The 71,324-nt window shown below is 46.2% G+C and overlaps 2 protein-coding genes across 2 annotated transcripts in view; both read left to right on the forward strand.

The window, feature by feature from the left end:
• Positions 1-3,974: 3,974 nt before the first annotated feature.
• Positions 3,975-56,054, forward strand: LOC129827330 (cysteinyl leukotriene receptor 1-like). The gene is made up of 4 exons (XM_055888081.1): positions 3,975-4,130; positions 30,985-31,067; positions 51,492-51,677; positions 51,912-56,054. Exons 2-4 carry the CDS (start codon positions 30,987-30,989, stop codon positions 52,737-52,739), a joined length of 1,095 nt encoding a protein of 364 aa, XP_055744056.1. The 5' UTR covers positions 3,975-4,130; positions 30,985-30,986; the 3' UTR covers positions 52,740-56,054.
• Positions 56,055-59,578: 3,524 nt separating this feature from the next.
• The window catches only part of LOC129827235 (vesicle-associated membrane protein 7-like), a 17,090-nt gene continuing 5,344 nt past the window's right edge, over positions 59,579-71,324 (forward strand). The window contains exons 1-3 of the mRNA XM_055887971.1: positions 59,579-59,739; positions 59,876-59,933; positions 66,229-66,366. Coding sequence (XP_055743946.1) covers positions 59,594-59,739; positions 59,876-59,933; positions 66,229-66,366 — 342 coding nt within the window. The 5' untranslated portion in view covers positions 59,579-59,593. The remainder of the gene's footprint in view (positions 59,740-59,875; positions 59,934-66,228; positions 66,367-71,324) is intronic.

Below are 71,324 nucleotides of genomic sequence, written 5' to 3' on the forward strand. Positions count from 1 at the left end.
TGTTGTTCCAGGACCAGGCCAGAAGGTTGTGTTGTACCCGGACCAGGCCAGAAGGTTATGTTGTACCCGGACCAGGTCAGAAGGTTGTGTTGTACCAGGACCAGGCCAGAAGGTTGCGTTGTACCCGGACCAGGCCAGAAGGTTGTGTTGTACCCGGACCAGGCCAGAAGGTTGCGTTGTACCCGGACCAGGCCAGAAGGTTGTGTTGTTCCAGGACCAGGCCAGAAGGTTGTGTTGTTCCAGGACCAGGCCAGAAGGTTGCGTTGTACCCGGACCAGGCCAGAAGGTTGTGTTGTTCCAGGACCAGGCCAGAAGGTTGTGTTGTTCCAGGACCAGGCCAGAAGGTTGTGTTGTAACAGAAAAGACCACAAGGTTGTGTTGTACCCGGACCAGGCCAGAAGGTTGCGTTGTACCCGGACCAGGCCAGAAGGTTGTGTTGTTCCAGGACCATGCCAGAAGGTTGTGTTGTTCCAGGACCAGGCCAGAAGGTTGTGTTGTAACAGAAAAGACCACAAGGTTGTGTTGTACCCGGACCAGGCCAGAAGGTTGTGTTGTAACAGAACAGGCCAGAAGGTTGTGTGTTCCCAGACCAGGCCAGAAGGTTGTGTTGTTCCTGGACCAGGCCAGAAGGTTTTGTTGTACCCAGACCAGGCCAGAAGGTTGTGTTGTTCCCGGACCAGGCCAGAAGGTTATGTTGTTCCAGGACCAGGCCAGAAGGTTATGTTGTAACAGAACAGGCCAGAAGCTTGTGTTGTACCCGGACCAGGCCAGAAGGTAAGTTGGATAAATACCATCTGAGCACAACACCATGTCAACAACGTCACAGTCCTACAAAGGCAAAGTGCATGAGCTGCAAATCAAATCAAATCAAATTGTATTTGTCAAACACAACAGGTGTAGATCTTACTTTGAAATGATTAATTACAACCCCTTAACCAACAATGCAGTTCAAGAAATAGTGTTAAGAAAATATTTTTTGAAATAAGCTTTAGTAAAAAATGCACTTAATAAAAAGTAAAAACAATAAATTAAGAATAACTAGTCTCTACTGTATACACCGGGTGCAGGTTAGTCAATGTGCGGGTTACACGATAGTCGAGGTCATTTGTACATGTAGGTAAAGTGAGTAGCAGCAGTGTAAAAACAAAGGGGGATGGGGGTCAATGTAAATAGTCCGGGGGGCCATTTTAATTGTTCAGCAGTTCTTATGGCTTTGGGGTAGAAGCTGTTTGGACCTTTTGGACCTTTTTGACCTAGACTTGGAGCTCTGGTACCTCTTACCGTGTCGTAGCAGAGAGAACAGTCTATGACTTAGGTGGCTGGAGTCGTTGATCATTTTTTGGTTCTTCCCTCTGACACCGCCTGGTATAGAGATCCTGGATGGCGGTGCTCTTACTCTGCTTATTTAGAACTCAACGGACTACTGGTCAAATCTCAAACCAAGTTTATTCACCCACTGGGTCAGCTGTTACTGGCCCAACGCCCACATCAATTATATTTATACCTTCCACTGGGCGGAGTCAACTCCTTGCAAATCTAGACAGCCAATACATCTCCGTTGCTAGGCAGAAACGTAAGTGATGCGTGTGTGTGACAAAATGAGATGTGTGTGTGTGTGTTCTTTCTCCCTTCATGTGACCTGACCTGATGCTGTGATGTGTGCGATTGTCCCAGATCCCAATGGTCGGTTATCCAGCACTTCATCCGGAAACGGAGAGAACTGGTATGATGTTCTGTTCAGGGAGGAGGCAAGGGCCTGGTCAATAAACTTCCCAGGGGCACCGACCCCAGGAGATGGATGATCATGTGGTTGTCCCTCTGCTCTAGCGGCTCCCGGGTTGGGATGTAGCTGACACCATTGAAGCTGGTGCCCCTAATGACCCCAGCTTTCTCCAACGGTGTCGCTCAGCCGCTGGGAGGCGTGTGGCCCCTACCTGCATGGGTTCAGGCTCAGAAATGTCAACAAAGGATGGAGAGAGGCGAAGCAGGTTATCCAGAAAGATGGCCAACGCGATGAGAGCGTCCAATGAGAGAGTGTCGTCTCGGCATGCCAACTCCGTCTGGACCTCCTCGATCAATCCTCTTCTGAATAAGGTGCGGAGCGCCGGCTCATTCCATCCGCTGGATGTTGCCACTGTACCGAAGGCGAGGGCGAACTCCGCAGCAGTCTGGTCCTCCTACCATAGTTGGAGTAGACACTCACCCCCCTCTCTGCCACCCCTGATCGAAGACTCCTCTGAATAGAGCCATGAACCTCCCATAGGAACCCAACTCCTCCGCTCCTCTCTTCCGGACGGCTGTAGTCCACTCCAACGCCTGCCCGTTCAACAGGGGAATAACCTTGGACCTCTCGTGTTGAGGGCTCCCGTTTGATGAGAAAAATAGAGGGAGCACTGGAGGATGAAGCCACGGCATTTGGATGGAGTCCTGTCATATTAGTCTGGAAGGGACAAACAGGCATCGCTAACCTGGGCGGACTGCTGAATGGACTGGGGTGCTGGCTCACTGTGTCGACTCATGGTAGAGGATCCTCGCTCATTGAAGAAGATCTAGAAGTTGAAGAATGCGGAGGACCTCATCCATCGCCGGCCACAGTTGCGCCAGCTGGTCGTGGTGTCGACCGTCTGGGAGATGTCTCTGTTTGTCACGCCCTGATCTGTTTCATTTGTTCCTGTGATTGTCTCCACCCCCTCCAGGTGTCGCTTATTTGCCCCAGTGTATTTATCCCTGTGTTTCCTGTCTCTCTGTACCAGTGTATTTATCCCTGTGTTTCCTGTCTCTCTGTACCAGTGTATTTATCCCTGTGTTTCCTGTCTCTCTGTGCCAGTGTATTTATCCCTGTGTTTCCTGTCTCTCTGTGCCAGTGTATTTATCCCTGTGTTTCCTGTCTCTCTGTGCCAGTGTATTTATCCCTGTGTTTCCTGTCTCTCTGTACCAGTGTATTTATCCCTGTGTTTCCTGTATCTCTGTGACAGTGTATTTATCCCTGTGTTTCCTGTCTCTCTGTACCAGTGTATTTATCCCTGTGTTTCCTGTCTCTCTGTGCCAGTGTATTTATCCCTGTGTTTCCTGTCTTTCTGTGCCAGTTCGTCTTGTATGTTAGTCAAGTCAACCAGTGTGTTTTTCCCGTACTCCTTTTTGCTATTCTCTAGTCCTCCTAGTTTTGACCCCTGCCTGACTCTGGACTACTTTCCCGCCTGCCTGATCATGCTGCCTGACTCTGGACTACTTTCCCGCCTGCCTGATCATCCTGCCTGTCCTGACCTTGATTCTGCCTGCCTTTCGGTACCTTTTGGACTCTGAACTGGTTGTGACCCTTTTGCCTGTCCACGACCATTCTCTTCCCCTATTGGATGAATAAATATTGTAAGACTCCAACCATCTGCCTCCTCTGTCTGCATCTGTGTCTCGCCTTGTGTCACGATACTGTTGGCTGCTGCTTCCATTTGACTTCCTTGTATTACTACTGCTGTATCATCAAATTCATTATCTACGTGAGTCTCAGAAATGGCTAATATATGAATGTTAGCAAGTTATTGATTTTATGAACCTTATTTGTTATGCTACATATACTGATATGGACTATTTTCAGCCCTTTCCCGAGTAGCTTAACAGAGATAGACATAATACTGAAAAGAGCAAACAAAACAAGAGAAAGACATACATTCCATTATTCAGTTGGTGTGTGTGTGATGCAGGGGTTGAAGCTACGGACTCGGAGGGAGGGAGGGAGGGAGGGAGAAAAGGTATGTGTAAGAAAGGGAGAGAAAGAGGGAGAGTCAGGGAGTGAGTAAAAGAGAGAGGGGGAGAGAGTGTAAGAGAAAGAAAGAATAAGAGAGGGAGAAAGGGAAAGAGAGAGTAAGAGAGAGAGAGAGAGAATAACAGAGGGAGAAAGGGAAAGAGAGAGAATAACAGAGGGAGAAAGGGAAAGAGAGAGTAAGAGAGAGAGAGAATAACAGAGGGAGAAAGGGAAAGAGAGAGTAAGAGAGAGAAAGTGTGTGTGAGAGAGAGAGTCCAAGAGAGGAAGTGGAAGAGAGAGAGACCTAGGAGGAGTAACAGTAGTCTGAGTGTATCAGTGTGTCTACAGCAGCAGGTCCTGTCATCTATCAGGCAACAGTCTGCAGGTTACGGTAAGAAACTTTCTGTTTATATGAACAAACCTCTGGATACTGAATGGTATTGAATGAGTTACTTTATATTTACCATTGATTGAGCTGCTCATCTTTAACAGGGCTCCCTTGTGGTCTTCTGACTTCAATAGGAAACCCTTAATCCACTGTTTTATAATCCCACTGTTTAAACTGGAGCTTCTTCCTCAGCAGCAGAGTGTCTGAGCAGAGATCACATGTCTAAGGCCATAAATATGTCAACACCTAAGGTTACTGGTTCACACAGTGTTAGTAAACAAATAAGTTTGTCTTTTTTTATTTAACCTTTATTTAACTAGGCTAAGTCAGTTAAGGACAAATTCTTATTTACAATGACAGCCTACCGGGGCCTGCCTTGTTCAGGGGCAGAACAACAGATTGTTTTACCTTGTCAGCTCGGGATTCAATCCAGCAACCTTTCAGTTACTGGCACAACACTCTAGCCACCCCAGGTGTTTGGCTGGGTTGTGTGTGTGAGATTGGAAATGAAAGGTGTGTGAGTCTGACCTAGGACGGACAGACAGACAGACAGACAGACAGACAGACAGACAGACAGACAGACAGATTTAGAGACAGACAGACAGACAGACAGACAGACAGATTTAGAGACAGACAGACAGACAGACAGACAGACAGACAGACAGATTTAGAGACAGACAGACAGACAGACAGACAGACAGACAGACAGACAGACAGACAGGCAGATTTAGAGACAGACAGACAGACAGACAGACAGACAGACAGACAGATTTAGAGACAGACAGACAGACAGAAACACAGACAGACAGACAGGCAGACAGACAGACAGACAGACAGACAGACAGACAGGCAGGCAGACAGACAGACAGACAGACAGACAGACAGACAGGCAGACAGACAGACAGACAAGTTGCAGAACTGAGATGTGTTCAGATGATGATATCTGATTGGTGGTTTTACAGCAGTGAGAAGAACCCTGATGGTATCTGATTGGTGGTTTTACAGCAGTGTAGCAACGTATCATGTTAATGTCATATGTTGAATAATGTGAACATCCTTTTACTGTCTGTATATAACGCTGAACTGTTACGGAGTTTCTCTAAGCTCTCAATTCGGGGCGGCATGATGACAAAGTCTCATGACAACATTTGTTGAAATAAGCTATAGTAATGACAGAATGACAGACTTTTGATGACAAAGTCTCATGACAACATTTGTTGAAATAAGCTATAGTAATGACAGAATGACAGACTTTTGATGACAAAGTCTCATGACAACATTTGCCCACAAGGGACCGTTGCACCACCTTCACAAGGTGAGTCCAGAATGTATTTCATGATGCTGCATAAATGATGTAATATGCCAGGGAGATCTGTATACTGTAGCTAAGAAAGTAATACTAAGTGTATGTAGTGTAGTAAGCTATTAGTAGCCCGTGTGCCTCACCCTAATAATTTGGTCTATTTTCACCAACACGTTACTGCAAACACATCGTCTGTGGCCGGTGTGTGCTTGTTTGCCAACTTTTTCTGTACAGCTTTGACAGTGCTTCTGATAGTAGTGGTGGCGCCTGGCACGTGCAAATTCAGCACACACAACATTCTATAATAGAATTGTGTTATTTGACGTGTCAAATTAAACTGCGTTCAATGTGCCTCACCGTAATAATTTAGTCTACTTACCCCTCTTAATGTCGAATACTGTTCTGACTTGGTGGTGCACATGTAGCCTATAGCCTGTTTTAGAGAAATGTAATCGTTGAATATTGTAAGAGCTTTCATTTTCTGTTTAAATGCCCCCTTTATCATTGAATATTGTAAGAGCTTTCATTGTCTGTTTAAATGCCCCCTTTATTTATCCTACGGTTCTGACTTGGTGTACAGGGAGAACACTGTAAGAATGGCCCATGTTCTGAATTCTGTCGCTGTACATTTCAGAAGTGCTGAACAAATAGTTATATTGACTACGTCCATCCTAGCTCGCTCATTAAGGTCTTAATCGAAATTTCGTATTGTCTCTTATCCGCTTGTCGTAGCCTCATGCCATAGTTTGTACATCTCAATTGTCAGTAGAAACCACATTTGTTGAAGTAAGTCAGCCATCTCAGCTCTGGTTTTTTAAAAGGCAGTAAATGAGTCTGAATGAACTGTTTCACTGCCAGACAAGGCTCCTCTGATAGCCAGGTGTAGCAGTGGTAAGGTGTTGGAACTCAGCTGTTAGGACTTTATGTAGGCCCTAATATTGTCATCCCATATGGGGTCAGTCTGGGGTCAGTCTGGGGTCAGTCTGGGGTCAGTTTATCATACAATGCATCCATATAGGGTCAGTCTGGGGTCAGTCTGGGGTCAGTCTGGGGTCAGTGTAACATACAATGCATCCATATAGGGTCAGTCTGCGGTCAGTCTGGGGTCAGTGTAACATACAATGCATCCATATAGGGTCAGTCTGCGGTCAGTCTGGGGTCAGTGTAACATACAATGCATCCATATAGGGTCAGTCTGCGGTCAGTCTGGGGTCAGTGTAACATACAATGCATCCATATAGGGTCAGTCTGGGGTCAGTCTGGGGTCAGTGTAACATACAATGTATCCATATAGGGTCAGTCTGCGGTCAGTCTGGGGTCAGTGTAACATACAATGCATCCATATAGGGTCAGTCTGGGGTCAGTCTGGGGTCAGTCTGGGGTCAGTGTAACATACAATGCATCCATATAGGGTCAGTCTGGGGTCAGTCTGGGGTCAGTCTGCGGTCAGTCTGGGGTCAGTGTAACATACAATGCATCCATATAGGGTCAGTCTGGGGTCAGTCTGGGGTCAGTCTGGGGTCAGTGTAACATACAATGCATCCATATAGGGTCAGTCTGCGGTCAGTCTGGGGTCAGTCTGCGGTCAGTCTGGGGTCAGTCTGGGGTCAGTCTGGGGTCAGTCTGGGGTCAGTGTAACATACAATGCATCCATATAGGGTCAGTCTGGGGTCAGTCTGGGGTCAGTGTAACATACAATGCATCCATATGGCAGAGGGAGACACATTCATAACTAGAGTGCAGAACAACACTAAAACACTACAGGTGTTCATTTCATCTGTTTGGGGCGGCAGGTAGCCTGGTGGTTAGAGCGTTGGGCAGGTAGCCTGGTGGTTAGAGCAGGTAGCCTGGTGGTTAGAGCGTTGGGCAGGTAGCCTGGTGGTTAGAGCAGGTAGCCTGGTGGTTAGAGCGTTGGGCCAGTAACCAAAAGGTTGCTGGATCAAATACCCCGAGCTGACAAGGTAAAAATCTGTCATTCTGCCCCTGAACAAGGCAGTTAACCCACTGTTCCTAAGCCGTCATTGTAAATAAGAATTTATTCTTAACTGACTTGCCTAGTTAAATAAAAAATAAAACAATTCAAAGGACTTTATTGGCATGGTGAACGTGTTTACATTGTCAAACCAAGAGAAAGTGTCATAAACCTTAATCTTACTGCATTTGCTGTACAACGATTCTTCTATTGTGTTATTGACTGTACGTTTGTTTATTCCATGTGTAACTCTGTGTTGTTGTATGTGTCGAACTGCTTTGCTTTATCTTGGCCAGGTCGCAGTTGTAAATGAGAATTTGTTCTCAACTGACCTACCTGGTTAAATAAAGGTTTATATATATAATATATAAATACCTGGTTAAATAAAGGGTTAGGGTTATATATATAAATACCTGGTTAAATAAAGGGTTAGGGTTATATATATAAATACCTGGTTAAATAAAGGGTTAGGGTTATATATATAAATACCTGGTTAAATAAAGGGTTAGGGTTATATATATAAATACCTGGTTAAATAAAGGGTTAGGGTTATATATATATAAATACCTGGTTAAATAAAGGGTTAGGGTTATATATATAAATACCTGGTTAAATAAAGGGTTAGGGTTATATATATAAATAATAATAAAAGTGGCCCTTCACACCTATGTACGATACCATGTGACCTCACTGGACTAGAAAATCACTGCTCCCCCTTCTCTCTCTCTCTCTCTCTCTCTCTCTCTTAGCCTCTCTTATCCTGCTGGACCTCTCTCTCTCTCTCTCTCTCTTAGCCTCTCTTATCCTGCTGGACCTCTCTCTCTCTCTCTCTCTCTCTCTCTCTCTTAGCCTCTCTTATCCTGCTGGACCTCTCTCTCTCTCTCTCTCTCTCTCTCTCTCTTAGCCTCTCTTATCCTGCTGGACCTCTCTCTCTCTCTCTCTCTCTTAGCCTCTCTTATCCTGCTGGACCTCTCTCTCTCTCTCTCTCTCTTAGCCTCTCTTATCCTGCTGGACCTCTCTCTCTCTCTCTCTCTCTCTTAGCCTCTCTTATCCTGCTGGACCTCTCTCTCTCTCTCTCTTAGCCTCTCTTATCCTGCTGGACCTCTCTCTCTCTCTCTCTCTTAGCCTCTTTTATCCTGGTGGACCTCTCTCTCTCTCTCTCTTAGCCTCTCTTATCCTGCTGGACCTCTCTCTCTCTCTCTCTCTCTTAGCCTCTCTTATCCTGCTGGACCTCTCTCTCTCTCTCTCTCTCTCTCTCTCTCTTAGCCTCTCTTATCCTGCTGGACCTCTCTCTCTCTCTCTCTCTCTTAGCCTCTCTTATCCTGCTGGACCTCTCTCTCTCTCTCTCTCTCTCTCTTAGCCTCTCTTATCCTGCTGGACCTCTCTCTCTCTCTCTCTCTTAGCCTCTCTTATCCTGCTGGACCTCTCTCTCTCTCTCTCTTAGCCTCTCTTATCCTGCTGGACCTCTCTCTCTCTCTCTTGCTCTCTCTCAATTAATTTCAATTCAAGGGGCTTTATTGGTATGGGAAACATATGTTAACATTGCCAAAGCAAGTGAAATAGATAATAAACAAAAGTGAAATAAACAAGAAAAATTAACAGTAAATATTACACGCACAGAAGTTCCAAAAGAATAAAGACATTTCAAATGTCGTATTATGTCTATACACCAAATCAAATCAAATGTTATTTGTCACATACACATGGTTAGCAGATGTTAATGTAGTGTAGTGTAGCAAAATGCTTGTGCTGCTAGTTCTGACAGTGCAGTAATATCTCACAAGTAATCAAACAATTTCACAATGACTACCTTTTACACACAATGTAAGGGGATGGAATAAGAATATGTACATAAATATATAGATGAGCGATGGCCATGCGGCATAGGCAAAATGCAGTAGATGGTATAGAGTACAGTATATACATATGAGATGAGTAATGTAGGGTATGTAAACATTATTATAGTGGCATTATTTAAAGTGACTTGTGAAACATTTGTTATTAAATACATTTATTAAAGTGGCCAGTGAGTTGAGTCAGTATGTTGGCAGCAGCCACTAAATGTTAGAGGTGGCTGTTTAACAGTCTGATGGCCTTGAGATAGAAGCTGTTTTTCAGTCTCTCGGTCCCTGCTTTGATGCACCTGTACTGACCTCGCCTTCTGGATGATAGCGGGGTGAATAGGCAATGGCTTGTCCTTGATGATCTTTTTGGCCTTCCTGTGACATTGGGTGGTGTCCTGGAGGGCAGGTAGTTTTCCCCCTGTGATGCATTGTGCAGACCTGTCCAGAGAGCCTTGCGGTTGAGGGCGGTGCAGTTGCCGTACCAGGCGGTGATACAGCCCGACAGTGTCATGGATCCCTCTGGAACTTTCATTACGCACATCCGGCCCCTATTCCGAGTGATTAGTAAATGTATAAGTGTGTCCTTGGTTTACCATTGTCCTGTTGATTATTGTTACTATGTCCGTTGGTCGTGTGAGTACCTGTGCTATGTGTTTTGGCTTTCGTGCCATTGTGGATTGCGCAGATGATTACAGGTCTCGTCCCGTGTGATAATCATTGTGCGATTATGTTATTTATTCGAGGTACTCCTCGCTCTTCTGTTTGGGTCTCAACCCTGTTTTTTGAAGAGGTGTTTGTTTAGTCTTTGTCCCTGTGCCTTTACTCGGCTGTAATTTGGTCAAATAAAAACTCCTATTACGCATTCCTGCGCCTGTTTCATTTATATATATTTACTTGACAGGCAGGATGCTCTCGATTTTGCATCTGTAAACATTTGTGAGGGTTTTAGGTGACAGGCCAAATTTCTTCAGCCTCCTGAGGTTGAAGAGGCGCTGTTGCGCCTTCTTCACCACGCTGTCTGTGTGGGTGGACCCTTTCAGTTTGTCCGTGATGTGTACGCCAAGGAACTTAACTTTACACCTTCTCCACTACTGTCCCGTCGATGTGGATAGGGGGGTGCTCCCTCTGCTGTTGGGTGAGAGGTTATTTTCCTGACACCATTCTCTGAGGGCCCTCACCTCCTCCTGTCTCGTTGTTGGTAATCAAGCCTATCACTGTAGTGTCGTCTGCTAACTTGATGATTGAGTCGGAGGCGTGCATGGCCACGTAGTCATGGGTGAACAGATATTACAGGAGAGGGCTGAGAACTTACCCTTGTGGGGCCCCAGTGTTGAGGATCAGCGGGGTGGAGATGTTGTTACCTACCCTCACCACCTGGGGGGAGGCCCGTCAGGAAGTCCAGGACCCAGTTGCACAGGGCGGGGTCGAGACCCAGGGCCTCCAGCTTAGTGATGAGCTTGGAGGTTACTATGGTGTTAAATGCTGAGCTGTAGTCGATTAGCAACATTCTTACCTACAGTAGGTATTCCTCTTGGCCAGATGGGTTAGTGCAGTGTGCATTGTGATGGCGATTGCATCGTCTGTGGACCAATTGGGGCGGTAATCAAATTGGAGTGGGTCTAGGGTATCAGGTAGGGTGGAGGTGATATGATCCTTGACTATTCTCTCAAAGCACTTCATGATGACAGAAGTGAGTGCTATGGGGCGATAGTCATTTAGTTCAGTTACGTTTGCTTTCTGGGAACAGGAACAATGGTGGCCTTCTTGAAGCATGTGGGGACAGCAGACCGGGATAGGGATTGATTGAAAATGTCCGTAAACACTCCAGCCAGCTTGTCCGCGCATGCTCTGAGGACATGTTGGGTTAACATGTTTAAATGTTTTACTCACGTCGGCCATGGAGAAGGAGAGCCCACAGTCTTTGGTAGCGGGCCATGTCGGTGGCACTGTATTGTCCTCATAGCGTGCAAAGAAGTTGTTTAACGGTCATCGTTGCATGAAGAAGTGGACCAAAGCACAGCGTGGTAAGTGTTCATGATTTATTAATAGAACTGAACACTGAATAACAAAAACAACAAAGAGAACGAACGAAACCGAAACAGTTCTGTCTGGTGCAGACACAAAAAACAGAAAACAACTACCCACAAAACACAGGTGGGAAAAGGCAACCTAAGTATGGTTCTCAATCAGAGACAACGATAGACAGCTGCCTCTGATTGAGAACCACACCCGGCCAAAACACATAGAAATAGAAAACATAGAACACAAAACATAGAATGCCCACCCCAATTCACGCCCTGACCAAACCAAAATAGAGACATAAAAAGGATCTCTAAGGTCAGGGCGGGACAAGTTGTTTAATTTGTCTAGGAGCAAGAATTTGCCTGTCCGCGACAGGGCTGGTTTTCTTTTGTTAAGAAAAAGTTTTAGCTTTGCTAGTAAGATGTTAGGGGCCAAGCAGACAGGTCTGGAAGTCATATGTGTTGTAAGAGCCTTCACAAAGCCCACAAGGTACCGATGGACCTCAGACATACTCTTTACCAAGAGGTCAGGCTATTCCTCTTGGGGCAACGTTACAGGAAACCAGGGCACAAATGAAATGGGGCCGAACAATCAATTGTAGTTAACCCACCAGGAGGACCAGTGTTCTGGTCTACAGCTAACATTGTAGTTAAACCACCAGGAGGACCAGTGTTCTGGTCTACAGCTAACATTGTAGTTAACCCACCAGGAGAACCAGTGGGACTACAGCTAACATTGTAGTTAATACACCAGGAGGACCAGTGGACCTACAGCTAACATTGTAGTTAAACCACCAGGAGGACCAGTGTTCTGGACTACAGCTAACATTGTAGTTAAACCACCAGGAGGACCAGTGTTCTGGACTACAGCTAACATTGTAGTTAAACGACCAGGAGGACCAGTGTTCTGGACTACAGCTAACATTGTAGTTAAACCACCAGGAGGACCAGTGTTCTGGACTACAGCTAACATTGTAGTTAAACCACCAGGAGGACCAGTGGGACTACAGCTAACATTGTAGTTAAACCACCAGGAGGACCAGTGTTCTGGACTACAGCTAACATTGTAGTTAACCCACCAGGAGAACCAGTGGGACTACAGCTAACATTGTAGTTAATACACCAGGAGGACCAGTGGACCTACAGCTAACATTGTAGTTAAACCACCAGGAGGACCAGTGTTCTGGACTACAGCTAACATTGTAGTTAAACCACCAGGAGGACCAGTGTTCTGGACTACAGCTAACATTGTAGTTAAACCACCAGGAGGACCAGTGTTCTGGTCTACAGCTAACATTGTAGTTAAACCACCAGGAGGACCAGTGGGACTACAGCTAACATTGTAGTTAAACCACCAGGAGGACCAGTGTTCTGGACTACAGCTAACATTGTAGTTAAACCACCAGGAGGACCAGTGTTCTGGACTACAGCTAACATTGTAGTTAAACCACCAGGAGGACCAGTGTTCTGGTCTACAGCTAACATTGTAGTTAAACTACCAGGAGGACCAGTGTTCTGGACTACAGCTAACATTGTAGTTAAACCACCAGGAGGACCAGTGGGACTACAGCTAACATTGTAGTTAAACCACCAGGAGGACCAGTGGGACTACAGCTAACATTGTAGTTAAACCACCAGGAGGACCAGTGTTCTGGTCTACAGCTAACATTGTAGTTAAACCACCAGGAGGACCAGTGTTCTGGACTACAGCTAACATTGTAGTTAAACCACCAGGAGGACCAGTGTTCTGGACTACAGCTAACATTGTAGTTAAACCACCAGGAGGACCAGTGTTCTGGACTACAGCTAACATTGTAGTTAAACCACCAGGAGGACCAGTGGGACTACAGCTAACATTGTAGTTAATCCACCAGGAGGACCAGTGTTCTGTTCTACAGCTAACATTGTAGTTAAACCACCAGGAGGACCAGTGGGACTACAGCTAACATTGTAGTTAAACCACCAGGAGGACCAGTGTTCTGGACTACAGCTAACATTGTAGTTAATCCACCAGGAGGACCAGTGTTCTGGACTACAGCTAACATTGTAGTTAATACACCAGGAGGACCAGTGGACCTACAGCTAACATTGTAGTTAAACCACCAGGAGGACCAGTGTTCTGGACTACAGCTAACATTGTAGTTAAACCACCAGGAGGACCAGTGTTCTGGACTACAGCTAACATTGTAGTTAATCCACCAGGAGGACCAGTGTTCTGGACTACAGCTAACATTGTAGTTAATCCACCAGGAGGACCAGTGTTCTGGTCTACAGCTAACATTGTAGTTAAACCACCAGGAGGACCAGTGTTCTGGACTACAGCTAACATTGTAGTTAAACCACCAGGAGGACCAGTGTTCTGGACTACAGCTAACATTGTAGTTAAACCACCAGGAGGACCAGTGGGCCTACAGCTAACATTGTAGTTAAACCACCAGGAGGACCAGTGTTCTGGACTACAGCTAACATTGTAGTTAAACCACCAGGAGGACCAGTGGGACTACAGCTAACATTGTAGTTAAACCACCAGGAGGACCAGTCTGACTACAGCTAACATTGTAGTTAAACCACCAGGAGGACCAGTGTTCTGGTCTACAGCTAACATTGTAGTTAATCCACCAGGAGGACCAGTGTTCTGGACTACAGCTAACATTGTAGTTAATACACCAGGAGGACCAGTGGGACTACAGCTAACATTGTAGTTAAACCACCAGGAGGACCAGTGGGACTACAGCTAACATTGTAGTTAAACCACCAGGAGGACCAGTGTTCTGGTCTACAGCTAACATTGTAGTTAAACCACCAGGAGGACCAGTGTTCTGGACTACAGCTAACATTGTAGTTAAACGACCAGGAGGACCAGTGTTCTGGACTACAGCTAACATTGTAGTTAAACCACCAGGAGGACCAGTGTTCTGGACTACAGCTAACATTGTAGTTAAACCACCAGGAGGACCAGTGTTCTGGACTACAGCTAACATTGTAGTTAAACCACCAGGAGGACCAGTGTTCTGGACTACAGCTAACATTGTAGTTAAACCACCAGGAGGACCAGTGTTCTGTCGTATATAGTTTATATAACTTAAATGTAGTTTATATTGTTTGTATTGTTTGTGTAGTGTTTTTAGTGGACAGATGATCATAAATGATAACATCTATCTAGATTAATTGTATATGTCCTCTGCCTATTTTTTATGAAGTCGTTATCTGTTATTTTCTATCTTAATGTGTGTCTGGAACTCTATTTTATTTTATTTTTATTTTTTTTTATTTTTATTTAACCTTTATTTAACCAGGTAGGCAAATTGAGAACACGTTCTCATTTACAATTGCGACCTGGCCAAGATAAAGCAAAGCAGTTCGACACATACAACAACACAGAGTTACACATGGAGTAAAAACAAACATATAATACAGTGAAAAAGATAAAAAAAATAAGTCTATATACAATGTGAGCAAGTGAGGTGAGATAAGGGAGGTGAAGGCAAACAGATATATGTATAAATAAATAAAAATATAAAAAGGCCATGGAGGCGAAGTGAGTACAACACAGCAAGTAAAATAAAAACTAAAAAAAACACTGGAATGGTTGGTTTGCATTGGAAGAAAGTGCAAAGTAGAGACAGAAATAATGGGGTGCAAAGGAGCAAAATAAATTAATAAATAAATACAGTAGGTAAAGAGGTAGTTGTTTGGGCTAAATTGTAGATGGGTTATGTACAGGTGCAGTAATCTATGAGCTGCTCTGACAGCTGGTGCTTAAAGCTAGTGAGGGAGATAGGTGTTTCCAGTTTCAGAGATTTTTGTAGTTCGTTCCAGTCATTGGCAGCAGAGAACTGGAAGGAGAGGCGTCCAAAGGAAGAATTGGTTTTGGGGGTGACTAGAGAGATATACCTGCTGGAGCGCGTGCTACGGGTAGGTGCTGCTATGGTGACCAGCGAGCTGAGATAAGGGGGGACTTTACCTAGCAGGGTCTTGTAGATGACCTGGAACCAATGGGTTTGGCGACGAGTATGAAGCGAGGGCCAGCCAACGAGAGTGTACAGGTCGCAGTGGTGGGTAGTATATGGGGCTTTGGTGACAAAACGGATGGCACTGTGATAGACTGCATCCAATTTATTGAGTAGGGTTTTGGAGGCTATTTTGTAAATGACATCGCCGAAGTCGAGGATCGGTAGGATGGTCAGTTTTACGAGGGTATGTTTGGCAGCATGAGTAAAGGATGCTTTGTTGCGGAATAGGAAGCCAATTCTAGATTTGACTTTGGATTGGAGATGTTTGATGTGGGTCTGGAAGGAGAGTTTACAGTCTAACCAGACACCTAGGTATTTGTAGTTGTCCACATATTCTAAGTCAGAGCCGTCCAAAGTAGTGATGTTGGACAGGCGGGCAGGAGCAGGCAGCGATCGGTTGAAGAGCATGCATTTGGTTTTACTTGTATTTAAGAGCAGTTGGAGGCCACGGAAGGAGAGTTGTATGGCATTGAAGCTCGCCTGGAGGGTTGTTAACACAGTGTCAAAAGAAGGGCCAGAAGTATACAGAATAGTGTCGTCTGCGTAGAGGTGGATCAGAGAATCACCAGCAGCAAGAGCGACATCATTGATGTAAACAGAGAAGAGAGTCGGTCCAAGAATTGAACCCTGTGGCACCCCCATAGAGACTGCCAGAGGCCCGGACAACAGACCCTCCGATTTGACACACTGAACTCTATCAGAGAAGTAGTTGGTGAACCAGGCGAGGCAATCATTAGAGAAACCAAGGCTGTCGAGTCTGCCAATGAGGATGTGGTGATTGACAGAGTCAAAAGCCTTGGCCAGGTCAATGAATACGGCTGCACAGTATTGTTTCCTATCGATGGCGGTTACGATATCGTTTATGACCTTGAGCGTGGCTGAGGTGCACCCATGACCAGCTCTGAAACCAGATTGCATAGCGGAGAAGGTGTGGTGTGATTCGAAATGGTCGGTAATCTGTTTGTTGACTTGGCTTTCGAAGACCTTAGAAAGGCAGGGTAGGATAGATATAGGTCTGTAGCAGTTAGGGTCAAGGGTGTCCCCCCCTTTGAAGAGGGGGATAACCGCAGCTGCTTTCCAATCTTTGGGGATCTCAGACGACACGAAAGAGAGTTTGAAGAGGCTAGTAATAGGGGTGGCAACAATTTCAGCAGATAGTTTTAGAAAGAAAGGGTCCAGATTATCTAGCCCGGCTGATTTGTAAGGGTCCAGATTTTGCAGCTCATTAAGAACATCAGCTGACTGTATTTGGGAGAAAGAGAAATGGGGAAGGCTTGGGCGAGTAGCAGAGGGGAGGGCAGTGCTGTTGTCCCGGGTAGGGGTAGCCAGGTGGAAAGCATGGCCAGCCGTAGAAAAATGCTTATTGAAATTCTCAATTATAGTGGATTTGTCGGTGGTGACAGTGTTTCCTATCTTCAGGGCGGTTGGAAGCTGGGAGGAGGTGTTCTTATTCTCCATGGACTTTACGGTGTCCCAGAACTTTTTTGAATTTGTGTTGCAGGAAGCAAATTTCTGCTTGAAAAAGCTAGCCTTGGCTGTTCTAACTGCCTGTGTATATTGGTTTCTGGCTTCCCTGAAAAGTTGCATATCACGGGGGCTGTTCGATGCTAATGCAGAACGCCATAGGATGTTTTTCTGTTGGTTAAGGGCAGTCAGGTCAGGAGAGAACCAAGGGCTATATCTGTTCCTGGTTCTAAATTTCTTGAATGGGGCATGCTTATTCAAGATGGTGAGGAAGGCATTTTTAAAAAATGACCAGGCATCCTCTACTGACGGGATGAGATCAATATCCTTCCAGGATACCCCGGCCAGGTCAATTAGGAAGGCCTGCTCGCTGAAGTGTTTCAGGGAGCGTTTGACAGTGATGAGTGGAGGTCGTTTGACCGCTGACCCATTACGGATGCAGGCAATGAGGCAGTGATCGCTGAGATCTTGGTTAAAAACAGCAGAGGTGTATTTGGAGGGCAAGTTTGTTAGGATGATATCTATGAGGGTACCCGTGTTTACGGAATTGGGGTGGTACCTGGTAGGTTCATTAATAATTTGTGTGAGATTGAGGGCATCAAGCTTAGATTGTAGGGTGGCTGGGGTGTTGAGCATGTTCAAATTTAGGTCGCCTAGCAGCACGAGCTCTGAAGATAGATGGGGGGCAATCAGTTCACATATAGTGTCCAGAGCACAGCTGGGGGCAGAGGGTGGTCTATAGCAGGCGGCAACGGTGAGAGACTTGTTTCCCCATGGGCCCTGGAAAACACGCAATATAAAGAGAACTGTCTGGAAACACATTCACTTCTCTGTCCTGCTGATATTTGCACTTCACTTGGAAACCTTCTTGGCAGAAACTTCAGTCAAGCACACACACACACACACATATGAGTATATGCACACACACACACACGCACACACATACGCACACGCACGCAAGCACACACGCGCGCACACACACACACACACACACACACACACACACACACACACACACACACACACACACACACACACACACACACACACACACACACACACACACACACACACACACACTCCCTTGTACCTGAGCAGGATGTCTGTCTTATATCTCCCAGCTGTTTACTGAAAAACTGTCATCTCAGAGGTGAAACAAAATACTAAAATGAAAAGTGTCAGGTGTTTAACATAGTTACTAACAGGATGTAGCTACTAACAGGATGTAGCTACTAACAGGATGTAGCTACTAACAGCATGTAGCTACTAACAGGATGTAGCTACTAACAGCATGTAGCTACTAACAGGATGTAGCTACTAACAGGATGTAGCTACTAACAGGATGTAGCTACTAACCGGGTTTAGCTACTAACAGAATGTAGCTACTAACAGGATGTAGCTACTAACAGGATGTAGCTACTAGCAGCATGTAGCTACTAACAGGATGTAGCTACTAGCAGCATGTAGCTACTAACAGGATGTAGCTACTAACAGCATGTAGTTACTAACAGGATGTAGCTACTAGCAGCATGTAGCTACTAACAGGATGTAGCTACTAACAGGATGTAGCCACTAACAGGATGTAGCTACTAACAGGATGTAGCTACTAGCAGCATGTAGCTACTAACAGGATGTAGCTACTAACAGGATGTAGCTACTAACAGGATGTAGCTACTAACAGGATGTAGCTACTAACAGGATGTAACTACTAGCAGCATGTAGCTACTAGCAGCATGTAGCTACTAACAGCATGTAGCTACTAACAGGATGTAGCTACTAACAGGATGTAGCTACTAACAGGATGTAGCTACTAACAGGATGTAGCTACTAACAGGATGTAGCTACTAGCAGCATGTAGCTACTAACAGGATGTAGCTACTAACAGCATGTAGCTACTAACAGGATGTAGCTACTAACAGGATGTAGCTACTAGCAGCATGTAGCTACTAGCAGCATGTAGCTACTAACAGCATGTAGCTACTAACAGGATGTAGCTACTAACAGCATGTAGCTACTAACAGCATGTAGCTACTAACAGGATGTAGCTACTAACAGGATGTAGCTACTAACAGGATGTAGCTACTAACAGGATGTAGCTACTAACAGGATGTAGCTACTAACAGGATGTAGCTACTAACAGCATGTAGCTACTAACAGGATGTAGCTACTAACAGCATGTAGCTACTAACAGGATGTAGCTACTAACAGGATGTAGTTACTAACAGGATGTAGCTACTAACAGGATGTAGCTACTAACAGGATGTAGTTACTAACAGGATGTAGCTACTAACAGGATGTAGTTACTAACAGGATGTAGCTACTAACAGGATGTAGCTACTAACAGGATGTAGCTACTAACAGGATGTAGCTACTAACAGCATGTAGCTACTAACAGCATGTAGCTACTAACAGGATGTAGCTACTAACCGGGTTTAGCTACTAACAGGATGTAGCTACTAACAGAATGTAGCTACTAACAGGATGTAGCTACTAACAGGATGTAGCTACTAGCAGCATGTAGCTACTAAGAGGATGTAGCTACTAACAGGATGTAGCTACTAGCAGCATGTAGCTACTAGCAGCATGTAGCTACTAGCAGCATGTAGCTACTAACAGCATGTAGCTACTAACAGGGTGTAGCTACTAACAGGATGTAGCTACTAACAGGATGTCTGTCAGGTGTTTAACATAGCTACTAACAGGATGTAGCTACTAACAGGATGTAGCTACTAACTGGATGTCTGTCAGGTGTTTAACATAGCTACTAACAGGATGTAGCTACTAACAGGATGTAGCTACTAACAGGATGTCTGTCAGGTGTTTAACATAGCTACTAACAGGATGTAGCTACTAACAGGATGTAGCTACTAGCAGCATGTAGCTCCTAACAGGATGTAGCTACTAACAGGATGTAGCTACTAACAGGATGTAGCTACTAACAGGATGTCTGTCAGGTGTTTAACATAGCTACTAACAGGATGTAGCTACTAACAGGATGTAGCTACTAGCAGCATGTAGCTCCTAACAGGATGTAGCTACTAACAGGATGTAGCTACTAACAGGATGTAGCTACTACCAGGATGTAGCTACTAACAGGATGTCTGTCAGGTGTTTAACATAGCTACTAACAGGATGTAGCTACTAACAGGATGTAGCTACTAACAGGATGTAGCTACTAACAGGATGTAGCTACTAACAGGATGTAGCTACTAACAGCATGTAGCTACTAACAGAATGTAGCTACTAACAGGATGTAGCTACTAACAGGATGTAGCTACTAACAGGATGTAGATACTAACAGGATGTGGCTACTAACAGGATGTAGCTACTAACACGATGTAGCTACTATCAGGATGTAGCTACTAACAGGATGTAGCTACTAACAGGATGTAGCTACTAACAGGATGTAGCTACTAACAGGATGTAGCTACTAACAGGATGTAGCTACTAACAGCATGTAGCTACTAACAGGATGTAGCTACTAGCAGGATGTAGTTACTAACAGGATGTCCATTAGGTGTTTAACATTTCTGCATGGATTACGGGCTGAGTCGTGTGTGTCAATGAAATATAATCCTACTCAGACGCGATCTGCCTACAACAAAATCTCTTGCATAGTTCAATTTGTTTCGGTGTGTTGGATTGAAAGCGGATAATATTGCGTTGACTGGAGCAGTGAAGGGAAACGTTGATCGTGTGAACAGGGAAAACTCTAGAACAGTGGTCACCAACCTTTTATGAGATCAACATACAAGTCGAGATCTTCCGCTCAAATGTATTTTCAACCTTAAAATATGTTGTTGCCTATGCAATATTAACCATTTAAAACCAGTTCTGTAGCAATGAGGTTTGAGCACTAAGCTAGAGGCACAATATATTATCACCACATACTGGCGTTGATAGAACTGCCCTGCCAATGCTTTGTTGCTCGAGGATTTAAAAATATACATAGTTCAAGATTTGAGGTAATCTATATGATCACACTGGTAATTGATCCATTGGTGTATTACTTGTGAGGTACAGCTGAGTGAGAAAATATTTAAATAATTAGCTTTTGAATCATATTTTACTGGGCTGATGGTGCATCTGATGGTCAGCAGAGGGACAGAGCAACAGATGGTCAGTCTCAGCAGAGGGACAGAGCAGCAGATGGTCAGTCTCAGCAGAGGGAGAGAGCAGCAGATAAGCAGTCTCAGCAGAGGGACAGAGCAGCAGATGGCCATTCTCAGCAGAGGGACAGAGCAGCAGATGGTCATGTCTCAGCAGAGGGAGAGAGCAGCAGATGGTCAGTCTCAGCAGAGGGAGAGAGCAGCAGATGGTCATGTCTCAGCAGAGGGAGAGAGCAGCAGATGGTCAGTCTCAGCAGAGGGAGAGAGCAGCAGATAAGCAGTCTCAGCAGAGGGACAGAGCAGCAGATGGCCATGTCTCAGCAGAGGGACAGAGCAGCAGATGGTCATGTCTCAGCAGAGGGAGAGAGCAGCAGATGGTCAGTCTCAGCAGAGGGAGAGAGCAGCAGATGGTCATGTCTCAGCAGAGGGAGAGAGCAGCAGATGGCCAGTCTCAGCAGAGGGAGAGAGCAGCAGATAAGCAGTCTCAGCAGAGGGACAGAGCAGCAGATGGCCATGTCTCAGCAGAGGGAGAGAGCAGCAGATGGTCAGTCTCAATAGAGGGAGAGAGCAGCAGATAAGCAGTCTCAGCAGAGGGACAGAGCAGCAGATGGCCAGTCTCAGCAGAGGGACAGAGCAGCAGATGGTCATGTCTCAGCAGAGGGAGAGAGCAGCAGATGGCCAGTCTCAGCAGAGGGAGAGAGCAGCAGATGGTCAGTCTCAGCAGAGGGAGAGAGCAGCAGATGGTCATGTCTCAGCAGAGGGAGAGAGCAGCAGATGGTCATGTCTCAGCAGAGGGACAGAGCAGCAGATGGTCATGTCTCAGCAGAGGGAGAGAGCAGCAGATGGTCAGTCTCAGCAGAGGGAGAGAGCAGCAGATGGTCAGCCTCAGCAGAGGGAGAGAGCAGCAGATGGTCAGTCTCAGCAGAGGGAGAGAGCAGCAGATGGTCAGTCTCAGCAGAGGGAGAGAGCAGCAGATAAGCAGTCTCAGCAGAGGGACAGAGCAGCAGATGGCCATTCTCAGCAGAGGGACAGAGCAGCAGATGGTCATGTCTCAGCAGAGGGAGAGAGCAGCAGATGGTCAGTCTCAGCAGAGGGAGAGAGCAGCAGATGGTCATGTCTCAGCAGAGGGAGAGAGCAGCAGATGGTCAGTCTCAGCAGAGGGAGAGAGCAGCAGATAAGCAGTCTCAGCAGAGGGACAGAGCAGCAGATGGTCATGTCTCAGCAGAGGTACAGAGCAGCAGATGGTCATGTCTCAGCAGAGGGAGAGAGCAGCAGATGGTCAGTCTCAGCAGAGGGAGAGAGCAGCAGATGGTCATGTCTCAGCAGAGGGAGAGAGCAGCAGATGGCCAGTCTCAGCAGAGGGAGAGAGCAGCAGATAAGCAGTCTCAGCAGAGGGACAGAGCAGCAGATGGCCATGTCTCAGCAGAGGGAGAGAGCAGCAGATGGTCAGTCTCAATAGAGGGAGAGAGCAGCAGATAAGCAGTCTCAGCAGAGGGACAGAGCAGCAGATGGCCAGTCTCAGCAGAGGGACAGAGCAGCAGATGGTCATGTCTCAGCAGAGGGAGAGAGCAGCAGATGGCCAGTCTCAGCAGAGGGAGAGAGCAGCAGATGGTCAGTCTCAGCAGAGGGACAGAGCAGCAGATGGTCATGTCTCAGCAGAGGGAGAGAGCAGCAGATGGTCAGTCTCAGCAGACGGAGAGAGCAGCAGATGGTCATGTATCAGCAGAGGGAGAGAGCAGCAGATGGTCAGTCTCAGCAGAGGGAGAGAGCAGCAGATGGCCAGTCTCAGCAGAGGGAGAGAGCAGCAGATGGTCATGTATCAGCAGAGGGAGAGAGCAGCAGATGGTCATGTCTCAGCAGAGGGAGAGAGCAGCAGATGGTCAGTCTCAGCAGAGGGAGAGAGCAGCAGATGGTCATGTCTCAGCAGAGGGAGAGAGCAGCAGATGGTCATGTCTCAGCAGAGGGAGAGAGCAGCAGATGGTCAGTCTCAATAGAGGGAGAGAGCAGCAGATGGTCATGTCTCAGCAGAGGGAGAGAGCAGCAGATGGCCAGTCTCAGCAGAGGGAGAGAGCAGCAGATGGTCAGTCTCAGCAGAGGGAGAGAGCAGCAGATAAACAGTCTCAGCAGAGGGAGAGAGCAGCAGATGGTCATGTCTCAGCAGAGGGAGAGAGCAGCAGATGGTCATGTCTCAGCAGAGGGAGAGAGCAGCAGATGGTCATGTCTCAGCAGAGGGAGAGAGCAGCAGATGGTCAGTCTCAGCAGAGGGAGAGAGCAGCAGACAGTGTCCACCTCTCAACATCCCTCCACTCAATTCAATTCAAAGGGCTTTATTGGTATGGGAAACATATGTTAACATTGCCAAAGCAAGTGAAATAGATAATAAACAATACAAAATGAACATTAAACATTACACTCACAGGAATAAAGACATTTTACATGTCATATTGTGTGCAACTAGTTAATGTACAAAAGGGAAAAATAAATAAACATAAATATGGGTTGTATTTACAATGGTGTTTGTTCTTCACTGGTTGACCTTTTCTGGTGGTAACAGGTCACAAATCTTGCTGCTGTGATGCACACTGTTTGTTTGTTTCTGTCTGTCTTCCTCTCTCTTCATGCTGTCTGTCTTCCTCTCTCTTCATGCTGTCTGTCTTCCTCTCTCTTTATGCTGTCTGTCTTCCTCTCTCTTTATGCTGTCTGTCTCTTTATGCTGTCTGTCTTCCTCTCTCTCCATGCTGTCTGTCTTCCTCTCTCTTTATGCTGTCTGTCTTCCTCTCTCTCCATGCTGTCTGTCTTCCTCTCTCTCCATGCTGTCTGTCTTCCTCTCTCTCCATGCTGTCTGTCTTCCTCTCTCTCCATGCTGTCTGTCTTCCTCTCTCTTTATGCTGTCTGTCTTCCTCTCTCTTCATGCTGTCTGTCTTCCTCTCTCTCCATGCTGTCTGTCTTCCTCTCTCTTTATGCTGTCTGTCTTCCTCTCTCTCCATGCTGTCTGTCTTCCTCTCTCTTTATGCTGTCTGTCTTCCTCTCTCTCCATGCTGTCTGTCTTCCTCTCTCTCCATGGTGTCTGTCTTCCTCTCTCTTCATGCTGTCTGTCTTCCTCTCTCTTTATGCTGTCTGTCTTCCTCTCTCTCCATGCTGTCTGTCTTCCTCTCTCTTCATGCTGTCTGTGTTCCTCTCTCTCCATGCTGTCTGTCTTCCTCTCTCTTTATGCTGTCTGTCTTCCTCTCTCTCCATGCTGTCTGTCTTCCTCTCTCTCCATGCTGTCTGTCTTCCTCTCTCTCCATGCTGTCTGTCTTCCTCTCTCTTTATGCTGTCTGTCTTCCTCTCTCTTCATGCTGTCTGTCTTCCTCTCTCTTTATGCTGTCTGTCTTCCTCTCTCTTCATGCTGTCTGTCTCTTCATGCTGTCTGTCTTCCTCTCTCTCCATGCTGTCTGTCTTCCTCTCTCTCCATGCTGTCTGTCTTCCTCTCTCTTTATGCTGTCTCTTCCTCTCTCTTTATGCTGTCTGTCTTCCTCTCTCTTCATGCTGTCTGTCTTCCTCTCTCTTCATGCTGTCTGTCTTCCTCTCTCTCCATGCTGTCTGTCTTCCTCTCTCTCCATGCTGTCTGTCTTCCTCTCTCTTTATGCTGTCTGTCTTCCTCTCTCTTTATGCTGTCTGTCTTCCTCTCTCTCTTCATGCTGTCTGTCTTCCTCTCTCTCCATGCTGTCTGTCTTCCTCTCTCTCCATGCTGTCTGTCTTCCTCTCTCTTTATGCTGTCTGTCTTCCTCTCTCTTTATGCTGTCTGTCTTCCTCTCTCTCTCCATGCTGTCTGTCTTCCTCTCTCTTTATGCTGTCTGTCTTCCTCTCTCTTTATGCTGTCTGTCTTCCTCTCTCTCTCCATGCTGTCTGTCTCTTCATGCTGTCTGTCTTCCTCTCTCTCCATGCTGTCTGTCTTCCTCTCTCTTCATGCTGTCTGTCTTCCTCTCTCTCCATGCTGTCTGTCTTCCTCTCTCTCCATGCTGTCTGTCTTCCTCTCTCTTTATGCTGTCTGTCTTCCTCTCTCTTCATGCTGTCTGTCTTCCTCTCTCTCCATGCTGTCTGTCTTCCTCTCTCTCCATGCTGTCTGTCTTCCTCTCTCTCCATGCTGTCTGTCTTCCTCTCTCTTTGTGCTGTCTGTCTTCCTCTCTCTTTATGCTGTCTGTCTTCCTCTCTCTTCATGCTGTCTCTTCATTTCTCTTTATGCTGTCTGTCTTCCTCTCTCTTTATGCTGTCTGTCTTCCTCTCTCTTCATGCTGTCTGTCTTCCTCTCTCTTCATGCTGTCTGTCTTCCTCTCTCTTTATGCTGTCTGTCTTCCTCTCTCTTCATGCTGTCTGTCTTCCTCTCTCTTTATGCTGTCTGTCTTCCTCTCTCTCCATGCTGTCTGTCTTCCTCTCTCTCCATGCTGTCTGTCTTCCTCTCTCTCCATGCTGTCTGTCTTCCTCTCTCTCCATGCTGTCTGTCTTCCTCTCTCTTTATGCTGTCTGTCTTCCTCTCTCTTTATGCTGTCTGTCTTCCTCTCTCTTCATGCTGTCTGTCTTCCTCTCTCTTTATGCTGTCTGTCTTCCTCTCTCTTTATGCTGTCTGTCTTCGTCTCTCTTTATGCTGTCTGTCTTCCTCTCTCTCCATGCTGTCTGTCTTCCTCTCTCTCCATGCTGTCTGTCTTCCTCTCTCTTTATGCTGTCTGTCTTCCTCTCTCTCCATGCTGTCTGTCTTCCTCTCTCTCCATGCTGTCTGTCTTCCTCTCTCTTTATGCTGTCTGTCTTCCTCTCTCTCCATGCTGTCTGTCTTCCTCTCTCTCCATGCTGTCTGTCTTCCTCTCTCTTTATGCTGTCTGTCTTCCTCTCTCTTCATGCTGTCTGTCTTCCTCTCTCTTTATGCTGTCTGTCTTCCTCTCTCTTCATGCTGTCTGTCTTCCTCTCTCTCCATGCTGTCTGTCTTCCTCTCTCTCCATGCTGTCTTTCTTCCTCTCTCTCCATGCTGTCTGTCTTCCTCTCTCTCCATGCTGTCTGTCTTCCTCTCTCTTCATGCTGTCTGTCTTCCTCTCTCTCCATGCTGTCTGTCTTCCTCTCTCTTTATGCTGTCTGTCTTCCTCTCTCTTTATGCTGTCTGTCTTCCTCTCTCTCCATGCTGTCTGTCTTCCTCTCTCTTTATGCTGTCTGTCTTCCTCTCTCTTTATGCTGTCTGTCTTCCTCTCTCTTTATGCTGTCTGTCTTCCTCTCTCTTCATGCTGTCTGTCTTCCTCTCTCTCCATGCTGTCTGTCTTCCTCTCTCTCCATGCTGTCTGTCTTCCTCTCTCTCCATGCTGTCTGTCTTCCTCTCTCTCCATGCTGTCTGTCTTCCTCTCTCTTTATGCTGTCTGTCTTCCTCTCTCTCCATGCTGTCTGTCTCTTCATGCTGTCTGTCTTCCTCTCTCTCCATGCTGTCTGTCTTCCTCTCTCTCCATGCTGTCTGTCTTCCTCTCTCTCCATGCTGTCTGTCTTCCTCTCTCTTTATGCTGTCTGTCTTCCTCTCTCTTTATGCTGTCTGTCTTCCTCTCTCTCCATGCTGTCTGTCTTCCTCTCTCTCCATGCTGTCTGTCTTCCTCTCTCTTTATGCTGTCTGTCTTCCTCTCTCCATGCTGTCTTTCTTCCTCTCTCTCCATGCTGTCTGTCTTCCTCTCTCTTTATGCTGTCTGTCTTCCTCTCTCTTTATGCTGTCTGTCTTCCTCTCTCTCCATGCTGTCTGTCTTCCTCTCTCTTTATGCTGTCTGTCTTCCTCTCTCTCCATGCTGTCTGTCTTCCTCTCTCTCCATGCTGTCTGTCTTCCTCTCTCTCCATGCTGTCTGTCTTCCTCTCTCTCCATGCTGTCTGTCTTCCTCTCTCTCCATGCTGTCTGTCTTCCTCTCTCTTTATGCTGTCTGTCTTCCTCTCTCTTTATGCTGTCTGTGTTCCTCTCTCTCCATGCTGTCTGTCTTCCTCTCTCTCCATGCTGTCTGTCTTCCTCTCTCTTCATGCTGTCTGTCTTCCTCTCTCTTTATGCTGTCTGTCTTCCTCTCTCTCCATGCTGTCTGTCTTCCTCTCTCTCCATGCTGTCTGTCTTCCTCTCTCTCCATGCTGTCTGTCTTCCTCTCTCTCCATGCTGTCTGTCTTCCTCTCTCTTCATGCTGTCTGTGTTCCTCTCACTCCATGCTGTCTGTCTTCCTCTCTCTCCATGCTGTCTGTCTTCCTCTCTCTTCATGCTGTCTGTCTTCCTCTCTCTTTATGCTGTCTGTCTTCCTCTCTCTCCATGCTGTCTGTCTTCCTCTCTCTTCATGCTGTCTGTCTTCCTCTCTCTCCATGCTGTCTGTCTTCCTCTCTCTTCATGCTGTCTGTCTTCCTCTCTCTTTATGTTGTCTGTCTTCCTCTCTCTCCATGCTGTCTGTCTTCCTCTCTCTTCATGCTGTCTGTGTTCCTCTCTCTCCATGCTGTCTGTCTTCCTCTCTCTCCATGCTGTCTGTCTTCCTCTCTCTTTATGCTGTCTGTCTTCGTCTCTCTTTATGCTGTCTGTCTTCCTCTCTCTTTATGCTGTCTGTCTTCCTCTCTCTCCATGCTGTCTGTCTTCCTCTCTCTTTATGCTGTCTGTCTTCCTCTCTCTTTATGCTGTCTGTCTTCCTCTCTCTCCATGCTGTCTGTCTTCCTCTCTCTTTATGCTGTCTGTCTTCCTCTCTCTTTATGCTGTCTGTCTTCTTCTCTCTCCATGCTGTCTGTCTTCCTCTCTCTTTATGCTGTCTGTCTTCCTCTCTCTCCATGCTGTCTGTCTTCCTCTCTCTTTATGCTGTCTGTCTTCCTCTCTCTTCATGCTGTCTGTCTTCCTCTCTCTTTATGCTGTCTGTCTTCCTCTCTCTTTATGCTGTCTGTCTTCCTCTCTCTTTATGCTGTCTGTCTTCCTCTCTCTCCATGCTGTCTGTCTTCCTCTCTCTCCATGCTGTCTGTCTTCCTCTCTCTCCATGCTGTCTGTCTTCCTCTCTCTTTATGCTGTCTGTCTTCCTCTCTCTTTATGCTGTCTGTCTTCCTCTCTCTTTATGCTGTCTCTCTTCATTTCTCTTTATGCTGTCTGTCTTCCTCTCTCTCCATGCTGTCTGTCTTCCTCTCTCTCCATGCTGTCTGTCTTCCTCTCTCTCCATGCTGTCTGTCTTCCTCTCTCTTTATGCTGTCTGTCTTCCTCTCTCTCCATGCTGTCTGTCTTCCTCTCTCTCCATGCTGTCTGTCTTCCTCTCTCTCCATGCTGTCTGTCTTCCTCTCTCTCCATGCTGTCTGTCTTCCTCTCTCTCCATGCTGTCTGTCTTCCTCTCTCTTTATGCTATCTGTCTTCCTCTCTCTTTATGCTGTCTGTCTTCCTCTCTCTTCATGCTGTCTGTCTTCCTCTCTCTCCATGCTGTCTGTCTTCCTCTCTCTCCATGCTGTCTGTCTTCCTCTCTCTCCATGCTGTCTGTCTTCCTCTCTCTTTATGCTGTCTGTCTTCCTCTCTCTTTATGCTGTCTGTCTTCCTCTCTCTTTATGCTGTCTGTCTTCCTCTCTCTTCATGCTGTCTGTCTTCCTCTCTCTTCATGCTGTCTGTCTTCCTCTCTCTCCATGCTGTCTGTCTTCCTCTCTCTCCATGCTGTCTGTCTTCCTCTCTCTTCATGCTGTCTGTCTTCCTCTCTCTTTATGCTGTCTGTCTTCCTCTCTCTTTATGCTGTCTCTCTTCCTCTCTCTCCATGCTGTCTGTCTTCCTCTCTCTCCATGCTGTCTGTCTTCCTCTCTCTCCATGCTCTCTGTCTTCCTCTTTCTCCATGCTGTCTGTCTTCCTCTCTCTCCATGCTGTCTGTCTTCCTCTCTCTCCATGCTGTCTGTCTTCCTCTCTCTCCATGCTGTCTTTCTTCCTCTCTCTCCATGCTGTCTGTCTTCCTCTCTCTCCATGCTGTCTGTCTTCCTCTCTCTCCATGCTGTCTGTCTTCCTCTCTCTTTATGCTGTCTGTCTTCCTCTCTCTTCATGCTGTCTTTCTTCCTCTCTCTCCATGCTGTCTGTCTTCCTCTCTCTTTATGCTGTCTGTCTTCCTCTCTCTTTATGCTGTCTGTCTTCCTCTCTCTTCATGCTGTCTGTCTTCCTCTCTCTTTATGCTGTCTGTCTTCCTCTCTCTTCATGCTGTCTGTCTTCCTCTCTCTTTATGCTGTCTGTCTTCCTCTCTCTCCATGCTGTCTGTCTTCCTCTCTCTCCATGCTGTCTGTCTTCCTCTCTCTCCATGCTGTCTGTCTTCCTCTCTCTTTATGCTGTCTGTCTTCCTCTCTCTTTATGCTGTCTGTCTTCCTCTCTCTCCATGCTGTCTGTCTTCCTCTCTCTTTATGCTGTCTGTCTTCCTCTCTCTTTATGCTGTCTGTCTTCCTCTCTCTTTATGCTGTCTGTCTTCCTCTCTCTTTATGCTGTCTGTCTTCCTCTCTCTTTATGCTGTCTGTCTTCCTCTCTCTCCATGCTGTCTGTCTTCCTCTCTCTTTATGCTGTCTGTCTTCCTCTCTCTTTATGCTGTCTGTCTTCTTCTCTCTCCATGCTGTCTGTCTTCCTCTCTCTTTATGCTGTCTGTCTTCCTCTCTCTCCATGCTGTCTGTCTTCCTCTCTCTTTATGCTGTCTGTCTTCCTCTCTCTTCATGCTGTCTGTCTTCCTCTCTCTTTATGCTGTCTGTCTTCCTCTCTCTTTATGCTGTCTGTCTTCCTCTCTCTTTATGCTGTCTGTCTTCCTCTCTCTCCATGCTGTCTGTCTTCCTCTCTCTCCATGCTGTCTGTCTTCCTCTCTCTCCATGCTGTCTGTCTTCCTCTCTCTTTATGCTGTCTGTCTTCCTCTCTCTTTATGCTGTCTGTCTTCCTCTCTCTTTATGCTGTCTGTCTTCCTCTCTCTTTATGCTGTCTGTCTTCCTCTCTCTTTATGCTGTCTCTTCATTTCTCTTTATGCTGTCTGTCTTCCTCTCTCTCCATGCTGTCTGTCTTCCTCTCTCTCCATGCTGTCTGTCTTCCTCTCTCTCCATGCTGTCTGTCTTCCTCTCTCTCCATGCTGTCTGTCTTCCTCTCTCTTTATGCTGTCTGTCTTCCTCTCTCTTTATGCTGTCTGTCTTCCTCTCTCTTTATGCTGTCTGTCTTCCTCTCTCTCCATGCTGTCTGTCTTCCTCTCTCTCCATGCTGTCTGTCTTCCTCTCTCTCCATGCTGTCTGTCTTCCTCTCTCTCCATGCTGTCTGTCTTCCTCTCTCTCCATGCTGTCTGTCTTCCTCTCTCTCCATGCTGTCTGTCTTCCTCTCTCTCCATGCTGTCTGTCTTCCTCTCTCTCCATGCTGTCTGTCTTCCTCTCTCTTTATGCTGTCTGTCTTCCTCTCTCTTCATGCTGTCTGTCTTCCTCTCTCTTTATGCTGTCTGTCTTCCTCTCTCTTCATGCTGTCTGTCTTCCTCTCTCTTTATGCTGTCTGTCTTCCTCTCTCTCCATGCTGTCTGTCTTCCTCTCTCTCCATGCTGTCTGTCTTCCTCTCTCTCCATGCTGTCTGTCTTCCTCTCTCTTTATGCTGTCTGTCTTCCTCTCTCTTTATGCTGTCTGTCTTCCTCTCTCTTTATGCTGTCTGTCTTCCTCTCTCTCCATGCTGTCTGTCTTCCTCTCTCTTTATGCTGTCTGTCTTCCTCTCTCTTTATGCTGTCTGTCTTCCTCTCTCTTTATGCTGTCTGTCTTCCTCTCTCTTTATGCTGTCTGTCTTCCTCTCTCTTCATGCTGTCTGTCTTCCTCTCTCTTTATGCTGTCTGTCTTCCTCTCTCTCCATGCTGTCTGTCTTCCTCTCTCTTTATGCTGTCTGTCTTCCTCTCTCTTTATGCTGTCTGTCTTCCTCTCTCTTTATGCTGTCTGTCTTCCTCTCTCTTTATGCTGTCTGTCTTCCTCTCTCTTTATGCTGTCTGTCTTCCTCTCTCTTTATGCTGTCTGTCTTCCTCTCTCTTTATGCTGTCTGTCTTCCTCTCTCTTTATGCTGTCTGTCTTCCTCTCTCTCCATGCTGTCTGTCTTCCTCTCTCTTTATGCTGTCTGTCTTCCTCTCTCTCCATGCTGTCTGTCTTCCTCTCTCTTCATGCTGTCTGCCTGTGTTACAGATATGGATCTAGACGAGTTTGACAACGTGACTCTGAGGTACAACGTCACCAACTGTCCATCTATCGATGAATTCCGCAACCAGGTAACCATATGTCTCCCTATCTGCCCCCCCCCCCCCCATGCACCTGAAACCCCACCTCTTTAAGGAATACCTAGGATAGGATAAAGTAATCCTTCTACCCCCCCCCCCCCCCCCCTCATGCATAGGCCAGATGCCCACTCATTGATATGCTTCTATTCTATGGGAAAGCTGTGCAATGACAGATACCACTAGCCAATCAATGTAACAGAAGCAGCATGGTCAGAGGAATCATGGTCCGTGTTGTGAACAGGCATGGGTCTATATAAGGAACAGTACAGTATTTCAAATAAGGATGACTGTACATCGCTTTGCATAAGTGTCTGCAAAATGACATAGCTACCATATATTCATTACATAGAGAAAAATCAGACCTCTTACCTGACAATGGATGACCCTCACTGAAACCCTTGGAGAGTTACAGTCTGTTTTGGAATGGGTGGCCAGCAATAAACTGGTCCAGTACATCTGTTACGTACGCCTCTTGGCGGAGGGAACGCAACCTCCTGCTACAAATCAACTCCCCGTGGAGTGGAAAAGGTACGTGATGTTAGGTGCGGGGGAAGGACGACAGAGGCAGAGAAAAATACCGTTTACAGGGAATTTATTATTCCTACACACGTATTGTGGGGAAAAGGGTCTGGACAGAACCAAAGCAAAGAAAGTAAAAGTTAGAGTCCCCTCTCCTACCTTACCTGCCTACCCACCTAATCTTTTAGCACCACCTGGCGCGCTTACCAAAATACAGGGGACGGTCCCCCCGGGTCTTACCTAGTGTGCATAGACAGACTAAATACTACAGGTTATGTATGCCGGCATGCCTCTTGCCTAAACACTCCCAAGGCGCGGTCCCCTTCCCCACCCGGGAACAAATCAAATAATTACTAACTTAAAGTAAACAATTTCAATAATCACAAACACTAAGTCCTATTGGCATACACATCCCTCAGGAGTAGCTCGTCCTAGTGGCAGACACATCCCTCAGGAGTAGCTGGTCCTATTGGCAGACACATCCCTCAGGAGTAGCTGGTCCTAGTGGCATACACATCCCTCAGGAGTAGCTGGTCCTAGTGTTATACACATCCCTCAGGAGTAGCTGGTCCTAGTGGCATACACATCCCTCAGGAGTAGCTGGTCCTATTGGCAGACACATCCCTCAGGAGTAGCTGGTCCTATTGGCAGACACATCCCTCAGGAGTAGCTGGTCCTATTGGCAGACACATACCTCAGGAGTAGCTGGTCCTATTGGCAGACACATCCCTCAGGAGTAGCTGGTCCTATTGGCAGACACATCCCTCAGGAGTAGCTGGTCCTATTGGCAGACACATCCCTCAGGAGTAGCTGGTCCTATTGGCAGACACATCCCTCAGGAGTAGCTGGTCCTATTGGCAGACATGCCTCAGGAGTAGCTGGTCCTATTGGCAGACATGCCTCAGGAGTAGCTGGTCCTATTGGCAGACATGCCTCAGGAGTAGCTGGTCCTATTGGCAGACATGCCTCAGGAGTAGCTGGTCCTATTGGCAGACATGCCTCAGGAGTAGCTGGTCCTATTGGCAGACATGCCTCAGGAGTAGCTGGTCCTATTGGCAGACACATCCCTCAGGAGTAGCTGGTCCTATTGGCAGACACATACCTCAGGAGTAGCTGGTCCTATTGGCAGACACATCCCTCAGGAGTAGCTGGTCCTATTGGCAGACACATTCCTCAGGAGTAGCTGGTCCTATTGGCAGACACATCCCTCAGGAGTAGCTGGTCCTATTGGCAGACATGCCTCAGGAGTAGCTGGTCCTATTGGCAGACACATCCCTCAGGAGTAGCTGGTCCTAGTGGCAGACTCATCCCTCAGGAGTAGCTGATCCTATTGGCAGACACATCCCTCAGGAGTAGCTGGTCCTATTGGCAGACACATCCCTCAGGAGTAGCTGGTCCTATTGGCAGACACATCCCTCAGGAGTAGCTGGTCCTATTGGCAGACATACCTCAGGAGTAGCTGGTCCTATTGGCAGACACATACCACAGGAGTAGCTGGTCCTAGTGGCAGACACATCCCTCAGGAGTAGCTGGTCCTATTGGCAGATATACCTCAGGAGTAGCTGCTACAGAATACTTTCATAGACTAACAACCAACACAGGACATCCAAGAAGCTCTCCCTTCCTAACAAAAGACCACTGGCTTTCATCCAGCTGGAGAAGGATTTGGTCATTGAAGACATCTGTTTCCCCTGATGAGAGGGAGGGCTCAGAGCTCCAATCATTGATGAGGCCGACCAATCAGCTGCTTGAAGACTCCCTGGATTTTGTAAGGCATTCCAAGCTGATGGCGCAGAGTACATAAAAGCCCTTTTACCAAATTCAGTTTGGACATTTAGAACAGTTAGCAGAATAAAGTCCAGCGAACGAAGCGACGACCCACCACATTTCTGAACAATAAAAATGCCCAAATAAAATGGTAGTAAACCCAAAATGGCTTTAAAAATAAACGTGTACCAGTGACTGAGCCTACGAGTGACTAGAGAAGGCCAGCCAACCCTGGGATACCAGTGACTGAGCCTACGAGTGACTAGAGAAGGCCAGCCAACCCTGGGATACCAGTGACTGAGCCTACGAGTGACTAGAGAAGGCCAGCCAACCCTGGGATACCAGTGACTGAGCCTACGAGTGACTAGAGAAGGCCAGTCAACCCTGGGATACCAGTGACTGAGCCTACGAGTGACTAGAGAAGGCCAGCCAACCCTGGGATACCAGTGACTGAGCCTACGAGTGACTAGAGAAGGCCAGCCAACCCTGGGATACCAGTGACTGAGCCTACGAGTGACTAGAGAAGGCCAGCCAACCCTGGGATACCAGTGACTGAGCCTACGAGTGACTAGAGAAGGCCAGTCAACCCTGGGATACCAGTGACTGAGCCTACGAGTGACTAGAGAAGGCCAGCCAACCCTGGGATACCAGTGACTGAGCCTACGAGTGACTAGAGAAGGCCAGCCAACCCTGGTATACCAGTGACTGAGCCTACGAGTGACTAGAGAAGGCCAGTCAACCCTGGGATACCAGTGACTGAGCCTACGAGTGACTAGAGACGGCCAGTCAACCCTGGTATACCAGTGACTGAGCCTACGAGTGACTAGAGAAGGCCAGCCAACCCTGGTATACAACGTGCAGTGGTGCGTAAGGGCTTTGCAGTTTAAAATAAATCTCAAAGTGCCATGGTAAAGAGTGTCAATTGATCTTAAACACTGAGCGGAAGCATTCATATATAAAATATCTCCATGGTCTAATAAAGGCATAAATGTAGCTGATACTAGCCTCCTTCTGGCTTCAAAAGAAAAACAGGCCTTATTCCTAAAATATGATCCCAACTTTTTTTGTAAATTCTTGAATATGCAATGTAAAAGCGGCAGTCGTTAATTCAAATTACAAGATATTTATGAGGTTACAACCTCAATCTTCTTGCCCTGACAGGTAGTAATAGGTGAAAGGTTCAGAGGTCTATTTCTTGCATTAGAAAACACCATTAGTTTAGTTTTGTTAGTATTGAGGATAACCTTCAATTGACACAAGTTATGTTGAACAATATAAAAGCAGTTTGCAAGTTCTGGAAAGCTTTTGTAAGAGACGAGGCACAACAGTAAATAACAGTATCATCAGCATAAAAATGAAGTTGCACATTTTGCACAGTTTTGTCAAAATTATTTATATAAATAGTGAATAAGAGGGGACCAGGTACAGAGCCCTGGGGCACACCATTAAGCACAGACAATTTAATAGACATGAGCCCATAAAATTGAATGCACGATCAGACAGATAATTAGCTAACCATGCAACTGCTCCGAAGGGTCTTCGCTCGACAATCTCTGCCTCAGTATAGCATGATCAACTGTATCAAAAGCCTTAGAGAGATCAATAAAAAGTGAGACACAGTGCTGTTTTTTTGTCAAGGGCTTCAGTGATATCCTTTAAACCCTTCTTGGCTGCTGTAATTGTGCTCTGCTTCTTCCTGAAGCCCGATTGGTACACTGATCAAATAGAGTTAGTAAATAAAAACTATTTCAGCTGTTCAAATAAAAATCAAATCAAATGTATTTATATAGCCCTTTGTACATCAGCTGATATCTCAAAGTGCTGTACAGAAACCCAGCCTAAAACCCCAAACAGCAAGCAATGCAGGTGTAGAAGCACGGTGGCTAGGAAAAACACCCTAGAAAGGCCAGAACCTAGGAAGAAACCTAGAGAGGAACCAGGCTATGAGGGGTGGCCAGTCCTCTTCTGGATGTGCCACTAACAAGGGTTTCAAGTATTTTCACCAGGGGTGACAGCTTTGAGATTGGCCTATAATTATTTCAAACAGTTGGATCTCCCCCTTTTAAAAGTGGTAGGGCAAATGCTGATTTCCAGATCTTTGGAATTTCATTACATTCCAGGGTTAGATTGGACAGATATTATTCATGATTATTATTTGACCATGCTTGTCACTTATGAACATTTTTGAACATCTTGGCATAGTTCTGTTATAATCTCCACCCGGCACAGCCAGAAGAGGACTGGCCACCCCTCATAGCCTGGTTCCTCTCTAGGTTTCTTCCTAGGTTTTGGCCTTTCTAGGGAGTTTTTCCTAGCCACCGTGCTTCTACACCTGCATTCTAGCTGTTTGGGGTTTTAGGCTGGGTTTCTGTACAGCACTTCGAGATATTATCTGATGTACGAAGGGCTATATAAAATAAAATTGATTGAAAATTGATTGATATGTAAGTGGTTTAGCTATGAAATCAGCTGCCAGATTTAAAAAGCAGGGATCCAAATGATCAAGACCTGCAGGCTTTCTCTGATCTAAGGATTTCAGGGCTTTATGTACCACCTGCACTGAGAATGGCAAAAAGCTAAAAGTTTGACCAGCTCTCACTGGTTCATCCACACAGGGTTGTACAGAGACAGAGGACACTGGTTCATCCACACAGGGTTGTACAGAGACAGAGGACACTGGTTCATCCACACAGGGTTGTACAGAGACAGAGGACACTGGTTCATCCACACAGGGTTGTACAGAGACAGAGGACACTGGTTCATCCACACAGGGTTGTACAGAGACAGAGGACACTGGTTCATCCACACAGGGTTGTACAGAGACAGAGGACACTGGTTCATCCACACAGGGTTGTACAGAGACAGAGGACACTGGTTTATCCACACAGGGTTGTACAGAGACAGAGGACACTGAATCAAACAGCCTACCAGATGATACAACGTGCTCATTGAAACAATTCTGCATTTCAGTTTTGTCATATACAGCAAGAGAGTCCTTCAATACACATGACGGTAATTCATTAACATTACTGTTACCAGACATAGACTTAATAGCCTTCCAAAACGTTCTAGGGTCATTCAGGTTATCAGTGGTAACAGACATAACATATTCAGACTTCCTGAGAAGAAAAGAACACTTGTTTCTTAGCTGCCTAAAAATAAGCCAATCAGCATCAGAACATGATTTCCTTGCTTTAGCCCAGGTTAGATTGCGGTCGTGAATAATACAAGACAGCCCAGAAGAAAACCATGGATTATCCCTCCCTTTAACTCTGAACCTGTGGAATGGGGCATGTTTGTTTATTATTTGGAGAAAACCATGGATTATCCCTCCCTTTAACTCTGAACCTGTGGAATGGGGCATGTTTACTATTTGGAGAAAACCATGGGTTATCCCTCCCTTTAACTCTGAACCTGTGGAATGGGGCATGTTTGTTTACTATTTGGAGAGAACCATGGATTATCCCTCCCTTTAACTCTGAACCTGTGGAATGGGGCATGTTTGTTTACTATTTGGAGAGAACCATGGATTATCCCTCCCTTTAACTCTGAACCTGTGGAATGGGGCATGTTTGTTTACTATTTGGAGAAAACCATGGGTTATCCCTCCCTTTAACTCTGAACCTGTGGAATGGGGCATGTTTGTTTACTATTTGGAGAAAACCATGGATTATCCCTCCCTTTAACTCTGAACCTGTGGAATGGGGCATGTTTGTTTACTATTTGAAGAAAACCATGGGTTATCCCTCCCTTTAACTCTGAACCTGTGAAAAACATCATAGACATAAGGTGCATCAGAGAAGAAAATACAACAGCCAATCACAGATACAGAGAGCAGAGGAGGGTATAGAACACGCGGTAGCAGAGAGAACAGTCTGTAACTCAGGTGATTGGAGTCTTTGACAATGTTTAGGTCCTTCTTCTGACACCACCTGGTACAGAGGTCCTGGATGGCATGGAGCCAAGCCCCAGTGATGTACATCTGAAGCGCCTCGCGGTCGGATGCCACGCAGTAGGTGCCATACCAAGCGGTGATGCAGCCAGTCAAGATGCTCTCAATGGTGAAGATGTAAAGTTGAGGATCTGAGGGCCCGTGTCAAATATTTTCTAACCTCGTAAGGGGCGTTGTCGTGCCCTCTTCACAACTGTGTTTGTGTGTTTGGACCATCATACATCCTTAGTGACGTGAACACAGAGAAACTTGAAGCTCATGACCTGCTTTACTACAGCCCTGTTGATGTGAATGGGGGAATGCTTGGCCCTCCGTTTCCTGTAGTCCACGATCAGCTCCTTTGTCTTGCTGACATTGAGGGAGAGGTTGTTATCCTGGCACCACACTGCCAGGTCTCTGACCTCCTCCCTATAAACTGGCTCATCGTCGTCAGTGATCAGGCCTACCACCGTTGTCGTTAGCAAACCAGGTTTCTACTACGGTGTAATAACAGGTGTATCTATTTTTTACCAGGTGATTCTGTCTCTCCAGGTGTATCTATTTGTTACCAGGTGTTAAAGTCTCTCCACTCCAGGTGTATCTATTGTTACCAGGTGTTTCTGTCTCTCCAGGTGTATCTATTGTTACCAGGTGTTTCTGTCTCTCCAGGTGTATCTATTGTTACCAGGTGATTCTGTCTCTCCAGGTGTATCTATTGTAACCAGGTGATTCTGTCTCTCCAGGTGTATCTATTGTAACCAGGTGTTTCTGTCTCTCCAGATGTATCTATTGTAACCAGGTGATTCTGTCTCTCCAGGTGTATCTATTTGTTACCAGGTGTTAAAGTCTCTCCACTCCAGGTGAATCTATTGTTACCAGGCGATTCTGTCTCTCCAGGTGTATCTATTGTTACCAGGTGTTAAAGTCTCTCCACTCCAGGTGTATCTATTGTTACCAGGTGATTCTGTCTCTCCAGGTGTATCTATTGTTACCAGGTGTTAAAGTCTCTCCACTCCAGGTGTATCTATTGTTACCAGGCGATTCTGTCTCTCCAGGTGTATCTATTGTTACCAGGTGTTTCTGTCTCTCCAGGTGTATCTATTGTTACCAGGTGATTCTGTCTCTCCAGGTGCATTCTACTGTCTGTAACCAGGTGTTTGTCTCTCCAGGTGTATCTATTGTTACCAGGTGATTCTGTCTCTCCAGGTGTATCTATTGTTACCAGGTGATTCTGTCTCTCCAGGTGTATCTATTGTTACCAGGTGATTCTGTCTCTCCAGGTGTATCTATTGTTACCAGGTGATTCTGTCTCTCCAGGTGTATCTATTGTTACCAGGTGATTCTGTCTCTCCAGGTGTATCTATTTGTTACTAGGCGATTCTGTCTCTCCAGGTGTATCTATTGTTACCAGGTGATTCTGTCTCTCCAGGTGTATCTATTTGTTACCAGGTGTTTCTGTCTCTCCAGGTGTATCTATTGTTACCAGGTGTTTCTGTCTCTCCAGGTGTATCTATTGTTACCAGGTGATTCTGTCTCTTCAGGTGTATCTATTGTTACCAGGTGTTTCTGTCTCTCCAGGTGTATCTATTGTTACCAGGTGATTCTGTCTCTCCAGGTGTATCTATTGTTACCAGGTGTTTCTGTCTCTCCAGGTGTATCTATTTGTTACCAGGTGATTCTGTCTCTCCAGGTGTATCTATTTGTTACCAGGTGATTCTGTCTCTCCAGGTGTATCTATTTGTTCCCAGGTGTTTCTGTCTCTCCAGGTGTATCTATTTGTTACCAGGTGATTCTGTCTCTCCAGGTGTATCTATTGCTACCAGGTGTTTCTGTCTCTCCAGGTGTATCTATTGTTACCAGGTGATTCTGTCTCTCCAGGTGTATCTATTGTTACCAGGTGATTCTGTCTCTCCAGGTGTATCTATTGTTACCAGGTGTTTCTGTCTCTCCATTTGTATCTATTGTTACCAGGTGTTTCTGTCTCTCCAGGTGTATCTATTGTTACCAGGTGTTTCTGTCTCTCCAGGTGTATCTATTGTTACCAGGTGATTCTTTCTCTCCAGGTGTATCTATTGTTACCAGGTGATTCTGTCTCTCCAGGTGTATCTATTGCTACCAGGTGTTTCTGTCTCTCCAGGTTTATCTATTTGTTACCAGGTGATTCTGTCTCTCCAGGTGTATCTATTGTTACCAGGTGATTCTGTCTCTCCAGGTGTATCTATTGTTACCAGGTGTTTCTGTCTCTCCATTTGTATCTATTGTTACCAGGTGTTTCTGTCTCTCCAGGTGTATCTATTGTTACCAGGTGTTTCTGTCTCTCCAGGTGTATCTATTGTTACCAGGTGATTCTTTCTCTCCAGGTGTATCTATTGTTACCAGGTGATTCTGTCTCTCCAGGTGTATCTATTGCTACCAGGTGTTTCTGTCTCTCCAGGTGTATCTATTGTTACCAGGTGATTCTGTCTCTCCAGGTGTATCTATTTGTTACCAGGTGATTCTGTCTCTCCAGGTGTTTCTGTCTCTCCAGGTGTATCTATTGTTACCAGGTGGTTCTGTCTCTCCAGGTGTATCTATTGTTACCAGGTGATTCTGTCTCTCCGGGTTTATCTATTGTTACCAGGTGATTCTGTCTCTCCAGGTGTTTCTGTCTCTCCAGGTGTATCTATTGTTACCAGGTGTTTCTGTCTCTCCAGGTGTATCTATTGTTACCAGGTGATTCTGTCTCTCCAGGTGTATCTATTGTTACCAAGTGATTCTGTCTCTCCAGGTGTATCTATTGTTACCAGGTGTTTCTGTCTCTCCAGGTGTGTCTATTGTTACCAGGTGTTTCTGTCTCTCCAGGTGTATCTATTGTTACCAGGTGATTCTGTCTCTCCAGGTGTATCTATTGTTACCAGGTGTTTCTGTCTCTCCAGGTGTATCTATTGTTACCAGGTGTTTCTGTCTCTCCAGGTGTATCTATTGTTACCAGGTGTTTCTGTCTCTCCAGGTGTATCTATTGTTACCAGGTGATTCTGTCTCTCCAGGTGTATCTGTTGTTACCAGGTGTTTCTGTCTCTCCAGGTGTATCTATTGTTACCAGGTGTTTCTGTCTCTCCAGGTGTATCTATTGTTACCAGGTGTTTCTGTCTCTCCAGGTGTATCTATTGTTACCAGGTGTTTCTGTCTCTCAAGGTGTATCTATTGTTACCAGGTGATTCTGTCTCTCCAGGTGTATCTATTTGTTACCAGGTGTTTCTGTCTCTCCAGGTGTATCTATTGTTACCAGGTGTTTCTGTCTCTCCAGGTGTATCTATGGTTACCAGGTGATTCTGTCTCTCCAGATGTATCTATTTGTTACCAGGTGTTTCTGTCTCTCCAGGTGTATCTATTGTTACCAGGTGATTCTGTCTCTCCAGGTGTATCTATTTGTTACCAGGTGATTCTGTCTCTCCAGGTGTATCTATTTGTTCCCAGGTGTTTCTGTCTCTCCAGGTGTATCTATTTGTTACCAGGTGATTCTGTCTCTCCAGGTGTATCTATTGCTACCAGGTGTTTCTGTCTCTCCAGGTGTATCTATTGTTACCAGGTGATTCTGTCTCTCCAGGTGTATCTATTGTTACCAGGTGATTCTGTCTCTCCAGGTGTATCTATTGTTACCAGGTGTTTCTGTCTCTCCATTTGTATCTATTGTTACCAGGTGTTTCTGTCTCTCCAGGTGTATCTATTGTTACCAGGTGATTCTGTCTCTCCAGGTGTATCTATTGTTACCAAGTGATTCTTTCTCTCCAGGTGTATCTATTGTTACCAGGTGATTCTGTCTCTCCAGGTGTATCTATTGCTACCAGGTGTTTCTGTCTCTCCAGGTGTATCTATTGTTACCAGGTTATTCTGTCTCTCCAGGTGTATCTATTTGTTACCAGGTGATTCTGTCTCTCCAGGTGTTTCTGTCTCTCCAGGTGTATCTATTGTTACCAGGTGGTTCTGTCTCTCCAGGTGTATCTATTGTTACCAGGTGATTCTGTCTCTCCAGGTTTATCTATTGTTACCAGGTGATTCTGTCTCTCCAGGTGTTTCTGTCTCTCCAGGTGTATCTATTGTTACCAGGTGTTTCTGTCTCTCCAGGTGTATCTATTGTTACCAGGTGATTCTGTCTCTCCAGGTGTATCTATTGTTACCAAGTGATTCTGTCTCTCCAGGTGTATCTATTGTTACCAGGTGATTCTGTCTCTCCAGGTGTATCTATTGTTACCAGGTGTTTCTGTCTCTCCAGGTGTGTCTATTGTTACCAGGTGTTTCTGTCTCTCCAGGTGTATCTATTGTTACCAGGTGATTCTGTCTCTCCAGGTGTATCTATTTGTTACCAGGTGTTTCTGTCTCTCCAGGTGTATCTATTGTTACCAGGTGTTTCTGTCTCTCCAGGTGTATCTATTGTTACTAGGTGATTCTGTCTCTCCAGATGTATCTATTTGTTACCAGGTGTTTCTGTCTCTCCAGGTGTATCTATTGTTACCAGGTGATTCTGTCTCTCCAGGTGTATCTATTGTTACCAGGTGATTCTGTCTCTCCAGGTGTATCTATTGTTACCAGGTGATTCTGTCTCTCCAGGTGTATCTATTGTTACCAGGTGTTTCTGTCTCTCCAGGTGTATCTATTGTTACCAGGTGTTTCTGTTTCTCCAGGTGTATCTATTTGTTACCAGGTGTTTCTGTCTCTCCAGATGTATCTATTTGTTACCAGGTGATTCTGTCTCTCCAGGTGTATCTATTGTAACCAGGTGTTTCTGTCTCTCCAGATGTATCTATTGTAACCAGATGATTCTGTCTCTCCAGGTGTATCTATTGTTACCAGGTGATTCTGTCTCTCCAGGTGTATCTGTTGTTACCAGGTGTTTCTGTCTCTCCAGGTGTGTCTATTGTTACCAGGTGTTTCTGTCTCTCCAGGTGTATCTATTGTTACCAGGTGATTCTGTCTCTCCAGGTGTATCTATTGTTACCAAGTCATTCTGTTTCTCCAGGTGTATCTATTGCTACCAGGTGTTTCTGTCTCTCCAGGTGTATCTATTGCTACCAGGTGATTCTGTCTCTCCAGGTGTTTCTGTCTCTCCAGGTGTATCTATTGTTACCAGGTGTTTCTGTCTCTCCAGGTGTATCTATTGTTACCAGGTGATTCTGTCTCTCCAGGTGTATCTATTGTTACCAAGTGATTCTGTCTCTCCAGGTGTATCTATTGTTACCAGGTGTTTCTGTCTCTCCAGGTGTATCTATTGTTACCAGGTGATTCTGTCTCTCCAGGTGTATCTATTGTTACCAAGTGATTCTGTCTCTCCAGGTGTGTCTATTGTTACCAGGTGTTTCTGTCTCTCCAGGTGTATCTATTGTTACCAGGTGATTCTGTCTCTCCAGGTGTATCTATTTGTTACCAGGTGATTCTGTCTCTCCAGGTGTATCTATTTGTTCCCAGGTGTTTCTGTCTCTCCAGGTGTATCTATTTGTTACCAGGTGATTCTGTCTCTCCAGGTGTATCTATTGTTACCAGGTGATTCTGTCTCTCCAGATGTATCTATTTGTTACCAGGTGTATCTGTCTCTCCAGGTGTATCTATTGTTACCAGGTGTTTCTGTCTCTCCAGGTGTATCTATTGTTACCAGGTGATTCTGTCTCTCCAGATGTATCTATTTGTTACCAGGTGTTTCTGTCTCTCCAGGTGTATCTATTGTTACCAGGTGATTCTGTCTCTCCAGGTGTATCTATTTGTTACCAGGTGATTCTGTCTCTCCAGGTGTATCTATTTGTTCCCAGGTGTTTCTGTCTCTCCAGGTGTATCTATTTGTTACCAGGTGATTCTGTCTCTCCAGGTGTATCTATTGCTACCAGGTGTTTCTGTCTCTCCAGGTGTATCTATTGTTACCAGGTGACTCTGTCTCTCCAGGTGTATCTATTGTTACCAGGTGATTCTGTCTCTCCAGGTGTATCTATTGTTACCAAGTGATTCTGTCTCTCCAGGTGTATCTATTGTTACCAGGTGTTTCTGTCTCTCCAGGTGTGTCTATTGTTACCAGGTGTTTCTGTCTCTCCAGGTGTATCTATTGTTACCAGGTGATTCTGTCTCTCCAGGTGTATCTATTTGTTACCAGGTGTTTCTGTCTCTCCAGGTGTATCTATTGTTACCAGGTGTTTCTGTCTCTCCAGGTGTATCTATTGTTACCAGGTGATTCTGTCTCTCCAGATGTATCTATTTGTTACCAGGTGTTTCTGTCTCTCCAGGTGTATCTATTGTTACCAGGTGATTCTGTCTCTCCAGGTGTATCTATTTGTTACCAGGTGATTCTGTCTCTCCAGGTGTATCTATTTGTTCCCAGGTGTTTCTGTCTCTCCAGGTGTATCTATTTGTTACCAGGTGATTCTGTCTCTCCAGGTGTATCTATTGCTACCAGGTGTTTCTGTCTCTCCAGGTGTATCTATTGTTACCAGGTGATTCTGTCTCTCCAGGTGTATCTATTGTTACCAGGTGATTCTGTCTCTCCAGGTGTATCTATTGTTACCAGGTGTTTCTGTCTCTCCATTTGTATCTATTGTTACCAGGTGTTTCTGTCTCTCCAGGTGTATCTATTGTTACCAGGTGTTTCTGTCTCTCCAGGTGTATCTATTGTTACCAGGTGATTCTTTCTCTCCAGGTGTATCTATTGTTACCAGGTGATTCTGTCTCTCCAGGTGTATCTATTGCTACCAGGTGTTTCTGTCTCTCCAGGTGTATCTATTGTTACCAGGTTATTCTGTCTCTCCAGGTGTATCTATTTGTTACCAGGTGATTCTGTCTCTCCAGGTGTATCTATTGTTACCAGGTGGTTCTCTCTCCAGGTGTATCTATTGTTACCAGGTGATTCTGTCTCTCCAGGTTTATCTATTGTTACCAGGTGATTCTGTCTCTCCAGGTGTTTCTGTCTCTCCAGGTGTATCTATTGTTACCAGGTGTTTCTGTCTCTCCAGGTGTATCTATTGTTACCAGGTGATTCTGTCTCTCCAGGTGTATCTATTGTTACCAAGTGATTCTGTCTCTCCAGGTGTATCTATTGTTACCAGGTGATTCTGTCTCTCCAGGTGTATCTATTGTTACCAGGTGATTCTGTCTCTCCAGGTGTATCTATTGTTACCAGGTGTTTCTGTCTCTCCAGGTGTGTCTATTGTTACCAGGTGTTTCTGTCTCTCCAGGTGTATCTATTGTTACCAGGTGATTCTGTCTCTCCAGGTGTATCTATTTGTTACCAGGTGTTTCTGTCTCTCCAGGTGTATCTATTGTTACCAGGTGTTTCTGTCTCTCCAGGTGTATCTATTGTTACCAGGTGATTCTGTCTCTCCAGATGTATCTATTTGTTACCAGGTGTTTCTGTCTCTCCAGGTGTATCTATTTGTTACCAGGTGTTTCTGTCTCTCCAGGTGTATCTATTGTTACCAGGTGATTCTGTCTCTCCAGGTGTATCTATTGTTACCAGGTGATTCTGTCTCTCCAGGTGTATCTATTGTTACCAAGTGATTCTGTCTCTCCAGGTGTATCTATTGCTACCAGGTGTTTCTGTCTCTCCAGGTGTATCTATTGCTACCAGGTGATTCTGTCTCTCCAGGTGTTTCTGTCTCTCCAGGTGTATCTATTGTTACCAGGTGTTTCTGTCTCTCCAGGTGTATCTATTGTTACCAGGTGATTCTGTCTCTCCAGGTGTATCTATTGTTACCAAGTGATTCTGTCTCTCCAGGTGTATCTATTGTTACCAGGTGTTTCTGTCTCTCCAGGTGTGTCTATTGTTACCAGGTGTTTCTGTCTCTCCAGGTGTATCTATTGTTACCAGGTGATTCTGTCTCTCCAGGTGTATCTATTTGTTACCAGGTGTTTCTGTCTCTCCAGGTGTATCTATTGTTACCAGGTGTTTCTGTCTCTCCAGGTGTATCTATTGTTACCAGGTGATTCTGTCTCTCCAGATGTATCTATTTGTTACCAGGTGTTTCTGTCTCTCCAGGTGTATCTATTGTTACCAGGTGATTCTGTCTCTCCAGGTGTATCTATTTGTTACCAGGTGATTCTGTCTCTCCAGGTGTATCTATTTGTTCCCAGGTGTTTCTGTCTCTCCAGGTGTATCTATTTGTTACCAGGTGATTCTGTCTCTCCAGGTGTATCTATTGCTACCAGGTGTTTCTGTCTCTCCAGGTGTATCTATTGCTACCAGGTGTTTCTGTCTCTCCAGGTGTATCTATTGTTACCAGGTGACTCTGTCTCTCCAGGTTTATCTATTGTTACCAGGTGATTCTGTCTCTCCAGGTGTTTCTGTCTCTCCAGGTGTATCTATTGTTACCAGGTGTTTCTGTCTCTCCAGGTGTATCTATTGTTACCAGGTGATTCTGTCTCTCCAGGTGTATCTATTGTTACCAAGTGATTCTGTCTCTCCAGGTGTATCTATTGTTACCAGGTGATTCTGTCTCTCCAGGTGTATCTATTGTTACCAGGTGATTCTGTCTCTCCAGGTGTATCTATTGTTACCAGGTGTTTCTGTCTCTCCAGGTGTGTCTATTGTTACCAGGTGTTTCTGTCTCTCCAGGTGTATCTATTGTTACCAGGTGATTCTGTCTCTCCAGGTGTATCTATTTGTTACCAGGTGTTTCTGTCTCTCCAGGTGTATCTATTGTTACCAGGTGTTTCTGTCTCTCCAGGTGTATCTATTGTTACCAGGTGATTCTGTCTCTCCAGGTGTATCTATTTGTTACCAGGTGTTTCTGTCTCTCCAGGTGTATCTATTTGTTACCAGGTGTTTCTGTCTCTCCAGGTGTATCTATTGTTACCAGGTGATTCTGTCTCTCCAGGTGTATCTATTGTTACCAGGTGATTCTGTCTCTCCAGGTGTATCTATTGTTACCAGGTGTTTCTGTCTCTCCAGATGTATCTATTTGTTACCAGGTGTTTCTGTCTCTCCAGGTGTATCTATTGTTACCAGGTGATTCTGTCTCTCCAGATGTATCTATTGTTACCAGGTGATTCTGTCTCTCCAGATGTATCTATTTGTTACCAGGTGTTTCTGTCTCTCCTGGTGTATCTATGTGTTACCAGGTGATTCTGTCTCTCCAGGTGTATCTATTGTTACCAGGTGATTCTGTCTCTCCAGGTCTATCTATTGTTACCAGGTGATTCTGTCTCTCCAGGTGTGTCTATTGTTACCAGGTGATTCTGTCTCTCCAGGTGTATCTATTGTTACCAGGTGATTCTGTCTCTCCAGGTGTATCTATTGTTACCAGGTGTTTCTGTCTCTCCAGGTGTATCTATTGTTACCAGGTGTTTCTGTTTCTCCAGGTGTATCTATTTGTTACCAGGTGTTTCTGTCTCTCCAGATGTATCTATTTGTTACCAGGTGTTTCTGTCTCTCCAGGTGTATCTATTGTTACCAGGTGATTCTGTCTCTCCAGGTGTATCTATTGTTACCAGGTGTTTCTGTCTCTCCAGGTGTATCTATTGTTACCAGGTGTTTCTGTCTCTCCAGGTGTATCTATTGTTACCAGGTGATTCTGTCTCTCCAGGTGTATCTATTGTTACCAGGTGATTCTGTCTCTCCAGGTGTATCTATTGTTACCAGGTGTTTCTGTCTCTCCAGGTGTATCTATTGTTACCAGGTGATTCTGTCTCTCCAGGTGTATCTATTGTTACCAGGTGTTTCTGTCTCTCCAGGTGTATCTATTGTTACCAGGTGATTCTGTCTCTCCAGGTGTATCTATTGTTACCAGGTGATTCTGTCTCTCCAGGTGTATCTATTTGTTTCCAGGTGTTTCTGTCTCTCCAGGTGTATCTATTTGTTACCAGGTGTTTCTGTCTCTCCAGGTGTATCTAATTGTTACCAGGTGTTTCTGTCTCTCCAGGTGTATCTATTGTTACCAGGTGATTCTGTCTCTCCAGGTGTATCTATTTGTTACTAGGTGATTCTGTCTGTCCAGGTGTATCTATTGTTACCAGGTGATTCTGTCTCTCCAGGTGTTTCTGTCTCTCCAGGTGTATCTATTTGTTACCAGGTGTTTCTGTCTCTCCATGTGTATCTATTCTTACCAGGTGATTCTGTCTCTCCAGGTGTATCTATTTGTTACCAGGTGTTTCTGTCTCTCCAGGTGTATCTATTGTTACCAGGTGATTCTGTCTCTCCAGGTGTATCTATTTGTTACCAGGTTATTCTGTCTCTCCAGGTGTATCTATTGTTACCAGGTGTTTCTGTCTCTCCAGGTGTATCTATTGTTACCAGGTGAATCTGTCTCTCCAGGTGTATCTATTGTTACCAGGTGATTCTGTCTCTCCAGGTGTATCTATTGTTACCAGGTGATTCTGTCTCTCCAGGTGTATCTATTGTTACCAGGTGTTTCTGTCTCTCCAGGTGTATCTATTGTTACCAGGTGTTTCTGTCTCTCCAGGTGTATCTATTGTTACAGGGTGATTCTGTCTTTCCAGGTGTATCTATTGTTACCAGGTGATTCTGTCTCTCCAGGTTTATCTATTTGTTACCAGGTGATTATGTCTCTCCAGGTGTATATATTGTTACCAGGTGTTTCTGTCTCTCCAGGTGTATCTATTGTTACCAGGTGTTTCTGTCTCTCCAGGTGTATCTATTTGTTACCAGGTGTTTCTGTCTCTCCAGGTGTATCTATTGTTACCAGGTGATTCTGTCTCTCCAGGTGATTCTGTCTCTCCAGGTGTATCTATTGTTACCAGGTGTTTCTGTCTCTCAAGGTGTATCTATTGTTACCAGGTGTTTCTGTCTCTCCAGGTGTATCTATTGTTACCAGGTGTTTCTGTCTCTGCAGGTGTATCTATTGTTACCAGGTGTTTCTGTCTCTCCAGGTGTATCTATTGTTACCAGGTGATTCTGTCTCTCCAGGTGTTTCTGTCTCTCCTGATGTATCTATTTGTTAACAGGTGTTTCTGTCTCTCCAGGTGTATCTATTGTTACCAGGTGTTTCTGTCTCTCCAGGTGTATCTATTGTTACCAGGTGTTTCTGTCTCTCCAGGTGTATCTATTGTTACCAGGTGATTCTGTCTCTCCAGGTGTATCTTTTTTTACCAGGTGTTTCTGTCTCTCCAGGTGTATCTATTGTTACCAGGTGATTCTGTCTCTCCCGGTGTATCTATTGTTACCAGGTGTTTCTGTCTCTCTGGGTGTATCTATTGTTACCAGGTGATTCTGTCTCTCCAGGTGTATCTATTGTTACCAAGTGATTCTGTCTCTCCAGGTGTATCTATTGTTACCAAGTGATTCTGTCTCTCCAGGTGTATCTATTTGTTACCAGGTGATTCTGTCTCTCCAGGTGTATCTATTTGTTACCAGGTGATTCTGTCTCTCCAGGTGTTTCTGTCTCTCCAGATGTATCTATTGTTACCAAGTGATTCTGTCTCTCCATGTGTATCTATTTGTTACCAGGTGATTCTGTCTCTCCAGGTGTTTCTGTCTCTCCAGATGTATCTATTGTTACCAAGTGATTCTGTCTCTCCAGGTGTATCTATTGTTACCAAGTGATTCTGTCTCTCCAGGTGTATCTATTTGTTACCAGGTGTTTCTGTCTCTCCAGATGTATCTATTGTTACCAGGCGATTCTGTCTCTCCAGGTGTATCTATTGTTACCAAGTGATTCTGTCTCTCCAGGTGTATCTATTGTTACCAGGTGTTTCTGTCTCTCCAGGTGTATCTATTGTTACCAGGTGATTCTGTCTCTCCAGGTGTATCTATTGTTACCAGGTGATTCTGTCTCTCCAGGTGCATTCTACTGTCTGTAACCAGGTTTTTGTCTCTCCAGGTGTATCTATTGTTACCAGGTGATTCTGTCTCCTATTGTACCCAGGTGTTTGTCTCTCCAGGTGTACTCTACTGTCTGTAACCAGGTGTTTGTCTCTCCAGGTGTACTCTACTGTCTGTAACCAGGTGTTTGTCTCTCCAGGTGTACTCTACTGTCTGTAACCAGGTATTTGTCTCTCCAGGTGTACTCTACTGTCTGTAACCAGGTGTTTGTCTCTCCAGGTGTATCTATTGTAACCAGGTGTTTGTCTCTCCAGGTGTATCTATTGTAACCAGGTGTTTGTCTCTCCAGGTGTACTCTACTGTCTGTAACCAGGTGTTTGTCTCTCCAGGTGTACTCTACTGTCTGTAACCAGGTGTTTGTCTCTCCAGGTGTATCTACTGTCTGTAACCAGGTGTTTGTCTCTCCAGGTGTATTCTACTGTCTGTAACCAGGTGTTTGTCTCTCCAGGTGTATCTATTGTAACCAGGTGTTTGTCTCTCCAGGTGTACTCTACTGTCTGTAACCAGGTGTTTGTCTCTCCAGGTGTACTCTACTGTCTGTAACCAGGTGTTTGTCTCTCCAGGTGTACTCTACTGTCTGTAACCAGGTGTTTGTCTCTCCAGGTGTATTCTACTGTCTGTAACCAGGTGTTTGTCTCTCCAGGTGTATCTACTGTCTGTAACCAGGTGTTTGTCTCTCCAGGTGTACTCTACTGTCTGTAACCAGGTGTTTGTCTCTCCAGGTGTACTCTACTGTCTGTAACCAGGTGTTTGTCTCTCCAGGTGTACTCTACTGTCTGTAACCAGGTGTTTGTCTCTCCAGGTGTACTCTACTGTCTGTAACCAGGTGTTTGTCTCTCCAGGTGTACTCTACTGTCTGTAACCAGGTGTTTGTCTCTCCAGGTGTACTCTACTGTCTGTAACCAGGTGTTTGTCTCTCCAGGTGTACTCTACTGTCTGTAACCAGGTGTTTGTCTCTCCAGGTGTATCTATTGTAACCAGGTGTTTGTCTCTCCAGGTGTACTCTACTGTCTGTAACCAGGTGTTTGTCTCTCCAGGTGTATCTATTGTAACCAGGTGTTTGTCTCTCCAGGTGTACTCTACTGTCTGTAACCAGGTGTTTGTCTCTCCAGGTGCACTCTACTGTCTGTAACCAGGTGTTTGTCTCTCCAGGTGTATCTATTGTAACCAGGTGTTTGTCTCTCCAGGTGTATCTATTGTAACCAGGTGTTTGTCTCTCCAGGTGTATTCTACTGTCTGTAACCAGGTGTTTGTCTCTCCAGGTGTACTCTACTGTCTGTAACCAGGTGTTTGTCTCTCCAGGTGTATCTATTGTAACCAGGTGTTTGTCTCTCCAGGTGTATCTATTGTAACCAGGTGTTTGTCTCTCCAGGTGTATCTATTGTAACCAGGTGTTTGTCTCTCCAGGTGTATCTATTGTAACCAGGTGTTTGTCTCTCCAGGTGTATCTATTGTAACCAGGTGTTTGTCTCTCCAGGTGTATCTATTGTAACCAGGTGTTTGTCTCTCCAGGTGTACTCTACTGTCTGTAACCAGGTGTTTGTCTCTCCAGGTGTACTCTACTGTCTGTAACCAGGTGTTTGTCTCTCCAGGTGTATCTATTGTAACCAGGTGTTTGTCTCTCCAGGTGTACTCTACTGTCTGTAACCAGGTGTTTGTCTCTCCAGGTGTACTCTACTGTCTGTAACCAGGTGTTTGTCTCTCCAGGTGTACTCTACTGTCTGTAACCAGGTGTTTGTCTCTCCAGGTGTACTCTACTGTCTGTAACCAGGTGTTTGTCTCTCCAGGTGTACTCTACTGTCTGTAACCAGGTGTTTGTCTCTCCAGGTGTATCTATTGTAACCAGGTGTTTGTCTCTCCAGGTGTACTCTACTGTCTGTAACTAGGTGTTTGTCTCTCCAGGTGTACTCTACTGTCTGTAACCAGGTGTTTGTCTCTCCAGGTGTACTCTACTGTCTGTAACCAGGTGTTTGTCTCTCCAGGTGTACTCTACTGTCTGTAACCAGGTGTTTGTCTCTCCAGGTGTACTCTACTGTCTGTAACCAGGTGTTTGTCTCTCCAGGTGTACTCTACTGTCTGTAACCAGGTGTTTGTCTCTCCAGGTGTACTCTACTGTCTGTAACCAGGTGTTTGTCTCTCCAGGTGTATCTATTGTAACCAGGTGTTTGTCTCTCCAGGTGTATCTATTGTAACCAGGTGTTTGTCTCTCCAGGTGTACTCTACTGTCTGTAACCAGGTGTTTGTCTCTCCAGGTGTACTCTACTGTCTGTAACCAGGTGTTTGTCTCTCCAGGTGTATCTATTGTAACCAGGTGTTTGTCTCTCCAGGTGTACTCTACTGTCTGTAACCAGGTGTTTGTCTCTCCAGGTGTACTCTACTGTCTGTAACCAGGTGTTTGTCTCTCCAGGTGTACTCTACGGTGTACTCTATCATCACGGTGTTCGGCCTGGCCGGTAATGGTTTCGCCCTGTTGGTTCTGGTTAAAACGTTCCGTCAACGTTCTGCGTTCCACATCTACATGTTGAACCTGGCCGTGTCCGACCTGCTGTGTGTCTCCACGCTGCCGCTACGGGTCCTCTACTACGTTAATAAGGTAGGACTATTTCTACTTCTTGTTTTCGGGGGGGTTGTGCTCTGTAACAGCGTTTTGGACAAATTCAATCAAAGGTGAGTTGTTGACAAGCGCATTTCACTTGACTTTTACATGTAATTTACTTCGGGGAAACTGTCTTTAAAAGGCACATTGTCGCCAATTCACCTTTGAATGAATTCCGGTCTTTGAGATGTATTAAAATAGATTATTGTTGTTTTTGACCCTCTCCCTCAGGGTCATTGGAACCTGGGAGACTTCCTGTGCAGGGTTTCGTCCTATGCCCTCTACGTGAACCTCTACTGCAGCGTGTTCTTCATGACCGCCATGTCCGTCACACGCTTCCTCGCCATCGTGTTCCCCGTGCAGAACCTGCGCCTGGTCTCAGAGCGTCGCGCCCGTCTGGTGTGTGTCTGTATCTGGGTGTTCATTTGCACTGTCTCCTCCCCCTTCCTCATGACTGGTCAACATCTCCACCCAGCCACCAATAAGACCAAGTGCTTCGAGCCTCCAGAGCGCAAAACAGGGGGCGGGCTTAACAAGCTCATCATGCTCAACTACTTATCATTGGCTGTGGGCTTCGTCCTTCCCTTCCTGGTCATCCTGCTGTGCTACGTCGGGATCATTCGGGCCCTGCTGTCACGGCAACACACCGCGCAGCGCCAGAAGGGGGCAGGGTCTAAGGCTATCAGAATGATCGTCATAGTGATGCTGGCGTTCCTGCTGTGCTTTATGCCGTACCACATCCAGCGCTCCGTCCACCTCAGCTTCCTGTCCCAGACTACCACTTCCTGTTCAGAGCTGGTGTACATGCAGAAGAGTGTGGTGGTGACACTCTGTCTGGCTGCCTCCAACTCCTGCTTCGACCCCCTGCTCTACTTCTTCTCTGGAGAGGGCTTCAGACGACGCCTGTCAAGCTTCAGGTCCACTATCAGGAAACAACCGCAGAGACAGGGGGCACAGCCACCACTGAGGAGGGGAACAAAGAGAGAGAGAGAACGGGTCCTACCCAGCACAGCAGAGACAGAGAGCACAGTCACCACTGGGGAGGGGAACAAGCTATAGGGGGGAGAGAGAAAGAGAGTTCCTCTGTCCTGTGTTCTTTTTGCCCGTCTTAATCTTTTCTTTTCATTGGCCAGTCTGAGATATGGCTTTTTATTTGCAACTCTGCCTAGAAGTCCAGCATCCCAGAGTCGCCTCTTCACTGTTGATGTTGAGACTGGTGTTTTGAGGGTACTATTTAATGAAGCTGCCAGTTGAGGACTTGTGAGGCGTCTGTTTCTCAAACTAGACACTCTAATGTACTTGTCCACTTGCTCAGTTGTGCACCGGGGCCTCCCACTCCTCTTTTTATTCTGGTTAGGGCCAGTTTGCACTGTTCTGTGAAGGGAGTAGTAGACAGCGTTGTACGAGATCTTCAGTTTCTTTGCAATTTCTCACATGGAATAACCTTCATTTCTCAGAACAAGAATAGACTGACGAGTTTCAGAGGAAAGGTCTTTGTTTCTGGCCATTTTGAGTCTGTAATCGAACACAGAAATGCTGATGCTCCAGATACTCAACTAGTCTAAAGAAGGCCAGTTTTACTACTTCTTTAATCAGACAACAGTTTTCAGCTGTGCTAACAATTGCAAATGGGTTTTCTAATGATCAAATTGCCTATTAAAGTGCTAAACTTGGATTAGCTAACACAACGTGCCATTGGAACACAGGAGTGATGGTTGCTGATAATGGGCCTCTGTACGTCTGTGTAGATATTCCATTAAAAAAATCAGCCGTTTCCAGCTACAATAGTCATTTACAACATTAAAATGTCTACACTGTATTTCTGATCAATTTAATGTTATTTTAATGGTCAAAAAATGTGCTTTTATTTAAAAAACAAGGACATTTCTAAATGACCCCAAACTTTGGATCAGTGGTGAATACAACTTTTTTACACTCTCTTTGGATAAATCATTCCAATAATTTTAAAGTTAACAGCAGGTATTTTGCATGTAAGTTTAAGTATTTTGATATCTTCACAAATCTACAAAACAGCCGTTTTACATCCTGTAACGTCTGCTTCCAACTCCTCAAACACCTAGATCCCCTGAACGCATCTCACTCTGCAGATCCCAATCACCTGAATTCTAATCACCTGGTCACCTGGTCACCTGGTCACCTGGTCACCTGGTCACACACCTGTATGTATTACACACTTTCTAGTTCTTTGCACCCCGTCACTGTGAGGTATTGTTTGTTTTGTGACACACGTCGTTCAGAGCGCTGGTTCTCCCGTGATTTAAACCTCCCGTGGATGATAGTTTTTGCCTGCCTCACTAATGACGCCCTTTGCCTATTCCCTGCCTGTACCTTAGCCTATTTGATTTCCTCTTATCAACCTATTGCCTGATCTCCCAGACGACGTTACTAGCCTATTCCCTGCCTGTACCTTAGCCTATTTGATTTCCTCTTATCTACCTATTACCTGATCTCCTGGATGACGTTACTAGCCTTTTCCCTGCCTGTACTGTTGCCCTTTTGGACCCCCTGTGTATGACCTTCTGCCTGCCCCTGGACCCAGCTAGCTGCCTCCTCCTGTGGTCCTTTGCAATAAACACCTGCTGAGCCCTGCGCTTGAAACCAGCTCTCTGTCTCCCTCGTGTTCATTACATGTATATATCAATAATTTGGCTGTACGTATTTTTAGATATAGGCCTATTTGTAAATGTGTATTGTTGCGTCACTATCTATATTTAAGTACAAACAATTTTAAGCTACGTATTATTTTGACAGATCAGCAAAGCAATTGATAAAATAGGACCATGTTTGAAACAAGTGGTAAGCTACAGGTAAGCTACAGGTAAGCTACAGGTAAGCTACAGGTAAGCTACAGGTAAGCTACCAGTTCCAGAAATCAGGAATGGAGATCGGCTCTTTATCTGCTGTGTCCAACACACCACCACCTGTTGTTATGTTGTTACACTCTGACCCCAGAAATATCTTATTACGATCATTTTTTCAATTACATATTTTTTTTTTAAATAAAGTTTTAAGGAAATACAGGCATGCACTGCGTTACAAGACAAAACAGATCAATCAAGCCTGATGGTCTTGTAAGGTTGCTTTCATTTAATACAAAAGAAGCATGAAAAGGTAACGTGATGGGATACTGTCGTACTGTGGTGTGTTTGGCTTGCAGACAGTACAAACGATTGTGTGAGAACCTCTAATAGTATGAATTAGGATGTATGAGGAGGTTTGAATCCTAAGCAACCTGCCTACACATAGATTGAAGTACAATAGAACAACATAGCTACTGTAGTAGGTCAAAGCTGTGTGCTGGAAACCCTTGAGAATAGGTGGAATAGGCATTTTGGTGCTCATGGGAATTTCCTATATTTCAGACCAGTGCCTATTCTCACTTAAAATGTCGTTTTCTGTTTTTAATATATGTACACGCAGTGGCCAGTGTGTTCGGTTTACTTATCTAGTACTGGGTCGAACCCCCCTTTGCTCCAGAACAACCTGACTTCTTTGGGGCATGGATTCTACAAGGTGTGGTGTTCAAACGTTGCTCAATTGGTATCAAGGGACCTAACGTGTGCCAAACATTCCCCCACACCGTAACGCCACCAGCCTGTACCGGTGGACACCGGGCAGGATGGGGACATGTACTCATCCTGACTCTGCCATCAGCAACATGAACTGGGATTCGTGGGACAAGGTGATGTTTTTACACTCCTCAGTTGTCCAGTGTTGGTGATGGCCACTGGAGCTGCTTCTTCTTGTTTGTAGCTGATAGGAACCCGGTGTGGTCGTCTGCTGCAACAGTCCATTTATGCTGAGATGATGTTCTGCACTGTTGAACTGTGCCGTTATTTGGCTGTTTCAACGAGCCGTTTTTGCCCACCGGGCTGCTCTGCTGACTCTATGCTTGTTTTGTTTGTCGCACCGTTCTCGGTAAACCCTAGACACTGTCTGAAAATCCCAGGAGGACGGCAATTTCTGAGAAACTGGAACCGGAGCGCATCGCACCGACAATCATGCGCCAAAATCGCTTAGGTCACTTGTTTTTCCCATTCTAATGTTCAATCGGACAGTAACGGAATGCCTCAATGCCTGTCTGCCTGCTTTATATAGCAAGCCACAACCACGTGACTCACTGTCTGTAGGAGCGATGTCATTATCGTGAAAGGTACCAGTACCTCATATCAGTACCTGATAAACTGAGTGTGTATATTGTATATAATGGAGGTATATAATGTGTGTGTGTGTGTGTGTGTGTGTGTGTGTGTGTGTGTGTGTGTGTGTGTGTGTGTGTGTGTGTGTGTGTGTGTGTGTGTGTGTGTGTGTGTGTGTGTGTGTGTGTGTGTGTGTGTGTGTGTGGGTGTGTGTGTGTGTGTTCTGATGAGATGTATTTGTTATTGTTCAGTGTCTTATACCAGTATGTAAATAAAGTTTCAACTGAACTGTCTGGTAACTATCATCATGTGAATGGTTGGGGAACACCTAGTGGCCAGCGTATGACACTGCATGTAACAACCACTAACTCATAGTAGTCTACAGTGTACACACCAGTCAGTCAGCATATAGAAGTCTTTAATTCCCTCAGTGGTCAGAGAACACGGTGAGTACAGCAGAATGGGTCGGAGGTCAAAGGTCATGGTGAGGACAGCAGAACGGGTCAGAGGTCAGAGAACATGGTGAGTACAGCAGAATGGGTCGGAGGTCAAAGGTCATGGTGAGGAGAGCAGAACGGGTCAGAGGTCAGAGGTCACAGTGAGGAGAGCAGAACGGGTCAGAGGTCACGGTGAGGACAGCAGAACGGGTCAGAGGTCAGAGGTCACAGTGAGGAGAGCAGAACGGGTCAGAGGTCACGGTGAGGACAGCAGAACGGGTCAGAGGTCAGAGGTCACAGTGAGGAGAGCAGAACGGGTCAGAGGTCACGGTGAGGAGAGCAGAACGGTCAGAGGTCAGAGGTCACGGTGAGGACAGCAGAACGGTCAGAGGTCAGAGGTCACGGTGAGGACAGAAGAATGGGTCAGAGGTCACGGTGAGGACAGCAGAACGGTCAGAGGTCAGAGGTCACGGTGAGCACAGCAGAACGGGTCAGAGGTCAGAGGTCACGGTGAGGACAGCAGAACGGGTCAGAGGTCAGAGGTCACGGTGAGGACAGCAGAACGGGTCAGAGGTCAGAGGTCACGGTGAGGACAGCAGAACGGGTCAGAGGTCAGAGGTCACGGTGAGGAGAACAGAACGGGTCAGAGGTCAGAGGTCACGGTGAGGAGAGCAGAACGGGTCAGAGGTCACGGTGAGGACAGCAGAACGGGTCAGAGGTCACGGTGAGGACAGCAGAACGGGTCAGAGGTCAGAGGTCACGGTGATGACAGCAGAACGGGTCAGAGGTCAGAGGTCACGGTGAGGACAGCAGAACTTGTCAGAGGTCACGGTGAGGAGAGCAGAACGGGTCAGAGGTCATGGTGAGGACAGCAGAACGGGTCAGAGGTCACGGTGAGGACAGCAGAACGGGTCAGAGGTCACGGTGAGGAGAGCAGAACGGGTCAGAGGTCAGAGGTCACGGTGATGACAGCAGAACGGGTCAGAGGTCAGAGGTCACGGTGAGGAGAGCAGAACGGGTCAGAGGTCAGAGGTCACGGTGAGTACAGCAGAACGGGTCAGAGGTCAGAGGTCACGGTGAGGACAGCAGAACGGGTCAGAGGTCACGGTGAGGAGAGCAGAACGGGTCAGAGGTCAGAGGTCACGGTGAGGAGAGCAGAACGGGTCAGAGGTCAGAGGTCACGGTGAGGACAGCAGAACGGGTCAGAGGTCAGAGAACATGGTGAGCACAGCAGAATGGGTCGGAGGTCACGGTGAGGAGAGCAGGTATAGATGGACAGAGGAAGACTACAGCAGGATCATTTGATCAATCACACACAGCTTAATGTGAGCTCACATTTTTTTAACATGTTCTTTACAAAAGGATAGCTTTGGAGTGAGATAAACTTGGATTTTCCGGCGGGTACATATGCAGCATGCTACCCTCTACAGCATGGCCTTCGCTTCAGATCAAACTCCAAACCTCATTTTGACCACAATTATCAGGAGAGATTACTGCTTCCAAGGTTCTCTTTTTCCAAGCTATACAGACGGTGCTCTAGCAAACAAACAGCAGAGACCTGAGGACAGCATCCAACCGGGAACTGAGTGAGTAGTGTTTGGTCTGATGCTATTTCGAAAGCCAAGAAGAAAAAGCAAAATGAAAGTACATTACAATGATATATTTTACTCTATGGGGACTGTTGTAAATGAGAACTTGTTGGCAACTAGCCTACCTGGTTAAATAAAGGTGAAATAAAACATTTGAAAATCATTACAAGTGTTAAAACGTGTTCCAGGTAAGATGATTTGAACCGTTTGGCCTTCCGTAGGCAATTAGGATCTCACTAGCGTGCTTGGCTCTGCCTGTAACGGCTGGTGCTCTCCTCATCCTCGGATGAGGTGAGGAGAGAAGGATCTTCAGACCAAAACGCAGCTTGCGGGAAATAAGCCATCTTTTTTATTTATAACAACGATGAAGATGGCAACACGAAAACAAACACTTTAACAAACTTACAAAATAAGAAAACGACGTAGAACGAAACCTGAACATAAACTTACATAACTAAACATAAATTCACGTACAGGAAACAGACGACATCGAAACGAAACAAACAAACGCTACAGTCCCGTGTGGTACGAACATACATACTGACACGGAAGACAATCACCCACAACGAACACTGTGACAACGCCTACCTAAATATGACTCTTAATTAGAGGAACGCCAAACACCTGCCTCTAATTAAGAGCCATACCAGGTAACCCAAAACCAACACAGAAACAGAAAACATAGAATGCCCACCCAACCTCACGTCCTGACCAACTAACACACATAACAACTAACATAAATAGGTCAGGAACGTCACACTGCCCATCTCCTTGCTTCTGCCCACTATGACTAATGTTTTCTTATTGGAAACGACAGGCAGTGGTCTATCTTGGTTTAGATGTACATCTTTGGTTACATCTCTCAACTGCGTTGCTTCCTGTTTCGTCGCTTAAATGTGACATAAATTGAAAAATACGTGACGTTAGTAAGAGACAAAACCAGAAAGTTGTTGTACACAAAGAAGTGTTGTTCAAATATTTATCATGTTCATTGTAAGCAGTAGTTCCTAGTCAAAAATAACCACATTTGCCTGGATGGAACCGGAGAAAGCTTGGAATGATCTGGAAAGCAGAAGTCATTCGATAGGATTATCGAAACTGTTGTTTAAATGTTGAAAACACATCGTTTTGAAGACTGCAGAGCCTCGCCAGGTGTGTATAATGATGCTTTATAGTTTGTTACTGCCAACCAAACATTTGAACTGGTCGTAGTGTCGCTAACGATGAGGTACCGTGATGATCGTAATGTTAGGGACCCGGGATGCGGTAAGTTTACCACCGTTCTACTGACCAGCCAGCAACATAAAGTTACTTCACTACAGGACTTTTATTCACAAATAAAACGGTCATGTAACGTTAGCCACGGTGGTGAATCTCTTGCTGGTGTCACCAGACGTTCACCTTGCAGGCAAACGGCTAGCTAGTGCATTGGATTTGGTTGGTTAGTTAGTTAGTTGGTTAGTTGGTTAGTTGGTTAGTTGGTTAGTTGGTTAGTTGGTTAGTTAGTTAGTTAGTTAGTTGGTTAGCTAACCTAGTTAGCTACATGTCAGTGTTGTTGATCTTAACACTGTTGTTGTTGCCCTGGCTACTATTCATTGCCTACCTCGCCACTAGCTTAGTGGTGAAACTATCTTAACCCACCATTTCACTGTATCCCTCTCTCCAGTGTTGTCCTTCACTCTCAGTGAATCCCCGACCAGCTGTCCTCCCTGACCGGGTCCACCACCATGGCGATCCGGTTTGCGGTGGTTGCCCGCGGCAGTACCGTCCTGGCGAAACATGCGTGGTGTGTCGGTAATTTCCTGGAGGTGACAGAACAGATCCTAGCGAAGATACCCTCCGAGAACAACAAGCTCACCTACAGCCATGGCAGGTAGGGTTAACACTCAGACAGCCACACAGCCTGGAGATGGATAGGTCTGTTCTACTTGTACTGTATGTATGTTAGTGAGACCGTGAAGATCAAATCTGACTGAGTATCTGACTGAGTATCTTGTCTTCTCCTTCAGCTATCTCTTCCACTACATCTGCCATGACCGAATCATTTACCTCTGTATCACTGATGATGTGAGTATACAGGCTTTAGTTTTAATGTGTGAGTATGTAATGTGCTTTGGTGTATCTCTGTATCTTGAGTCATTTGCTATTCCTATATGGATGTGCTGCAGTATTTTTTTTGTCAACTGTTAACCCCGTAGAGTTGATGTCCGCGCACCCACTGAAATCTAATTAACATTCTATATAAATCACATCAACATCGGGCAATTTAATCTGCGGCTAGTGTTTGTCGGTGCATGAGACTTCCTGAAAATCAGTCTTCTCACAACAACGTCTGCAGCGCCCGAACGGTTTGGCCTATTAAAAATAATGACCACAGTATGGAAAGATGAGACTCTTACCAACACGATGGCGTTCTCCATTTTGCTCTACGACCCCCATGTCTGGGGTCGGTACCGCTGACGACTTCAATCTGTAGCTTCAGAACAGTTTGCACGACACAATAATATGACCCCACTATGGAAAGGTGATACTCTCACGAACCGGTTGGTTGGTTTGATCTAGGACACCCACAAGCCTCGTCTGAAGGTAGGAAGTATAAACTGAGTGTACAAAACATTAAGAACACCTTCCTAATATTGAGTTGCACCCCCTTTTGCCCTCAGAACAGCCTCCATTTGTCAGGGCATGGACTCTATAAGGTGTGGAAAGCGTTCCACAGGGATGCTGGGAACATGTTGACTCCAATGCTTCCCACAGTTGTGTCAAGTTGGCTGGTAGTGGATCTCCACTCCAAATAGCTCGTTCCATCTCATCCCACAAATACTCCATTAGATTGAGATTTGGTGACTGGCCACTGCAGTAAGCTGAATTCACTGTCATGCTTGTGGAACCATTCCTGTAGATGGCCTTGTGGCGTGGGGCTTTATCCTGTTGAAATGATACACTGCTGCTGTGAAGGGATGCTCCTGATTGGCATTGATGTTCAGATATCTTGTGGCATTCAAACGTTGCTCCACTTTTATCAAGGGGCCCAATGTGTGCCCTGAAAAACACCATCACACCACTCCACCAGGGGCCCAATGTGTGCCCTGAAAAACACCATCACACCACTCCACCAGGGGCCCAATGTGTGCCCTGAAAAACACCATCACACCACTCCACCAGGGGCCCAATGGGTGCCCTGAAAAACACCATCACACCACTCCACCAGGGGCCCAATGGGTGCCCTGAAACACACCACCAGCCTGCAATGTTGACACGTGGCATGATGGGTACATGTACTCATGGTATTCTCCATACCCTAGTCCTCCCATCACAACATGATAGATACATGTACTCATGGTATTCACCATACCCTAGTCCTCCCCTCACAACATGATGGGTACATGTACTCATGGTATTCACCATACCCTAGTCCTCCCATCACAACATGATGGGTACATGTACTCATGGTATTCTCCATACCCTAGTCCTCCCCTCACAACATGATGGGTACATGTACTCATGGTATTCACCATACCCTAGTCCTCCCATCACAACATGATGGGTACATGTACTCATGGTATTCTCCATACCCTAGTCAACAACGTGATGGGTACATGTACTCATGGTATTCTCCATACCCTAGTCAACAACATGATGGGTACATGTACTCATGGTATTCACCATACCCTAGTCCTCCCATCACAACATGATGGGTACATGTACTCATGGTATTCTCCATACCCTAGTCCTCCCATCACAACATGATGGGTACATGTACTCATGGTATTCTCCATACCCTAGTCCTCCCATCACAACATGATAGATACATGTACTCATGGTATTCACCATACCCTAGTCCTCCCATCACAACATGATGGGTACATGTACTCATGGTATTCTCCATACCCTAGTCCTCCCATCACAACATGATGGGTACATGTACTCATGGTATTCTCCATACCCTAGTCCTCCCCTCACAACATGATGGGTACATGTACTCATGGTATTCTCCATACCCTAGTCCTCCCATCACAACATGATGGATACATGTACTCATGGTATTCACCATACCCTAGTCAACAACATGATGGGTACATGTACTCATGGTATTCTCCATACCCTAGTCCTCCCATCACAACATGATGGGTACATGTACTCATGGTATTCACCATACCCTAGTCCTCCCATCACAACATGATGGATACATGTACTCATGGTATTCACCATACCCTAGTCAACAACATGATGGGTACATGTACTCATGGTATTCTCCATACCCTAGTCCTCCCATCACAACATGATGGGTACATGTACTCATGGTATTCTCCATACCCTAGTCCTCCCATCACAACATGATGGGTACATGTACTCATGGTATTCTCCATACCCTAGTCCTCCCATCACAACATGATAGATACATGTACTCATGGTATTCTCCATACCCTAGTCCTCCCATCACAACATGATGGGTACATGTACTCATGGTATTCTCCATACCCTAGTCCTCCCATCACAACGTGATGGATATATGTACTCATGGTATTCACCATACCCTAGTCAACAACATGATGGGTACATGTACTCATGGTATTCTCCATACCCTAGTCCTCCCATCACAACGTGATGGATACATGTACTCATGGTATTCACCATACCCTAGTCAACAACATGATGGGTACATGTACTCATGGTATTCACCATACCCTAGTCAACAACATGATGGGTACATGTACTCATGGTATTCTCCATACCCTAGTCCTCCCATCAGAACATGATGGGTACATGTACTCATGGTATTCTCCATACCCTAGTCAACAACATGATGGGTACATGTACTCATGGTATTCACCATACCCTAGTCCTCCCATCACAACATGATGGGTACATGTACTCATGGTATTCACCATACCCTAGTCAACAACATGATGGGTACATGTACTCATGGTATTCACCATACCCTAGTCAACAACATGATGGGTACATGTACTCATGGTATTCACCATACCCTAGTCAACAACATGATGGGTACATGTACTCATGGTATTCTCCATACCCTAGTCCTCCCCTCACAACATGATGGGTACATGTACTCATGGTATTCTCCATACCCTAGTCCTCCCATCACAACATGATGGATACATGTACTCATGGTATTCACCATACCCTAGTCAACAACATGATGGGTACATGTACTCATGGTATTCTCCATACCCTAGTCCTCCCATCACAACATGATGGGTACATGTACTCATGGTATTCACCATACCCTAGTCCTCCCATCACAACATGATGGATACATGTACTCATGGTATTCACCATACCCTAGTCAACAACATGATGGGTACATGTACTCATGGTATTCTCCATACCCTAGTCCTCCCATCACAACATGATGGGTACATGTACTCATGGTATTCTCCATACCCTAGTCCTCCCATCACAACATGATGGGTACATGTACTCATGGTATTCTCCATACCCTAGTCCTCCCATCACAACATGATAGATACATGTACTCATGGTATTCTCCATACCCTAGTCCTCCCATCACAACATGATGGGTACATGTACTCATGGTATTCTCCATACCCTAGTCCTCCCATCACAACGTGATGGATATATGTACTCATGGTATTCACCATACCCTAGTCAACAACATGATGGGTACATGTACTCATGGTATTCTCCATACCCTAGTCCTCCCATCAGAACATGATGGGTACATGTACTCATGGTATTCTCCCTAGTCCTCCCATCACAACATGATGGATACATGTACTCATGGTATTCTCCATACCCTAGTCAACAACATGATGGGTACATGTACTCATGGTATTCACCATACCCTAGTCCTCCCATCACAACATGATGGGTACATGTACTCATGGTATTCACCATACCCTAGTCAACAACATGATGGGTACATGTACTCATGGTATTCACCATACCCTAGTCAACAACATGATGGGTACATGTACTCATGGTATTCACCATACCCTAGTCAACAACATGATGGGTACATGTACTCATGGTATTCACCATACCCTAGTCCTCCCATCACAACATGATGGGTACATGTACTCATGGTATTCACCATACCCTAGTCAACAACATGATGGGTACATGTACTCATGGTATTCTCCATACCCTAGTCCTCTCATCACAACATGATGGGTACATGTACTCATGGTATTCACCATACCCTAGTCCTCCCATCACAACATGATGGGTACATGTACTCATGGTATTCTCCATACCCTAGTCCTCCCATCACAACATGATGGGTACATGTACTCATGGTATTCACCATACCCTAGTCAACAACATGATGGGTACATGTACTCATGGTATTCACCATAGCCTAGTCCTCCCATCACAACATGATGGGTACATGTACTCATGGTATTCTCCATACCCTAGTCCTCCCATCACAACATGATGGGTACATGTACTCATGGTATTCTCCATACCCTAGTCCTCCCATCACAACATGATGGGTACATGTACTCATGGTATTCACCATACCCTAGTCCTCCCATCAGAGTGAACAACATGATGGGTACATGTACTCATGGTATTCACCATACCCTAGTCCTCCCATCACAACATGATGGGTACATGTACTCATGGTATTCACCATACCCTAGTCCTCCCATCAGAGTGAACAACATGATGGGTACATGTACTCATGGTATTCACCATACCCTAGTCCTTAAATCTTTTGTCTTGCCCATTCACTCTCTGAATGGTACACATACAGAATCCATGTCTCAGTTGTCTCCAGGCTTAATCTTTCTTTAACAGGTCTCCTCCCCTTCATCTACCCTGATTGAAGTGGATTGAACAGGTGACATCAATAATGGATCCTAGCTTTCACCTGGATTCACCTGGTCAGTCTGTCATGGACAGAGCAGGTCTTCTTCATGTCTTCTACACTCAGTGTATATGGAAGTAGTTTATCCCCCCCCCCTCCCCCAAAAAAGAAAATTGACAAAAAAAAATATATATAAGACAGAAACTAAAATAATTTTTCTCCGATATAGGACAGACCCTTTAAAACCTCCTTTTTGATCGTTTGACTTTGTTTTTCCATGTATGAATCTGTTATCCAATGTGTTTCTATGGGCTAATAGCAGTAAGGAAATTCAATGTTTCATAAAACATGTTTTATACCTAAAGGGTCTAAATGAACCCCCCCCACACCCCCCTGTCGGGACTGCAGTGTGTATTGTCTGTCTGTCTGTCGGGACTGCAGTGTGTATTGTCTGTCTGTCTGTCTGTTGCGATTGCAGTGTGTATTGTCTGTCTGTCTGTCTGGACTGTAGTGTGTATTGTCTGTCTGTCGGGACTGTAGTGTGTATTGTCTGTCTGTCTGTCTGGACTGCAGTGTGTATTGTCTGTCGGGACTGCAGTGTGTATTGTCTGTCTGTCTGTCGGGACTGTAGTGTGTATTGTCTGTCTGTCTGTCTGGACTGCAGTGTGTATTGTCTGTCTGGACTGTAGTGTGTATTGTCTGTCTGTCGGGACTGTAGTGTGTAATGTCTGTCTGTCTGTCTGGACTACAGTGTGTAATGTCTGTCTGTCTGTCGGGACTGCAGTGTGTATTGTCTGTCTGTCTGTTGGGACTGTAGTGTGTATTGTCTGTCTGTCTGTTGGGACTGTAGTGTGTATTGTCTGTCTGTCTGTCTGGACTGCAGTGTGTAATGTCTGTCTGTCTGTCGGGACTGCAGTGTGTATTGTCTGTCTGTCTGTTGGGACTGTAGTGTGTATTGTCTGTCTGTCTGTCTGGACTGCAGTGTGTATTGTCTGTCTGTCTGTCGGGACTGCAGTGTGTATTGTCTGTCTGTCTGTCGGGACTGTAGTGTGTATTGTCTGTCTGTCTGTTGGGACTGTAGTGTGTATTGTCTGTCTGTCTGTCTGGACTGCAGTGTGTAATGTCTGTCTGTCGGGACTGTAGTGTGTATTGTCTGTCTGTCTGTCGGGACTGCAGTGTGTATTGTCTGTCTGTCGGGACTGTAGTGTGTATTGTCTGTCTGTCTGTCTGGACTGCAGTGTGTATTGTCTGTCTGTTGCGATTGCAGTGTGTATTGTCTGTCTGTCTGGACTGTAGTGTGTATTGTCTGTCTGTCTGTCGGGACTGTAGTGTGTATTGTCTGTCTGTCTGTCTGGACTGTAGTGTGTATTGTCTGTCTGTTGCGATTGCAGTGTGTATTGTCTGTCTGTCTGGACTGTAGTGTGTATTGTCTGTCTGTTGCGATTGCAGTGTGTAATGTCTGTCTGTCTGGACTGTAGTGTGTATTGTCTGTCTGTCTGGACTGCAGTGTGTATTGTCTGTCTGTCGGGACTGTAGTGTCTGACTGTGTTAACTGTCTGCTAGGACTTTGAGCGGTCACGCGCGTTCAGCTTCCTGGGAGAGGTGAAGAAGCGTTTCCAGACCACGTATGGTTCCAGAGCTCAGACAGCTCTTCCCTACGCAATGAACTCAGAGTTCTCCTCCACTCTGATGGCTCAGATGGTGAGACACACACACACACACACACACACACACACACACACACACACACACACACACACACACACACACACACTCCCTGATCAGATGGTGAGTTAGTTCTCCTCCACTCTGGCTACTGCGATGATAAGAACCAATCCTGTAATATGGTAGTATGGTAGTGAGTGGTCAGAACAGGCTGTGACACAGGGTTGCCAGGTGTAGCTGAAATTTCCAGAATAATGATCAATCAAAACCTGCCCGCAAGGTCCAATTAACACAAGTCACATTGATAATGCTGCTCTCCTCTCACTCAGGTGACTGGGCTGTCTGCTGCACCCCCCCTGCCTCTCTCCCTCCCTGCCCCCTTCCCCCCTCCCTCTCCTTCCCCCTTCCCCCCTCCCTCCCCCTCCCCCCCTCTCTCCCCCTCCCCCCCTCCCTTCCCCCTTCCCCCCTCCCTCCCTCCCCCTTCTCTCCCTCCCGCCTCTCTCCCTCTCCCTCCCGCCTCTCTCCCTCTCCCTCCCGCCTCTCTCCCTCTCCCTCCCGCCTCTCTCCCTCCCGCCTCTCTCCCTCCCGCCTCTCTCCCTCCCGCCTCTCTCCCTCCCGCCTCTCTCCCTCCCTGCCTCTCTCCCTCCCTGCCTCTCCCCCTCCCTGCCTCTCCCTCTCTCCCTCCCTGCCTCTCCCTCTCTCTCTCCCTCCCGCCTCTCTCCCTCCCGCCTCTCTCCCTCCCGCCTCTCTCCCTCCCGCCTCTCTCCCTCCCGCCTCTCTCCCTCCCGCCTCTCTCCCTCCCTGCCTCTCTCTCCCTCCCTGCCTCTCTCTCTCCCTCCCTGCCTCTCTCCCTCCCTGCCTCTCTCCCTCCCTGCCTCTCCCTCTCTCCCTCCCTGCCTCTCCCTCTCTCCCTCCCTGCCTCTCCCTCTCTCCCTCCCTGCCTCTCTCTCTCTCCCTCCCTGCCTCTCTCCCTCCCTGCCTCTCTCCCTCCCTGCCTCTCTCTCTCTCTCTCCCTCCCTGCCTCTCTCTCTCCCTCCCTGCCTCTCTCCCTCCCTGCCTCTCTCCCTCTCTCCCTCCCTGCCTCTCTCTCCCTCCCTGCCTCTCCCTCTCTCCCTCCCTGTCTCTCTCTCTCTCTCTCTCTCTCTCTCTCTCTCCCTCCCTGCCTCTCTCTCTCCCTCCCTGCCTCTCTCTCTCCCTCCTATGAGACTCCAAATTGAGTTCAGGTGCATCCTGTTTCCATTGATCATCCTTGAGATGTTTCTACAACTTGATTGGATTCCACCTGTGGTAAATTACATTGATTGGACATGATATAGAAAGACACACACCTGTCTATATAAGGTCCGACAGTTTACAGTGCATGTCAGAGCAAAAGGAATTGTCCGTAGATCTCCGAGACAGGATTGTGTTGAGACAGATCTGGGAAAGCGCACCAAAACATTTTTGCAGCATTGAAGGTCCCCAAGAACACAATGGCCTTCATCATTCTTAAATGAAAGAAATGTGGAACCACCAAGACTCTTCCTACAGCTGCCGTCCAGCCAAACTGAGCAATCGGGGGAGAGAGTACCTCTGTGGACATGGGAGAACCTTCCAGAAGGACATCCATCTCTGCAGCACTCCACCAATCAATTAAATATAGGACAAAACACACATCACGTTAAGAGAGACAACATAACACTACATAAAGAGAAACCTAAGACAACAGCATGGCAGCAACACAACATGGTATAAACATTATTGTGCACAGACAACAGCACAAAGGGCAAGAAAGTAGAGACAACAATACATCACACAAAGCAGCCACAACTGTCAGTAAGAGTCTCCATGATGGAGTCTTTAAGAGATTGAGATAAAACTGTCCAGTTTGAGTGTTTGTTGCAGCTCGTTCCAGTCGCTAGCTGCAGGGAACTGAAAAGACGAGCGACCCAGGGATGTGTGTGCTTTGGGGACCTTTAACAAAATGTGACCGGTTGTAAAGGCAGTCAATGTTGTTCTCCTCCTCAAACGAGGAGGAGCATGGATAGGACCAAGATGCAGATTGAGGGAAATAAGCCATCTTTTAATGAAAACAGCAAAACAATACACTACAAAACTACAAAACAACAAATGAGACTAACCTTCAACTGTCCTGTGTGGACACAGGAACAAACACCCACAAAAGCCTACTGCCTATGGCTACCTTAAATCTGGCTCCCAATCAGAGACAAATGAATGACAGCTGTCTCTGATTGAGACCCAATCTAGGCAGCCATAGACATAACTAGACAACCTAACAAACACTATCCCATACACATACAACACCCATGGACTAACCAAACACACACAACATACAATGCCCACCCCAACTCACGCCCTGACCAACTAAACATAATCAAAATAACATAAAAATAGGTCAGGAACGTTACACCGGCAGAACAGGTATTGTATGTGGAGGATGAGGGCTGCAGTAGATATCTCAGATAGGGGGGAGTGAGGCTTAACAGAATGTGGCCGGCAGAACAGGTATTGTATGTGGAGGATGAGGGCTGCAGTAGATATCTCAGATAGGGGGCAGTAAGGCCTAAGAGGGTTTTATAAATAAGCATCAACCAGTGGGTCTTGCGACGGGTATACAGAGATGACCAGTTTACAGAGGAGTATAGAGTGCGGTGATGTGTCCTATAAGGAGCATTGGTGGCAAATCTGATGGCCGAATGGTAAAGAACATCTAGCCGCTCGAGAGTACCCTTAATTGCCAATCTATAAATTACGTCTCTGTAACCTAGCATGGGAAGAATGGTCATCTGAATCAGGGTTAGTTTGGCAGCTGGGGTGAAAGAGGAGCAATTATGATAGAGGAAACCAAGTCTAGATTGAACTTTAGCCTGCAGCTTTGATATGTGCTGAGAGAAGGACAGTGTACAGTCTAGCCATACTCCCAAGTACTTGTATGAGGTGACTACCTCAAGCTCTAAACCCTCAGAGGTAGTTATCACACCTGTGGGGAGAGGGGCATTCTTCTTACCAAACCACATGACCTTTGTTGTGGAGGTGTTCAGAACAAGGTTAAGGGGAGAGAAAGCCTGTTGGACACGAAGAAAGTTTTGTTGTAGAGCATTTAACACAACATCCTGGGGGCCGGCTGAGTATAAGACTGTATCATCTGCATATAAATGGATGAGAGAGCTTCTTACTGCCTGAGCTATGTTGATGTAAATTTGAGAAGAGTGTGGGGCCTAGGATTGAGCCTTGGGGTACTCCCTTAGTGACAGGCAGTGGCTGACTGGAATAAGGCTGTAACGTAACAAAATGTGGAAAAAGTCAAGGGGTCTGAATCCTTCCAGAATGCACTGTGAAGCACTTTAAAACCAAAGGTTTTAAATGTGTAAGTGTCTTAGACATATATAACGTATAGCTAATTGTTTATAAAACACTAAAGTGCTGTTTCACCACAACAAACTTTCTGCTTTCTTCTTCCTGCTTGCTTATTTCACTCTCTCATCTAAACATTTGGTCTGTTAAAAATGTAAGTGAACTCACATGTCATCTGACATAATCCCAGGCAATTTTGTTGGCTTTACTTTAGAGATGAGCTATTTTCACATGGTTTTAGGTACATTATAAGCACTACTGAACAAAGAGCCGTTTGGGAGCCGTATGGGAGCCGTATGGGAGCCGTATGGGAGCCGTATGGGAGCCGTTTGGGAGCCGTTTGGGAGCCGTATGGGAGCCGTATGGGAGCCGTATGGGAGCCGTTTGGGAGCCGTATGGGAGCCGTATGGGAGCCGTATGGGAGCCGTATGGGAGCCGTATGGGAGCCGTATGGGAGCCGTATGGGAGCCGTATGGGAGCCGCTTGGGAGCCGCTTGGGAGCCGTTTGGGAGCCGCTTGGGAGCCGCTTGGGAGCCGCTTGGGAGCCGTTTGGGAGCCGTATGGGAGCCGTTTGGGAGCCGTATGGGAGCCGTATGGGAGCCGCATGGGAGCCGCATGGGAGCCGCTTGGGAGCCGTTTGGGAGCCGTATGGGAGCCGTTTGGGAGCCGTATGGGAGCCGTTTGGGAGCCGTTTGGGAGCCGTTTGGGAGCCGTATGGGAGCCGTTTGGGAGCCGTATGGGAGCCGTATGGGAGCCGTTTGGGAGCCGTATGGGAGCCGTATGGGAGCCGTATGGGAGCCGTATGGGAGCCGCATGGGAGCCGCTTGGGAGCCGTTTGGGAGCCGTATGGGAGCCGTTTGGGAGCCGTATGGGAGCCGTTTGGGAGCCGTATGGGAGCCGTTTGGGAGCCGTATGGGAGCCGTTTGGGAGCCGTATGGGAGCCGTTTGGGAGCCGTATGGGAGCCGTTTGGGAGCCGTATGGGAGCCGTTTGGGAGCCGTTTGGGAGCCGTTTGGGAGCCGTTTGGGAGCCGTATGGGAGCCGTTTGGGAGCCGTTTGGGAGCCGTTTGGGAGCCGTATGGGAGCCGTATGGGAGCCGTATGGGAGCCGTATGGGAGCCGTATGGGAGCCGTTTGGGAGCCGTATGGGAGCCGTATGGGAGCCGTATGGGAGCCGCATGGGAGCCGTATGGGAGCCGTATGGGAGCCGCATGGGAGCCGCATGGGAGCCGTTTGGGAGCCGTATGGGAGCCGTATGGGAGCCGTATGGGAGCCAGCTCACTGAACAGACTCAGAATGCCCATCGCCAATAGCACTCTGAGCACACACTCCATCTGTGTGTTAGTGAGGGCTGTCTGTGTGTGTTAGTGAGGACTGTCTGTGTGTGTTAGTGAGGACTGTCTGTGTGTGTTAGTGAGGACTGTCTGTGTGTGTTAGTGAGGACTGTCTGTGTGTGTTAGTGAGGACTGTCTGTGTGTTAGTGAGGGCTGTATGTGTGTTAGTGAGGACTGTCTGTGTGTTAGTGAGGGCTGTCTGTGTGTTAGTGAGGGCTGTCTGTGTGTTAGTGAGGACTGTCTGTGTTTTAGTGAGGACTGTCTGTGTGTTAGTGAGGACTGTCTGTGTGTTAGTGAGGACTGTCTGT

Source organism: Salvelinus fontinalis, chromosome 29 (genome assembly GCF_029448725.1).
Source record: "Salvelinus fontinalis isolate EN_2023a chromosome 29, ASM2944872v1, whole genome shotgun sequence".
NCBI lineage: Eukaryota > Metazoa > Chordata > Actinopteri > Salmoniformes > Salmonidae > Salvelinus > Salvelinus fontinalis.

Coding starts and splice junctions, on each gene's coding strand:
- LOC129827330 (XM_055888081.1), top strand. CDS start 30,987: ATGGATCTAGACGAGTTTGACAACGTGACTCTGAGGTACAACGTCACC. Junction 31,068..51,491: donor TCGATGAATTCCGCAACCAG/GTAACCATATGT, acceptor TTGTCTCTCCAG/GTGTACTCTACGGTGTACTC. Junction 51,678..51,911: donor TCCTCTACTACGTTAATAAG/GTAGGACTATTT, acceptor CCTCTCCCTCAG/GGTCATTGGAACCTGGGAGA.